The 72,089-nt window shown below is 36.1% G+C and overlaps 1 protein-coding gene and 1 long non-coding RNA gene across 2 annotated transcripts; one reads left to right on the top strand and one right to left on the bottom strand.

Moving 5' to 3' along the window:
• The first annotated feature begins 28,660 nt into the window (after nucleotides 1-28,660).
• Nucleotides 28,661-55,609, top strand: LOC145641892 (uncharacterized). Its single transcript, XM_081692918.1, has 7 exons — nucleotides 28,661-29,367; nucleotides 50,637-51,230; nucleotides 51,688-52,202; nucleotides 53,038-53,559; nucleotides 54,700-54,804; nucleotides 55,043-55,171; nucleotides 55,315-55,609. The coding sequence occupies exons 1-7, from the start codon at nucleotides 29,109-29,111 to the stop codon at nucleotides 55,387-55,389; spliced, it is 2,199 nt and encodes a 732-aa protein (XP_081549044.1). The 5' UTR covers nucleotides 28,661-29,108; the 3' UTR covers nucleotides 55,390-55,609.
• On the bottom strand, nucleotides 30,652-31,568 carry LOC145641893 (uncharacterized). The gene is made up of 2 exons (XR_014115584.1): nucleotides 31,314-31,568; nucleotides 30,652-30,853 (listed from the first exon to the last, which is right to left on the bottom strand). It is a non-coding gene; the product is annotated as an uncharacterized LOC145641893 (long non-coding RNA).
• Nucleotides 55,610-72,089: the final 16,480 nt, after the last annotated feature.

Genomic DNA, 72,089 nt, shown 5'->3' with positions numbered 1-72,089 from the left:
TTAAAAGTAAATCAAATCAACTAAGAAGTAAAACAAATTAGCTCTAAAGTACATGAATATCTTAATACATTATGTTAGTTTCTCAAGGTGTATACAGATGGGGGAATCATGGAAGTGGCCAAAAGGGTTTGGATTGTGATTGAATTTCATATCCTTACAAGATGGGTCAAGTTATATGAAAGAGGTATATAAATATTAATGTAAATGTTTTCAAATTAAAAGTAACTTAAAAATTCCAAGAATGTATGTATAATGAAATCATTTAATGGGATATACAAATATAGATACTTAGTTATGACTGATGTCTCGTTATAAGATGAGCCAAAACATAACCTACTTTACAAAATTAAAAATTAATCACAGAAAGAAGAATACCAAATTAAAGTAAATGTTTTGAAATAAAAAGTGAATACAATAATAAGTAAATTAAATTACAAATCGTTAAAAAAAAGTTGTTATTATTGGTCCAATGTGTGGAGCTATTAAGGGGGGTGGGGTTGGGGGGAGTGTTTTTGTTGGAGGTGCTACTGTAAGAAGGGGGTCGTGTTCTTTTTGCTGCTCGTTCCAATGCTACCATTGCATCTGACCATGTGGGTGCGCTGTTGCTAGGGGTTGGAGTTTGTGTGCTGCTACTCATGTGGGTGTTGCTGTTGTAAGTAGAGGAAATGAGGCAACTGCTGCTCACTCTTGTGCTATTCACACATAATGGCAGTGCCCTCCCACTAGAAGGTGGATATGGATGCATATGTTTGAGTGGGGCGAGCTATTAGGCTTGGGATAATGATCATGGATGAGTTGGATAAGGTTGTAGCTTCTGGAAAATTATGCTCATACAACACTTCTCCTGCAATTGCTGAAGCTCTCGCATTAAGATACGACCTAAAACTAGCAAGAAGATTGGGGTATTTAAAAGTAAATAAAAAAGAATCTAAAGTGAATAAAAAAAGATTTTAAAGTAAACTGAATGAAATACACACAAATAATTAATAGAAATAATTTCATCTCATAAATAAACCTACATGGGATTCGATCTCACATCACTTGTGCACTAGCACAATGCTCTACCTATTGAGCTAGTAGGTTATCATAGAGTAAGAATAATTAGTTGACACAATCGATCATTTTTTATTTTCCATATATTGAAAAGTCACAAAAGTAAATAAAAATACTCAAAAGTAAATAAAAATACTAAAAATTAAATATGAAAAGCTTAATTACAATCTTAATATGTATGCAGAAAGGACCATGTCCACAATGAGAAGGGACATGTTAAAAAAGCAGATAAAATCAAAAAATTAAAATAATGAAAATCAGGGCAAGTTGCAAGCTCACTTCTACCCTTGTACAAGTTGCAAGCTCTGTTATCAATCATATACACATGGAATTAAACCAAAGCTATTCTAATGTCACTGCTATCCTTGCTAATTCAACAAGTTCTTGGGGTCTAAAACACATTATTGCCTCAATTCACAGATAGCTTTCATAGAAAACAAAGAATATGCAGCTTTAGCAATTTAGAGTACAAATTTCTCATCATCCTAATAAAAAATGCATACAGATCTAGCATAGGCTCACATAATTGCTCCTAAATTTATGTGGTGAGGTCTCCTTCCAGGGGCGGAGCTAGAGGGGGACATGGGGGGACAGTTGTCCCCCCACTTTTGTTAAAAAAAAATGGTTTAAATACATAATGCTGTGATAATATTATCATATGTACTAGTTGGAGTAGCGGTTAAAGAGTTGTTAGCCAAAACTGTTGATGCGGGATCAAACCCCATTGCTGGCTGGCTTTTTTCTTTTTAATAAATTCAACCCCCTATTAGTATCCTTTCCTTTTTTTCTTAACAATTAGTCCATATATTTGCATCTTACTATTATTAATTTTTAATTTACGAGTATAAGATAGTATTCCTTCCCTAATTTTAATTGTAGATTTGCATTTTATTATGAAAAGTGCATTCAATTATTTAATGTTTAAATTCTTCAATGACCCATTAGCCAAGAAATAGTAATACGATGTTGGCTTCTTTTACTAAGTGATCCGTATTTTGGTTTTTTTTTTTTTAAATAAAAAAAAGTTGTAAAATATAGCTATTTAAATATTTGTGTGTTACGTCATTTCTGTCATTTTTTTTTTGAAAACTCATTTCTGTCAAAGTAAGTGATGTCCGCCCATTTGTCTCCCCGGTTGGAAATTTCTGGCTCCGCCACTGTCTCCTTCACTTGTCATCCCACTCGTTTAAAAAAATTAGTTCCTAAAATTCGATCAAAAAAAGAAAAGCCTAAATTGAGAAAACACAAAATGATGACTAAAGACTCAAAATAGGTTAGCCCCTTTCCATTTGTTTCTAGAGCACATCACCAATCTAGGTCCTTCGCCCACCCAAACAGTACAACAACAACCGACACACAATACCACACCCTTTGCCCTATGCTTCTTGAGCACATATAGCCAAATCATTCATACAACGCCCAAGGCTACAAATAAAGTCTGAAACTCAAAATTATATTATATTATATCAAAAGTTAATCAAAGTATGTCAAAAGTAATCCAAAATTACTCAAACGTAATGATAATTATTAATCATTCATTAGAAAGGAAGGATTTATGTTTATCTCTGACAATCTATCAGACCACACTATGATATCAATGGTACTTTAACTTGACAAAAAACCTATAAATGCTCTAAGAAAATCAACAATAGCTAGTTGCCAATCAAGTGCGGACTTTAACAGTTGCTAGTAGTATTAGTCTTTCATTAAGTACCCCACTATTTTAAACTTTAAATAGCAACAATAGCCTTGGCAAGGCATCAACACTCAACCACTTCCCGGATTCTGAACTCCTCCATGCAACTTCATTACATACACCTCAATCCCCTTCAATTGCAACAAAGTATAACAAAATTATGAAACATAAACACCACAAGACAATGTACAAAACTCAATTATCATTACAATAAACTCAAAAGTAGATAATTCAAGCTTAAAAGTAAATAATTCAAGCTCAAAGGTAACAACTCATGAAAACAAAATCCCACTCATTTAACACCTCATTCCTCCTTATACGAATTAATTAAATTGGTTGAAGAAAACAAGAAAGAACTACAAATTCGCATAATTTAATTATTCCTAAAAAAACATTCTCAGACCAATGTTTCAGCAATGGCGCAAAAGTTTGGGCTGTAGCGCCACGCGCTAGTGATTAGCACCATGCGACAATGTTGTCGTCTGGCATACTAGCACTGGTCTTTAGTGTTTGGTGGCAGTCCTGTTGCTCCAGCGACAGTCTAGTTTTCTGCTTGAGTCTTCATGACGAGTCTAATTAATCAGTTTAACCAGTTTATTAATGACAGTAGTCATGTTTTTATTTGAGTCTAAGCACATAGTCCCATGGTCTCAAACAAAAGCATGTCACTCGCACTCACTATTCAAGCACACACTTAATATGTATGTCACACTTTGACCATGTCTAGAGAGTCTTGTATGCGCGTGTTTTCCGTCATTTTTTTTAGGGGGGTAAGTCGGATATTAATCCTCAAATTAAACCATACTTGTTTGAACCTTTACTTGATTCTCAAAAATATGCACCCTATTTTTGCTTTTTAAAAAACCAATAAAAGTCAAAGTGAATTTGAGTCAAGTCTTTAAAACAAATAAATGGTTTAAGTTACAGCGTTTGGTCAAGAAAGGAAGGGTGATTAATCAAGGAAACACCTTTGTTCAAGTACTACTTTTTTACAAACCAATCAGTTGGAAAAGAAAAGCTAAGAAGAAAATGGCAACTTAAGAAGAAGTCAGCAAACTTCCGAAGGATGTGGCTAACATGACTAAATTGATGAAGGCTATGGCCCTTCAAATTAATGACCCTGTGAAGCAACAACAAATGGATCTCATGCAAGAAAGCTTGCGCAAACTCTCCAAGGACTATAAATTCCAGGGCATTAGCTCACAAGGGGTCTCAGTGGACAAGGAGCTTCTTCCGCAAAAGTTCAATGCCAATGACATCCCTAGGTTCAGGGAAACAGACAATCCTTATTTCCACCTAAGAGATTTCGAGACTATAATGAATATTAAGGGGATTGATAGGAAAGTATTTCATTCATTGTTTTCTCTATCTCTTGAAACCGTTTGTCAACAATGGTTCTTTTCCCTTAACAAAGAGAAAACCTCTAATTGGGATGCTATTGTAAACGCTTTCATTGATAGATATAAATGTAATATTCAAGTTGAAACTGATCATAGGGAGCTTGAAATACTTAAACAAAAAGAGAATGAGGGTTTTACTTCTTTCTTTAATAAGTGGAGGGAAACTTCCGCTAAGATGATCGAGGTGCCTACTGAAAAAGAGTATGTGAGGTTATTCATAGAGAATCTCCAGGAAAAGTATTACAAACATCTTAGGTACCATAGCAACTTTAATAGTTTCAAGGCCGTTTTTGACATTGGACAATATTGAAGACGACCTTGCAAAGCAAAAAGCTGCTAACAATAACTCCAACAGTGGCTGGAAAGGAAAGAAGAACGATAATCCTTCTTCTTCAAAAATCACCCACTCAAATAATGTTAGCACCTTCAATCTTAATGAAGTCCTCTCCATGAATAATCAAGGACAAAAGAAACCATTTAGGAGAAACTTTACTCCTATTTTAATGAGTTATGACACCGCATTTGACTGTCTTCATGCAAAAGGTCTTATAACTCCTATTGGACCATTTGGGGATCCACTAGTCGAAAGGAGAACGACTAATTGGAATCCCAAAGCACACTGCAAATACCATCAAGGTAGGGGCCATCTTACTAAGAATTGCTGGAAGCTAAAGGAAGCTATCTAAGACTTAATTGATAGGAATAAACTCCCAATGCCTCCTGCAAGCAAGAAGCCAAGTATCAAAAGTGCACCACTTTCTTACTCCTTGGCTATTTCTGATGAAGAAAATTGTGTTAACCCATCATCCCTAATAAAACCAGTTGAAGAAATTCATGCCATCGAAGAAGAAGAGGAAATATTTTTTGATGCCATGAGTGATTGGGCTCCTGATCAACAACCTGTCACTAGAGAAGACGTTTTGATCTTCATAAATACAATGAGGAAAACAATAGACATGTGTAGATAAGTTCTTGAACACACAAAGTTAGAACAAAGTAAACATGTTAATAATGAGGTAATGCTTATAGAGACTACTTAGAGGAAGCTGTTTTCTTTCCAAGTAGTTGAAACACCCAAAAGGAGCAATAAAACTTATACTCCTATAAGGACTTCTTATGCAAATATGTTCAAAATGCTCTCCGAGAGTGGCAACAAAAAACCTCTCGAACCGAGACCATTTGAATCATTAAAGAGGACAGACAGATTCTACTGTCCATATCATCAATCAGGGGGACACACTATATAACATTGTTTTAAATTCAAGGATTTTATTCAAAAATTGATAGATAATAAAAAGTTGGTCCAAATTCCACAAGATAAAGATGCTACCATCAATGGAGTTTCGGAAAGTGATGACGAGAACGTCTACCTCAAGGATATGGAGGAAACCCCACTCTCCACAATATATCCAGTGGATGATATTTGGGATGAAGAAGATTTACCCATAGACTTTCTCACAAGATTTAGGAGAATGCAACCTCCCATTACCGCACAACAACCTATTACTACTACTCAACAAGTTCCTATACCTATCATAGAAGACAGCGATGTTGTCAAACAACTCAAAAAGACTAAGGTCGAGATGAATGTATGGAAACTTCTAGCTACATCCCATCAACATAGGGTAGCAGTATTGGATGCTCTAGCTAAGATAGGAATAGATTCTGAAACCACTCCTAAGAGGTTGGCTAACTTTCTCACGAGTAATCTTCCTAGTCCCATCAACTTGATCACCTTTTCTGACAAGGATCTACCTCTAGAGGGTGACAAACACAATTAAGCCTTAAATCTCACAGTAATCTACAAGAGGATGAATGTCCCAATGACTCTTGTAGATAATGGATCAGCAATTAATGTTTATCCACTTTGAACTACGAGAATGTTAGGAATAAGGGATGAATACTTGTCTCCATCTACACAAGGAATAAGAGCCTATGACAACACTCGCTTCCAAGCTCTTGGAACCATCACCATGAATGTAACGGCAGGAGTCATAGAATATGCTACAACCTTTCAAGTGGTAGACATTAAAGCATCTTTCAACTTGTTGTTGGGACGCCCTTGGCTTCATGACCTCAAGGTTATCCCTTCATCCCTTCATCAACAAGTGAAGGCTATAGTTGGAGGAATCCCTATCACAATTGTTGCTTCTTTAATGAGAATTAAGGCCATCGAAAATCGAATCGTAAATATGGAGCATGATGACAATGATGAAGATTTGTGGGGCTTTAACGAAGAGGTCTCCTTAATCAAGGAGGATGAAAGGACCCCTCTTTACTATGACCTCCACTCCAACATGACAGTAAATGCTATCCTCATAAAGCAAGGACACTTTCCTGGAATGACTCTTGGAAAGAAAAAAGAGATAGCAAAACAAATGGTACTACCTAGCCTTCCTAAATTGGACACACTTTTGGACTTGGTTTTGAACCGGCTCTAGAAGACCTCAACCGAGCTCGGGAAAAAGCCAATGCACGTAGGAAAGCTCGTACCCAAAAGAAAGCAATACTAATGGATTATTATCCTCTCACCCTCAATGTACAATTCATAAGAGATGGAGAGGATTATCCATGCCATGAATTTCCTGAACCCTTTGTCAAGGATGGGATAAGACAACCTGGGTTTGAAATCTTCTTAGATTGCAACTTTCTAGATGATATCCTAACTCCTATCCATAAGGAGAAAGCACCTCCATGCTTTGACTTTAATGTCATGGGACTTCTCTTCGGGCAGGAGAAGAATGAGCCAACATATATTCAGGATAACTCCTTGCTCATTCAAACATTAATACAAAGTGATAACTTTGACCCTTATAAGCTTATCACTCCAGCAAAGGGATTAGTTTAAGGATGGCGAAAGACCGTGAAGGTGACTACTCCAAGTGGAAGAAAAATCTCTATAACAACAGGTGAAGGACCAATGTTCGAAGAGTCGACTGAGTCAGAGTCCGAGTCAGAGTCTTCCGCTATCAAATCTTCTAAGTCTGTAACTATAGCACCTTCCCCCAATTCTGCTGTTTTAGCACCTTATCCTAGAATAGTTAGTAGTCAAGTCCTAGCGTACATATCTTTCTTTGATGTAATGGTATCTAAGTTTAATAATATGTCTTCATTCGCTTACTCCTCGTGTCACTCGTTAACCCAAGATGATGAGCATGGTTTAACTAACAATGAAAATGACAAAGAAATAATTAAAGCAATGGAAACACTTGAAAATAGAACTCCAGTAATTGAAGACACTAAATCGGTTGATATCTCAAAAGATCCAACCATTAAAAGAGAAGTTAAAATCGAACTAACACTCAATAAAGATGAAAGAACCAATTTAATTAATCTACTAAAAGAGTTTATCAATGTATTCGCTTGGTCATATGAAGATATGCAAGGAATAAATAGAGAAATAGCTCAATACACAATACTACTAATTCTAGGAATGAAACCTGTAAAACAAAAGTTATGTCGAATGAAACCCAACATAGCTCTTAAAATAAAAGAAGAGGTACAAAAACAGATAACTGCAGGTTTTATTAAGGTATCTAAATACCCCGAATGGGTCGCAAACGTGGTCCCAATTCCAAAGAAGGATGGAAGGGTAAGAATGTATGACGACTATCAAGATCTAAAAAAGGCAAGTCCAAAGGACGACTTCCCTTTACCACACATCGATATTCTAGTAGATAATAATGGAATCACGCACTTCTTGTTTATGAACGGATATGTGGGGTATAAGTAAATCCTCATGGAAGAATAAGACATGGAGAAGACAGCATTCATAACACCTTGGGGCACTTACTGTTACACGATGATGCTATTCAGGTTGAAAAACCCGGGTGCCACTTACCAACGAGCAGCGCTTGCCTTACTCCAAGACATGATGTACAAAGAAGTTAAATTCTATGTAGATGACATGATTGTAAAATTAAAGGACCTCCCTAGGCATTTAGTAGCCCTAAGAAAATTCTTCGAAAAGCTAAGAAAATACAACATTAGGTTGAACCCATCTAAGTGTGCTTTTGGTGTCACCTCAAGAAAACTCTTGGGACACGTCATTAGCTCTAGAGGCATAGAGATAAACCCAACCAAGATCAAGGCAATCATGTCAATGCCACCGCCCAAAACCGGAAAGCAAATTCGGGGATTCAATGGCCGGTTGCAATACATAAGTAGGTTCATATCCAAGTTAACAACAATATGTGAACCAATATTCAAGAAGCTCAAGAAGAATATGCCAGAATGGGACGACGAGTGCCAAAAAACCTTTGAAAAGATCAAAGCCTATCTCGCTAATCCTCCTGTATTAGCACCAGTACTCCTCAGAATTCCTCTTAGGTTGTACCTAATAGTCACCAAAGAAACAATGGGGGCTATGCTCGCACAAGAAGTAGAAGGAAAAGAGAATGCCATCTACTATCTAAGTAAAAAGATGCTCGAGTATGAAATATGCTATACACCACTTGAGAAATTGTGCCTCGCATTAGTGTGGGCCACAACCAAATTAAGACATTATATGCTCGTTCACACAGTCTTCGTAGTATCTTAGATGGATCCACTTAAGTATCTACACTAAATAGGCGAATATCAAGAAGGATAGTTAACTTAGCCCAATTTGATGTAAGATTTATGCCCCAAAAGGCTATTAAAGTATCCATGGTCTTGGACTTCTTAGCAGACTTCCTAATAGAAGATTCCATGCCAATACACGAGAATGACTTTCCAGACGAAGATTTGATGGCCACAGAAGATGATACTTGGACTTTATACTTCGACGAAGCCTCAAACCAAAAAGGATGTGGCGTAGGGGTATTATTAGTATCACCTAAAGACGAACATATTCCAATCTCCATAAAGTTAGATTTCGACGTTACCAACATCGCTGTAGAATACGAAGCATGCGTGGTAGGTCTCGAAATAGCATTGGCATTGGGAGTAAAGAAACTTCTAATATTCGGAGACTCTTCTTTAATCTTCAACCAAATTTCCAAAAGATGGAAAGTGAGGAGTGAAAGCTTGGCCCCTTACCAAACATACTTGGAAACTCTCACAAACCAACTGGAAAAGGTTGAATACACATATCTACCTAGAGAGGAAATCAATTTGCTAATGCCTTGGCAAGACTAGCCTCAATGGTTAGAATTCTTACAGAAATTGAGCAAATGCCTTTAACAATAGAAAAAGGCATAAACCGGCTTATATTCAAGCTATAGAGAATGAGGAAGTGATCCAAGAGAAAGAAGAAGAAGAAGAACCTTGGTATAAGGAAATCCTCAACTATGTCACCAAAGGAGAATATCCACTCCATGCTGACAAAAGAGCAAAACAAACTTTAAGACTTTTGGCTTCCCAATATGTTCTCATAAACGATGAGTTACACAAAAGGGTACCTAAAGGTCGAGCTCTTATATGTGTAGGAAAAAAGGAAGCCCAAAGGGCTATGAGAATTGTCCATGAAGGAGTATGTGGAACACATGTAAATGGAAAAATGCTAGTCCAAAATATAATGCGCGAAGGGTATTATTGGACTACCATGAATAGGTATTGTCATCAATATGTCAAAAGATGCCCTAAATGCCAAATATACGCTAACTTACAACATATTCCTCCAACTCTCCTCTACACTTACACATCGCCATGGCCATTCTCAACATGGGGAATAGGTATTATTGGAAAAATTACTCCCCCAGGAAAATGAGGCCATGAATACATCTTAGTAGCATTTGATTACTTCATTAAATGGGTTGAAGAAGCATCATATGCAAAAATCACTACAAAACATGTATCACTCTTTATAGAAAGGAACATTATTTGTCGACATGGAGTCCTACATGAAATGATAAGTGACAATGGAACTCACTTTCAAGCACAATGTGAAGAATTGCTATAAAAGTATGACATTCAACATCATCATTCCTCTCCATACAGACCTCAAGCAAATGGTGCAATTAAGGCAGCTAATAAAAATTTTAAAGACTATAATTGAGAAAATGACAGAAAACTATAAGGATTGGCCTGACAAACTTCACTTTGCTCTTTGGGGTTATCGCACGTCAATTTGCTCGTCAACAGGAAATATGCCATTTTCCTTAGACTATGGAATGGATGTCGTACAATCGGTAGGGCTAGAAATACCTTCCCTACGCATCGCGTTGGAAAGTAAACTCGATGAAGTCAAACAAACTAGAGCAAGATATGAGGAGCTAATTCTACTTGATGAAAAGCGACTAGAAGCTCTACATCATACTCAATGCTATCAAACTCGTATGGCTAGACACTTTAACAAAAAATTCAAGATAAGAAACATCAAAGTAGAATACTTGGTATTAAAAGCATTAAGGAAAAATGTTTTGGATCCAAGAGGCAAATTTAGGCCTAATTAGTCTGGACCATATATTGTCAAAACAATCCTATCAGAAGGTGCTGCAAAACTAACGGATATTGATGGCAATGAATTCTCAAACATGACAAATCTTGACCAACTTAATAAATACTACCCTTAATTACTTGAGTAGGATACTCAAGAGAGCTATGTTTGGCCTGATTCCTTAGGAAAAGGATACGTAGGCAACCCTAATAGGGTGCGGCCACTTTAATTTTTACAAATCTCGCATCCCTGTATCGACAAGTCGATACAGAACAAAATTCAAGACATATCAGCGTCGGCCGACAAGCTGTAGTGTCTGGCGAAAAACTGTAGCGCCAAGCGACAACACAGTAGCGTCTGACGACAGATTTAAAACTGCAGCGCCAATTTTTCTGCGATAATCTGGCCGGATTTCGGTGTATTTCGGAATTTTTTTGACTTCTATACTGGAATAATTTTCAGAAAATAATTCAAGTTGTTTTCATTGCTTTAATAAAATGTAAATGTTGATTTAATTTAAAAAACTGAAAATTGCATTAATAAAACAAAGTAAAAATTACATTACTGATGGAATTTAAATAAAGCTTAAAAATAAATTAACTTCAAAATTAAAATTGTCTAATAAATTGAAAGTAAAGCAATGCTCTAATCTGTCTTCTTTTTCCTAACTCTCTTTCAATTCTTGTCAGCATCTTCTTCGTCATCCATCACTTTTGCTAGCAAGCATCCTTTAGAGTATCTGCATTCAATCTTGGTATGGATAGTTTAGCAATCACACCATGTTTCTTTTCTATCCGCACTTTCTTTTCTGTAGAATCAGCTTTCCTTTTCTCTTTGTCCTTAGTAGTATTTTTCTTCTTAGGCATAACAGGAGTCTTGAATTCAACCTTTTCACCTAGGCGTTCCTAAAGAGGAGCTTTCTTGTCTCCCAGACGATCCTTCACATTGGTCTTACTTTGAACTTTATTCTTGTCCTTTTTAGATCTACCAACTATCCAATGCTTCACATCTTTAGACAACGAAGGAGGAAAATTTTGGGTAACAACTTCCCATAAAGACCTAGCACACCAATAATTATCAAACCTCTCCATGTCTTGTGAAACAGGAAACTCATAAGGGCGACGAAGATCACGAGAAGGAATAGTTTGAGCAAGGCCATATTGTCGTTTTACCCTAGAAGGGTAATAAAAGGTCAACTTTGATAAGATAGGAAGACGACAAAAGGGTTGTTTATTGACACTAACCATCTTCTCAATTTTCCACCAAGGAATGACCCAATTAATGGCAAAATCACAAGATTCAAAAATCATGCTCCATTCCTAGCGGGCCATCTTTATGGAAAAACGTTTCTTTCTCCTCACAAAGCAATATGGTGTATATTTGTCAACATCGTCAGGAGCACTAACTAATTCTAGCCTCTCCATTAACCACTGTTGCAAAAATTCAACGCAAATAATTAGTATTACTATACAAAAATATATGTTTTTGATTTCTGTAATTAAAAATATTATTTTTCTACCTGTAATAAAATTGGAGAGCCTCAAAGAGGTGCTTTTGGATTTTTCTTTAATTCATCTAAACTAAGCATAGTTTTTTCAACAATTAATGGCATTAGATTCCTCCCTAATTCAATTTGTTCCATGACAGATATTAAAATTGCTTGACCCTCACGAATGTTACCACTAGTGAGAAGATATTCGCTAAACATGCAAAAGAGGAAAGCTCTCCTCCTACAAACATGAAAAGATTTAGAATGTGGTCTGTCAAAATAATGACGTGAAAATTCTTTCAAATTAACTACATTCCCATCAATAATATTTTTTAGATCCTTGTCTTTAAGGTTAAGGAAACGCTCAAAGTCGTTATAATAATATTCATTCACAATAGGAATTATCGCAAGATCTAAAGAAGGGAAGCCTAGAATGGCACCATATTCTTTTGTTAAAGAACTAATTTCATCATAGCCTAGTCTAATGCAATGAGTGTCAGGATCCCAATATTCTAAGGCGGTATGAATAAAATCTATGTCCGTATCTACCCCCTTAATACCATAAATACCTCCCAAGTGAAAAAAGTCAAGTTCTTTCCTCTCCTTAGCGGTCAAAGACTGGTACCACTCACAAGTAAAATCACTAAAACTCTTAGACATGATTGGTTGATGAGAATTATGGCTATAACTATTATTTAATCTGTTCGAAATATACAAAAATCGGCAGATTTGGGAGTTATTTATGCACAAAACTGGTACAATTTGACTTCCAAAATGATTCAGAGACAACAGGTTTAGCACTAGGCGATAGGAACATCGCCTGGCGACAAAGCTTGTCGCTTGGCGACAAGGGCCAGCGTATGGCGATAGAAAGGCAGTGCGACGCCAGCCTCACGCGCTATGAAAACTGTGTTTTTCCGACTATTACTCAATTTTGTACAATGACTTTTTGGTTTTGACCTCTTGTTTCAAAGCCTTATCCACTCAAATCCAACATTACCTCGAACACTTTTTTTTTTATTAATTTGAGCTTAATTAATTTTGGGCTTATTTTAGTCAAAGTTTATTTTATTTTATTTTCCTTTTGGGGGAGAAAGTCGGATACCTCCACTGATAATAAAAATGACAGAAATTTTTGTGCAAAATTAGTCACAATTTTCCACACACTCTTATGCACATAAATTGAAAAATAACAAATATAGATATAAAATAAGCATAAATAGATAAAAGTTTTTATATACAGTGTGTCTGAACATAGAGGTTATGTGGTACAAACTTGCAAAGTCCTACAAAGTGAAATAAATAAAAACACAGGTACAACTACGGTGCTGGAGGACGCGGATGGGGAGGAACTCCTAACGTGTCAAAGATTAGTGTTGTCTATGGGGTATGCCCCTCACCAGCACAAGGCTCATGGAAAGTCAGGATCGACAAATTAGGCCTAGCCCATTCAGGCTCACCCTGGTGCTGAATCGCCAACGGCTGAAGCTAATGCGGTTGCTGCGACGACGAGCCAACCTCGTACGTCCCACAACCCTCTATAGGTGCCAATGTCACGCCTCCTTGGCCTATCGGCCTAACATGTGCACTCTCAGACGAAGAGCCTGAACCCTCCGATCTCTCGGAAGGAGCCATCTCCGACCGGCCACCCTGGTCTCAAGAAGAAGTACGACGACGTCTCGTGTAAGACCTGGATCTCTCTCTCCTAGCCTCGGGTCTCGTCCGAGTATGTGGCGTAGGAATAGGCTGTCCCTGCAAAAATAAATAAAGTTAGACGTAAAATAGACAAATAAAACTTGTAATAAGGATAAGAGAAATACCTTTGTAGCAGTGTCATCACGACGACATGAGGCGCGGTCTCTCAATCTCACCAGCTGTTAGCGAAAGGCGACCATACCCTCGCCATCCTCGTTACCACCTCGCGAGAAAACTATCAAGAGACAAAGTCAGTAACAATCAAAGATAAATATGTATAAGTAACCAACAAAAATATGACTCACCAAGGTCTAATGCCGAGGTATCGACCGTTCGATGAAACAATGATCCGGAGGAGCTAGAGGAATCATCTCCTCAACCGGACCATACATCTGATCCCCTGGTAGGTGACATATACGGGTGGAGGAACAAACTCTACAGACAAATCCAAGTAATTAGGATCTACTTGGAGGCCATCTAAAAGACAAACACAAAAAAATGAGGAATACCTCCGCCCCCTCTAGCAAAACAGGTAGTGGAACTAGAAGAGGCAGCAGCATCTCCCCATAACACTTCTCCGCACGGTGTAGACACCCAAATGTGTCTCCCCAAAACCAAACCAAGTGATTAGTACCTTTCACGTGATTTGATTATCGAACGAAGTGAAAGTGTGAAAGGTCTAGTGATGTGGATGATTTTTTTTATTAAAATATCTCTCTTTCTGTTTTTGAAAATATTTCTTTTCTTCCTCTGTTTATGAAAAAATAGCCAATCCAATTTAATTTGGTCTATGATATGGGTCCAATAATAGTGTAGTTGGATGGGACTTGAAAAGACCTTTCCAACGATAAGTTATAAGCCCAATTCCGATGAATAATGAGGAAGTTATGGCCAAAATACTAAACTGGGCCCAAACCGGATTTTACATGCGGCCCAATGATCGTGTGAAGGGTTCAATGGTTTTATCCTATTCCTAAACTAATTAAGATTAATTAGAAACTTCCATCAGTTTCTAAATGATCTTAATTATCATTTTTGAAAAGATAAGATCATATAATTTGAAATTGAATAAAAACTTTCCTTTTTTAAGTCCTAATTCGATTCGAATTTAAAGATGTTCAAAGACAATCAGATATTTTTTTTGTGCCTCATAATCTTTATCCAAATATTATATGGTTGGATAGATCTTGAAATTATCTTTCCAATGATATATTATAATATTAATTCCGAGCTATAACGAAAAAAATATGAAAGGAATACGAAACTCTATCCAACACTGACACCATTCAAATATTTCGGCCATATCTTTTTATCTACAAAATATTTTTATCTGATTCTAATTGGGTTGGAAACTAAACTTCAAGAAATTTCTAACGTCATATTATATGAGTTATTTGGACTTCTGAATAAAAAAATATGATAAAAACAAATTTCGCAAAAACTGCTAACCGACGAATTTTTTTCCAATTCGTATTCGGATTCTTGTCTTTTTCTTCGAATTTCTTTTTTCCTTTCAATAAGGGTCATACCTCCCCTTTTTTTCAATCATTAACAACTCACAACCATCATCTCTCTATATTCTCTTCTTAAGCTAGAAGCTTTCTATCTTTCTATTCTTTTTCTAAACCTAACCTTTTACAAAATTCCTCATACATTAGTTCTAGACACACCTAGCCAAGTTCGAAGTTGCCTTTGCCCTAGACGTGAAAGGTTGAAAATTTCTGAGGGTTTGGTCTAAAACCTTATTTCAATTCTTTGATTATATTTACTGTTTTAATATTTTTCCTTGAAGTTAATAACGCGTGTATTTTGTTATAAGAAAGAGATACGAGGCATCCAAGTAAGTAATTTAATTACTTTATTGATCTTTTGATATAGAAATCATGCTTAGATTATTTTGTTGATTCCTAGTATCATGTTAGGATGTTTTATTGATTCCTAGTATCATGTTTAGGGTTAACTAATATTTCTGATATTATCTATGATGTTTTCTATTTTTTTTTTTCTTATATCTTGTTAGTATCATCTTAGGGATAATTGATCTTTAATGTTTGGTGACATGCTAGGGTTTGTTATTAATCATGTTAGTATAATGCCTAGGATCTTTCTATTATTATTATGCTTTATTTTTAACATGATCATGATTATTGTTTTTATAATATATAATTATGTATTTATGTTGCTTGATATATATATATATATATATATATATATATATATATATATATATATATATATATATATATATATATATATATATATATATATATATATATATATATACATACATACATACATACATATATATTATTGTTATTTCTTGATCACGCCTTTTATGCATGTTTAAAGGGAATCTGTACTTGTAATCACGCTTAATGAGAAAATTAGTAATCTTGTTTAGGATAATTGATGAATAAAAAGTTATACCGCAAGTGCACGGTGTCTGTTGTTAGCAGAGATTTGGCAAATACGGGTCGAATTCCATAGGGAGACAGGTTCTATTAGTTTTTGCCCAATTATATGAACTATTTCTATAAACGAATAATAATTCGATGATTAATTAACTAAATAATGAAAATAAGGTTGTTCTCAGACAAATTAAAGTCTAGGGCATACGTTCGGTCCACCATGCTTATACCAACCCAAGGAATGCAAACAATCCATTAATAAACAAACTAGGTTGAATAATTAAAGCACTTGTTAATCCTACGGTCGGGAATTAACGCTTACGAATTAACATATGTAGTTCGGTTGCTAACATAATCAAATTCGCCAATTGTAATTAAGCCTCTAAAAATATGATCTTTCAATTCTAATTTTTATTAGCTAAATAATTAATTCATGATATTGGCCAATTACATGAATCAAACAATAAAGCACAAATCAATTGGAATTATTCAAACCCTAATTCATAAATTTATAAATAAATAAGCACAAATAATCATGGTATAAACATGGCTTCCCTCACTTAACCCTAGAAAACGACTACTCACTCATAATTGAGATAAACAAAACAAAAGAGATAAATAAACTTGAATTCATAATTAATAAAATAAATAAAGAACGAAAAGAATAATTGAAATACCTCGATGATTGAATTAATGAAGAATGAAAAACTAGGGTTCAACAATGGAGAGAAAGAAAACTAAGAAGCGTTTAATCTAGAAAAATAAAGCATAAGAGGCAAAATAAAATCCTCTCCAGTATTTATATTTTTTGCCTCAACCTAAATAAAATAAAATAAATAAATACATAAGCTATTATGCTATTGGATGAAAATTGATGACGTGGCACGATACTCGACTTGATGACGTCAAATGACCAAGAAGCGCTGGAGCAGCAACGAGCTATAGCTCGTTCATTGAGTGAGCTCTCGCTCACTAATGTCGTAAAAGGTAGCAGGGCCGAGCTATATCTCTCTAATCAGCGAGCTATCGCTCCCTCGTCAAATGTAGATACTGCCTTGGCGAGCTAGCTGGCGAGCTATAGCTCGGATAGGACTTGCATATGGCAGTGATGAGCTAATAGGCGAGCTAGGTGCCGAGCGATAGCTCGCAGCTTCCTTAGCTTGCGGCCTTATTGAGCTAGTACTCGAGCTATAGCTCGATATAAGAATGCTTAGCAACTCGAACTATCAATGCATCAAAGGCCTAAAACGATCTCGAACTTGCAATAGGGACTACGAAACAACTCCGATTTGCTTCAAAGAATCTACATTCAAATATAAGCACAAGGTTAAAGAATCATCGGCCTCAAATCAACATCCCTCCATCCAACGACTATTCGAAAAATGCTGAATACTTCCGAGAGCGTCCAAATAGCTATGAGAACTACCTGAAACATTAAGAAAACACAAACGGAGCATAATACAACACGATAGTGATAACCTATGCATAATTGACTCTAAAACTAACGACTAAGAGACTAAGAAGAACTAAAAACAATTAAAAATGTGCCCAACAATCCTATACAGATATGATTTATCACTAATATGATTATAATTCAAGTAATCGCCAATAATAGTTTGGTTTGTGCATTAATATTCAACCAACATAGATTAAACAGGTTTAGGGTTAACCTATTGATTGCATGTTAGTCAGAAAGCGCACATGAATACGAGAAGAATAAAGTAGAGGCCTATTTTTAGGGCAAGTTCAATCTCTTTTAGGTTGGATTTGTACCTTCATCCCTAAACTTTCAATCATGGTTCCAGACCTATTGAATTTACCGATCTCTTGGATCGTTAAGGGGTGTAACCTTCACCCTGTGAATAGTTTACAAGTTCCTAAAACTTGCTGGCGACTCTTTTACTTTAGCATCCTTCCCTTTGGACGCCATTATGATTAAATGTATGATTATAGTGGGGCTCAAGTGTGGGATGCTTGAAATATTCCCTACACACGGGCATGAGTCCTCCAATGTGTACCCGCCGGCGACCTACCCGCCAAGGTCCTCAATCTCGTCTGGTAATAAAACATGTGCCGAGGAGGGCGAGCAGGAACGACAAAAGCCTCTGATGAGTGCTGAATAGCCACTCTCTCAACTAAGTACACTATAGTGTCATTCGTTCCCTGAAAGTACCGACGCTGAGCAGTGTACTGCGCAATAAGAGTAGGAATGTCAAAATCGGCCCACGGCCGAAACTGTACAGCAGGTTAATACAAGATGCATATTCATGAGATGATATCCTACTAAAAGGTGATAAAAGACAAGTATTCAAGGAACAAACCGAGAGGATTAACTCTGGAACGCGAGTAGTAGTAGCCTGGTCATTGAGGTGGCCTCCTCAACAGGTAGCAATGGGGAGCTCACAAGGCGAAGGTCTCGCCGGTGCAAGAGACGGGAAATAATAGAACAAGATCTACAAAGATAAAGAAGTATCAATAAATGCTAATGCAATTCTAGAGATAAATTTAATAAAGGAAATAAAGTATACCTATACGAGTCTCCAAAAACTGGAGAGCGTGATATCCCCCCTCAAATGAGCCATGACAATTGGAAAGTCGTAATTTGACTAGGAAATCCGTGTAGGCCAAGCTAGCCCAATCATACGACCCGACCATGTGAAGGTCGCGAAGAGCAGGCAGGTAGTAGAGTAAGACTAGACTACCTCTGTGAGGAGAAAAGGTCCCTGACAACGGGATAAGAGCAAAAATGTGCACCCGCTGCTCTGGGGTGGTCGCACCATCCTGGAATGCCACCGCGAGTGTGGACCGGCGGATACAACGAGAGTTGAGATGCGTCGGCTCGGCCTCGCTACAAACCTAAATAGTAGTAGGGCCCAACGGCTCCAGTACCACTAGAGAATAGACTATGATTTCACTATCGAACGGAAGCGCGGCCGAATGAAACTCCAGCCCCGAGATGAGACTGAAGTCAGCAGGGGAAATAAAAGGTGTTGGTGGTGTCCCAGAAGAACTCCACCAAAGCTCGAACCACGTAGCGGCTCGGCCCAAAAGAATACAGAGCCTGAGTGGCTTGAAACAATGGAGTCAAGCCACAAGACTCCCATAGTCGGCGTAAACCAACGTGATCACGAAAGTAGGTATCGTACAAAGAGCCAATAGTGTCGTTGCCTGAACCATGGCCACGAACTCTCCCACTATGAATTCCACGCCGTACATGCTTTGATATGTGAAACTTGGGCGCAAAATACAGAGTACACTTGTCCCACTCCGGGAACTCCCCTGAAGAAATGGAGGTCCCTACGCCAGCGTCAACGGGACCGTTCTCCCGGTGAGCCTCCCTGGAGCGAGAGCTAGAGCTGCGTCGTCTAGCCATGCTATATTATGCAAAGTAATATTAAATTAAGGGTTCTATAGTATCTAAGGTTCGCCTAGCCGCATGATACTATGCTCGTAAAAAAATAGAGTACGTAGTACTAAAACATAGCATAATTTCAATACATTTAGAAATAGCATTTTTCAGCAATCAAAAAATTTCTTGCAATACTTTGACAAATATTATGACAAATTGGATAAGAATGGATAGCAAAAATACAAAGAATGAGCTGCATTGTTCTCATAAACTCAAAAGGCTCAACAATGGCAATTTGCTCATTTCCTCACCAAATTGAGTCAAACAAGTCTCAAAATATTCCCAAGGTAATATATAAGAATAATCAAGCAATTTTATGGCATAAAATTCAACAAATAAAGAAAATTAAGCAAAGTAAGTTTCGAATTATCCCAAAAATTCGTGAACAAAACATGCAAAATTCAGCAAAAACCAAAGTGTGTTTGAAGGAAACTTACATAGATTGGGAAAGTAGATGAAACAAGCTTTGATTTGTAACAAATTTGAGCAAATTTGGTTAAGAAACGGAGGAAAACGAACGAGGTGAACTTCCGAGCGAAACCGAGCAAATGAATAGCAACATCAGTGAAAATGGAGAAGAAAGGGTTTTTATTTCAAAAACCCGGCTCCAGCGTCAGACGAAAATATTATTGCTTGGCGCTAAGGCTTATCGCCTGGAAACAGAGCAAAATACTGGCGACAGTAGGCTTAGATGCGTGTTGGTGCGGCGACAAGTTGCATCCCCATAAATGATTGTGTGGACCTTATACAACAATTTCGAGTTCCTTTGTATGCCAGTTAGCCCCTATAAGCAATTTCACATGATTAAGGAATTGGCTCGATTACAATCGCCGTAAGTGATCGACCTGACAAATGATCGTCTCACTTAACTTAAAGCGCCTAAGTATTGGCTCATCTCAAGCACCAAAGTAATGGTTCACACAGAAGCACAAGCGCTAAGGTACCGGCTCATTCACAAAATGCGCCGAGGTACTGGAACAACAACAATTTAACCGAAGCCAATGCACATCAAATATTCAAGCAAAGCACTAAGGATCAACAAGCGGTGGTCTTCGGTAATTTTTCTCGGAAGGTTATCATTACAACATTGAAGATAGCTACAAGCAGCGGTCTTCGACAATGACCCAAAGCAGAGAGGAGATTGTCTATAGCCTTGTCGTGGCAAGGTACAGCCACAACATTGAAGATAGCTACAAGAAGCGGTCTTCGACGATGTCCCGAAGCACAGAGGAGATTGTCTATAGTGGAAAGGCACAGCCATGGCGAGGCACTGCCACATTCCTTGAATATGATGAGGCATGGTCACCTTCGACGATGTTCCTGAGGCACTATGGAGGATTGTAGCAAGCAAATGAAGATAGCGAGGCACTGTTACCTTCAAATGGCGTTCACGAGGCACTGTGGAGGTCTTCACCAACAATAATACAACAAATCGATTACTTCAGAGACATGTGCTCGACGGTGCAAGATACGCATTTCTTAACTCTTTTATCTATTTAACTAACGCTAGTTTGCAGGTATCGGCGTTACAAGAATGATTTAGGATCGCAAAACGTTCTAAATCATTCTCCGTCCCTATCGCTACTTTGACTTTTGTTTTCGAAACTTGCGTTTGTCCAAACTCAGTCAAAGTAGGGACTTCTGTAGACACCCAAATGTGTCTCCCCAAAATAAAACCCAGTGATGAATACCGTTAACGTTATTTTATTATCGAACGAAATGAAAGTGTGAAAAGTGTAGTGATGTGGTTGTTTTATTAAAATATCTTTTTTTCTGTGTTTGAAAATATTTCTTCTTACACTCTATTTATGAAATTCCAATCCAATTTAGCTTAGTCCATGATAAGGTTCCAATAATAGTGTAGTTGGATCGGGCTTGAAAAGTGTTTTCCAACGATATATTATAATCCCAATTTTGATGAACAATAAGGAAGTTTGGGCCTGAAATGAATTTTATATGTTGCCCAATGATCTAGAGGAGGGCCTATTAATTATTATTCTTAAAGTTATTAGGATTGATTTCAGCCTTCTAGAATAACCTAGAAGGTTCTTTTAAATTAAAATGGGATTAGGATTGATAATTATATTTTAAAGAGTTTTATTTGGAATACAATAATTATTTTATGATAAATCTGATCTGAAAGCTGTTTAACTTGGAATTTGCTTGTTAATCATATTAAGAAGAGGATTCCGCGTGCAAAGCGCGTTTTATTTTTGACTCAGCGCAAGACGACAAGTCTGTCGCCTGGCGCTAACAAATATTGCCTGGCGCTAAGCCTGTTGTCTGGCGCTAACTCCTGTCATTCACGACAGGAGGTATTTTATTCCGAATGGGACTTGATTTGTTTTTGGACTATTTTTTCTATAAATAGGGGTTGTATCTCCCCGTTTTTATTCATTCACAATCATCAATCTCTATTCTTTTTCTCTCTCTCTCTCCAAAAGCTAGAAGCTTTCTCTCTCTATTCTTTTTCTAAACCTTCCCTCATACAAAATTCCACATAGATTAGTTCTAGACACACCTAGACGTGAAAGGTTGACAATTTCTGAGGGTTTGGTCTGAAATCCCTATTTCAATTATTTAATTTAATTGTTTATTTTATTATTTTCCTTGAAGTTACTAACGAGTGTATTTTGTTATTAGAAAGAGATACGAGGCATCCAAGTAAGTAATTTAATTCTTATTATTTTGATATAGATATCATGCTTTGATTATTTTAATTCCTAGTATCATGTTAAGATGTTTTATTGCGTCCTAGTATCATGTTTACGGTAATAACTAAGATTTCTAATATCATGTTTGTTTCTATGATGCTTCCTATTTCTTTCTTCTATCATGTTAGTGTCATGTTAGGAATAAAGATTTGATCTTTAATGTTTAGTGACATGCTAGGGTTTTTTTTATTAATCTTGTTAGTATCATGCCTAGGATCTTGCTAATTTTATTATGCTTTATTGAGATTTTTATTATGATGATGATTGTGATTATTATGTTGCTTGATGTATATTATTGTTATTGCTTGATCACGCCTTTTATGCATGTTTAAAGGGAATTTGTACTTGTAATCACGCTTAATAAGATAATAATAATCTTGTTTAGGCTAATGGGATTATAATTCCAGTGATCGCCAATAATAGATCTATTTGTGCTTTAATATTCAACCAACATAGATTAAACAGGTTTAGGGTTAACCTATTGATTGTATGTTAGTTAGAAAGCGCACATGAAGACGAGAAGAATAAAGTATAGGCCTTTTTTTAGGGCAAGTTCAATCTCTTTTGGGTTGGATTTGTACACTCATCCCCGAATATCCAGTCATTGTTCCAGACCACTATGAAGTTAGCGATCTCATGGATCGTGAAGGAGTGTAACCTTCACCTTGTGAACGGTTTACAAGTTCCTAAAACTTGTTGGCGACTCTTTTACTCTAGCATCCTTCCATTTGGACGCCACCATGCTTAAGCTTATGATCACAGTGGGGCTCAAGTGTGGGATGCTAGAAATATTCCCTACAATAGGTATAGTAGTATAAATTGAGACTTTGTGGGCTACGGGAGAATTTGATGTTATTATTTAAATTTTCTGAAGTAGGCTAATCAATAAATCAAAAAAATTATACGACATCTACAAAAACTCAAATTCAATATATACGTAACATATTGAATTGCCGATTTTTTTTTTTTTTTTTGGAAAGTAAGATCGTCGAGTAATCTATACTAAGAAACATTTCCCACTTCCATCGACAAGAACACTCCAATAAAATTTAATAGTGGAAGCTACGGTTTTAAAGGGAGGAGTGAGGGGAGACAAAAAGAGATGGGGATGGTACGTGATGGGCTTGATGTAATTGACTATGTTATTTTTAATAGATAAAATATTAAGTCAATCCACTAATAAAAAAAAGTTATTCCACATCTACAAATATTATTTTAATTTATACATAACTTATTAAATCAAATTATGTAACCCTTCCTATTAACTACGTTCTGAAATATTTAGTTCAAATTCTTAATGGTTAGTTAACTCCTAATGTATAGGAATATGCTCTACTAAGTATTAGTTTGTGTTAGTGGTGTCGTAATAGGTTGTCATACACATGTTAAAAATAAATTCCTTACTAATAGGCGGTCGCCACATCTAAAAGAAAATAATACCTAACTAAACCTCCTAATTATGTAGTAAGGTAAATCAAGGTTGATCCCACAGAGAAGGTAGCATTAATATTGGGTTGCTATAAATTATAATTAACTAGTTGAGTCAAATTCAGATAGAATTGAAATTATTATACTACTAAAGCAAGAAAAATAAATAATAAAAACATCTAGAATTAAGTATCTATTATATATGTAGCAAAAAATTATGCTCACAAGAAAAATAACAAAAAAATCAACATGTATAGGAAAAATAACAAAAATTAACAAAGTATCTATTACATATGTAGCAAAAAATAAACTCTGAAAAAATTATGTAGCAAAAATAAGGAAAAATATAAAAATTAGCCCTAAAAGTCTATTAATTTAAACCTAGGAAAATAAAAAGAGAAGAAAAACATATTCTCACAAGAAAAATAACAAGAAAAATTGTTAGTCTCCTTTGAGGACACATTATCACAAACATGATCATAAGCATCCTTCAAATGGGGATAAGTGGGGAATGAAAGAGGAGGTAAAAATGGAAAAGGCATGATAATATTTGGTTTTATTGCTAAAGGGACATGAGACTCATCGACGATAGAATTAACAAACAAGGACTCGTCAATCACCCCAATCTCAAGTGTACTTTCCTCTATAGGACTTTCAACCAAAGGTTATACATCCTTTAAAAGATTCATAACATGCATGCCTTTCTGTAGGGAATAAATTTCAAGCGTTAATCCCCTAGCTTGAACCCCAATGTAATCATACACTAAAGTACGGTGGCGTCCAAAAGGGAAGAAGATAGAGCAAAAGAGTCGGCAACAAGTTTTTTAGGAACTTGTAAACCGTTCACGAGGTGAAGGTTACACCCCTTAACGATCCAAGAGATCGTCAACTCCATAAGGTCTTGAACCAAATAAGGGTTCGGGGATGATGGTACAAATCCAACCTAAAAGAGATTGAACCTGCCCTAATAATAAGCCTCTACTTTATTGTGATCGTATTCATGTGCGCTTTCTTATTAACATGCAATCAATAGGTTTAACCCTAAACCTGTTTATCTATGTGGGTTGAATTTAATGCACAAATAAATCTATTATTGGCGATCACTTGAATTTTTATCACATTAACCCTAAATAAGATTATTAAATATCTTATTAAGCGTGATTACAAGTACTAATTCCCTTTAAACATGCATAAAAGGTGTGATCAAGCAATAAAAATAAATATCAAACAACATAATAAATAATCAATATCATGAATAATAATTATAATAATCATAAATAAAATAATCATCATCAAAATAACAATAATAATAATATTCATAATCATCATAAATTATAACAATTATAATCATAATCGTGTTCATGTTAATATTAAAGCATAATAATAGCAAGATCCTAGGCATGATACTAACAAGATTAATAACAAACCCTAGCATGTCACTAAGCAATAAAAATCAAATAATCGAAACTGCCGATCATCCAACAGGTCATCATTATCCAAGCACCAACCCATCCTAGAATGTTGAGAGTTTTGGAACCAAGCTCCGTCAATTTGAAGTGAAACTACCGAACCCCCATTGGAAGTCCGACCAAGCTGAGCTATATAAAACCCTGGCGGAATAGAGGGTCCTACGTCACCACCTACAACATTAGGGGGAGAAGCAGCATCCGCTGAGGAAACAAAGACCGAATGAGTGTCCATGACCTCTGCAAACTCAGAATCAAAGGGCCTGGAAGCAGAAGCATACCTAAAGATCCTGGAATTCCGGCATAACCACAAACTCCAAAGTGTACCGATAAAGGTACCTAAGCGAGCACTGGAAGGACCATCCTGACTAATAAAAAGTCGGATTTAATCTTGGATCCAATCTGAGAGAGAAAGGTCTCCATTAAATTCTGAGCAGATACCGAGGCACCCACCCTTCCATACTGAGCGTGCATTAAAACACATTCGAAAGAGATGCTGTAAATCCTCTGGTTCTGGCTGACAGAGGTCACAAGACACATCTGGAACCGGAACTCCTCTGCGATGGAGTTCCACCTTAACTGCTAGAGCCCGATGCAACAGTTTCCATAGGAACAACTTCCATTTAGGTTGTAACTGGAGGGCCCAAAGAACTTTCCAAAATGAAACTGAAGAAGACAGAGTGGAAGCTATAGGAAGTTGTTGTTGAAGCATTGCATAGCCAATTTTCACCGAGTACCTTCCCGACGGGGTACGCGCCCAGTAGCAGAAGTCTTCTTGAGTCGTGTTAGAGGCCTCCAATGCAAGGATTGTTCAGGCATCTGAAGGCACAAACTAGTCGTGAACTTTATCAGTATCCCATCCCGTTGAATCAGGGTGGATGAAAAAACTAACGAAAAGAGCATCAACGTTAGTTACTGTAATCTCGGGTTTAAACTCTGGAATGCAGCCGTTGACCCATTTAGCCAACCCAACTAGAGTAGACCGACAATTACCAATTTTCCAGTTACAGCCCTGCTTAAGCAGGGTATCCGCCTTAAGTAACCCCCGTAGACCATACGAATGACGACCAGAAAAGGTAGACCCAGTGTGCGGGCTGTTGGAAAGAATGGTCGTACGAGCACCAAAAGCTTTGGAAACTAGTAGCTGCGGGTTGGAAAAGAGTCTCCAAAACTGTTTCATGAGCAGCGCTTTGTTTAAGGATGACAAGCAGCGGATGCCCAACCCGCCCAGGCCATGAGGAAGATGCATGGTATCCTTATTAACCCAATGCATACCTTTAGAATCAAAATGCGCCTAGAAGAAACGCATAATTAAGGAATCAATTTTCCTAGTAACAGAGACCGGTAACTCATAGCAAGCGAGAACATGGGACGCCATTGCAACTAGGATAGAGTTAATGAAAATCAACTTCTGCGTTTGTGAAAGACGGACAGTATTCAAACTACTAATTCTTCCACATATTTTATCGATGATGAATTGGAAGTGGTCTTTCTTCTTGCCGACGAAATCGATTGGAGCCCCCAAGTGATGATCGAACTCCTGAACATGCTTCATTTGGAATATCAATTTGAACTCAGTCTGTGAAGAGGCCCATATATTCGAGCTAAACTTGATCAAGGACTTCAACAAGTTTATTTCTTCTCCCGGAATCTTAGTAAACCTTTGAATGATCTGCATGATATTAGAACAAGAAGCAGACGTTGCACAAAAGAAGATAAGAGAGTCATCCGCAAAGAATAAATGCGAGATAGAGGGGCTAAATCTGGACAACTTAATTCCTTGAAAAAGCTTTAGATCTTGACCCAAATGCAACATACGGGAGAAAATATCCATGCAGAATAGAATAAGAAATGGAGAAATAGGATCACCCTGACGATGGCCACATTACGGCTTAAAGGTGTCCGAGGTAGTACCATTGATCAAAGCTTTGTAAGTAACCGTAGCTAGGAATTGTTGGATCATCTGCAACCAACGAGCTGGGAACCCATAGGCTTTAAGGAACTTTAGAAGAAAATTCCAGTGAACTCTGTCATAAGCTTTGCTCATATCAATTTTCATCGACGCAAGCCAATTAGTGCCCGTTTTAGAAGAGTTGAATTTTCTCCATTAACTCATGACTGAGCAAAATATTATCCGTCATAACGCGGCCTTAAGCAAAGGCGTGCTGGGAGTCTGAGATTAGAAGAGGGAGATACTGGCGCAATCTGGCCACCAAGCACTTAGATGCGCACTGTGTACACCATGTTACACAGGCTAATAGGACGTAAATGCCCCATCTCTGTTGGGTTACTAATATTCGGAATTATAACTAGGAGCGTCTGATTCCATTATTTCAAGAGAAAACCCGTTTGAAAGAAACTTTGAATGCCCGTAACAACTGAATCTCCCACAACGTCCCAATGTGTTTTGAAAAATTCAACTGGCATTCCGTCAGGCCTTGGAGACTTACAATTCCCTAAATAAAACATGGCAATTCGAATCTCAGAAGCAGTGAAAGGACGCTCCAAATTAGCAATTTGAGAAGAGTTAAACCGAGGAAGGTCTAACTCCTGCAGAACGGTATCAATTTCCGGATCATAAAGAGGAACGTTATCAGTTTTGAAAGTCTTCTTAAGAGCTTGCACAACTACATGCTGAACATCCGTCTGCCCATGTTGAAGAACACCCAGGTCATCAAGTAACGAGCTAATCTCATTTTTCTTCTGACAACACTTGACCTTGGAGAAAAGAAGTTTAGACGGGCAATCACCTTTTAGTATCCAGTTTTTCTTGCAACGTTGTCTCCAAAATTGAAGTTGCAATAAGATACTCTCCTTTGAGGTAACAATATTTGACAAGTAGAGAGTGGCATCATTGACCGAGTGAATTAGCTCACCCTCATTAGAAAGCTCCTTTGAAAAAAAATTCCATTCTACACCCCAAAATTTCTTATAGTTGAGACACCAATTCCTAACTAGAGACTTGACATGTTGTAGATTCTTTGAGAGAATGAACATTGGTGAGCCAGAGGTGTGTCTTTGCCAAGTAGTAAGGACAAAGTCATCTATGTCCTGGTAAGCCAGGCACCAGTTGTCCAATTGATAAGGACGATTTGATCGTTGGATAACAGGGAATCATTAAAGAAAATAGCAGCTTGATCGGAGATAAGAATCGGTTGATTGATTAACCGACTTTCTGGAAAGTTTTGAAACCAATCAGAGGTCTTGTAAGCCCTGTCCAGCCGCTGCAAAATGAGTTGGTCAGCATCCCTATTATTCGTCCAAGTATAAGCCGGACCTTTAAAAGGGGTAGCAAATAAACAGGATTTAAGTCTAAAATCAATAAAGGAATCCCAACCTTGAATGACATTAGACCCTCCCAATCTATCATAATGGTGCTCTATTTGATTAATATCTCCAATAATCAAACAATTAGGAGCAATTGCAAGTAAGTCAAGAATTAAACTCCAAACTTGAGGTCTATCTTCTACGACAGGAGCACCATAAACAAACATTACACATTTACTATTTCCATTAGAAATGTTAGAAATATGGTTAAGGAATAAGGAAACTTTACGACACTTTTCAACTCTTTACCTAAAATTATTTGTAACTCAAAATATAACACTTAGAATAAATGGGAGAAAGTATATTAAAAGTATATTTCTGACTTATTGTCTTAGTAATCTTTTTTTTTTTTTTTTTTTTTTTTGAGGAAACTTAGTAGTCTTATTTAGTTTTACGGAGTATTTTATAAACATGTAGAAATTTTTTATCCTCGATTTCGCATTACGAGTCTAGTTGTATTACACTATTACTTATAAGGCCACATGGGCACATGGGAGTACGGTATAAGACCACCTTTTTTTTGTTTTTTTTATATAGGGCCGTTATCATTTTATTATTCAAAAAAAATAGAAGTTTGCACCTTTAAAACGAAAATTGATTGAGAAAAAACGTATACTGTGTACATACAATCTTATAATTTTAGAAACTAAAAATGAAATAAGAGAATGGATAAGCAGAGTGTTGACTTTAATGGGCTATACTTGGCCATTGAAAAGCACAATGAAGAAAGTGCAATGGAGATAATTTCGATGAATATGGAGTCGCTTTGCAACATGATAGATGATAACGGAAGTAGCCCACTTTTCCTCGCGGTCCAAAAAGGTTGCAATAAGGTTGCTGAGATGATATTACTGTCCTCTTGCACTTGTAGTCTTAGTGGGAAAGATGGTTCTACACCCCTTCATTATGCACCAAATTCTTCAGGTTGGTTTGTATATCTTCGGTTTCTTGAATTTATTTATTTATTTATTTTTTTCCTATTCTAATGCATCGTGCTTCATTATAAGAGATCTTGAAATTGTGTTTTAAAAAAAATGTCAATTTACATACACCATTCTGAACTTCGTCATTTCTTTATGTAACAAATTAAATATAATCATGTCAGTATTTATCAGAATGTTAGAATCATCTAGTTCCAATGTATAATTTTCAAATATTAACTTTTTATAGTTTACATACTTAATGGTACTTGTCAATCAATTGGTACAGAAAGTATTGAGTTGAGCATTAGTTACTCAAAATATTGATACTTGCCGCGATTGAGTGTACTGTATGTAATGGTTTTAGTAGTAGCCATTGCCCATTGGTTTAAAAAAATATCCCACTTGCCTTATCTTATATTAAGTCAACATGGAGACCATCACTATCAACGATGACTACAACCTCGCACGAGTCGCACCTACCCCTTTCCATTAGCTGTCAAGATATAAAATAAATCAACAACCATCGTTTTGAATTCAATTAGTTTTCATAAATATGCAATGTATACAAAGTGATATGAATGGAAAAACAAAATAAAAAAAAATTTCTCCATTAAAAAAAATAGTACGGAATATATATAGACTAAGGGGAAGGGGCACGGTAACTAATCAATGAAATGGAGAGAATAAATTTAAAGATAAAGGATTTGTATTAAATATTATTGGTTTCCCCAATTATTGCTATTGTGGATACATATAATATTTGTATTAATTTATAACCAAAAAAAGGGGTGCAATTAAATAATATTCCACATACAAGGGATTGACTATAAAAATATTAACTACTTTCAAATTGGTCTTAAGATTTTGCATAAAAAAAAAAAAAAAAAAAAAAAAAACAAAGAACAAATTAATTCATTTATCAAAAGGCACACGTCATCTACAAATGAAATCTAAATCAAGTCAATCAAAAAGAGAAAAGGAAACAAAAATTTTTAGAGAGAGAAAGAGCGTGTGGGTACTTCATGCGCGTGAGCTTGAGCGCCATGGCTAGGGATGGCAATGGGTCGGATCTGGACCCGGTCTGGATGGACCCGGATCCAGATCCGTTTTTCAACCTTGGATCCATATCCGCCCCGGATCCGTCGGGTCCATAAAATGAGGACCCAGATCCAGATCCGACGGATCCAACGGATCCGGGTCCAAATCCGGGTCCGAAACGGGTCTTGCACGTTTTGCCTAATGTTTTCAAACAAATGTAATAAAAATGCATTTCAACCAAGTTCAATGCATAAATTAGAGTTATACAACTAAAAATACAGTGTAACACACATATAGTCTTTGAAAAAAAAAATCCTAACATAAAAAAAAGTACGATGTTACAAATGACCAAACAAACAAAAAAAATAACAATGATGTATCCGATTTGAGCATCCAATATCCATATTCCGAAAGGACTAATCTTCATCACTAATAATATCATCAACATCCTAAAACAAAGAAACAAAACAAAAGAAAGAAAAGAATTAGTAATTGGCAAAAACTAAACTCACAGTTGGACCTTACAAATAAATCAAACAAATACACAAATATTACATAAATTACACATATTGCAAGCATAAATACATACAAATATACAATTAAACAAACAAGATGGTAGCAAAAACATGTACAAATAACAAGTAAAAATAATCCCACGAATTTGCAGCAAACCCACCAAAAATACCCATCAAATCAAATGCACCCACCAAATCCACGAAATAAACCCACGAAATCAAATAAACCCACAAAATTGCTAAAACTAAACCCATCAAATCAAGTGCATGCAAACTTGAACAGAAACATCAAAGATAATATGAACTACTACCTTAATTTATTTGTTCATAAAAAGTAAACAAAAAAAAAAAAAAAAAAACTAAAAGATAAGGGAGTACGGGTTGTACGACTTACAGATCTGGACGAGGTCTTTGATGCCGTTTTTTTTGCCGGCGATATGACTGGGAGTCCGGTGGTCGGTGGACATTATAGAGTAGGCTGAGTAGTGGTAGTGGATAATGGAAACTAGAGAGAGAAAGTTAGGGTTTGTAAATAGTTTTGATTTTTGTTTCTGAATTGATATGGGCCGAAAGTTGTGAGACTTGTGAGTTTTGTATTAAAATTTTTATTATTTTTAAAAAAATTAAAATTTTAAAACGGATCCACGGATCCGGGTCCCGGTCTGGAAGTTAGACCCGGACCCAGATCCGTTTTTTCAAGCAGGACCCGGATCCGACCCGGATCCGTCGGGTCCAAAATTTGAGGACCCAGATCCGTGAAAAACGGATCTGGATCCACGGATCCGGGTCGGGTCCAGATCCACTGCCATCCCTAGCCATGGCAGTGGGCACACGAGCTCAATCTTCTTCGGAAATTGAGCGAAATCAACAGAAAGCTACACAATAAACAAGGAAAAAGAAGAATTCGAAAGGCAATTCGAGGAATTTGGAGGCAGAAATGGAAGAACCAAATGTTGAAGATTTTCTTCAGGAGCAAATCTTCACTCTAGAAGCATCAATGGCGGAATTGCAAAAGCAATTTGAAGTAAGAAGGAACTTCTCTGATTGGATGAGTGCTATTAAGTCTGGTTTGAAGACAAACCCAGGTATTATTCATGATTTTAAAACCTATGTTTTGACCCCAAAATTTGTTCGTTCAATTCAATTCGATGCAATACCTGTGAATTTGCATGATGAATTACAGTCTGATGGTATGCCAGATTTGTCTGTGAAAGAATGTGTTCATATTGATTTGGATGATATACAAGATGAGATTGAGTACTGGAATTCGGTAATTGTTTGTTATGTCCACTAAGATCTGTCTAAAATATGATTGGAAACCTGTGCTTTGCTCTAAGTGCAAGTTTCTGGGTTACAATGCTGATGGTTGCAGGGAAAATATGTAGGAGAAAGGGGTGATAAAGAGGAAAGTGTGGGTTCCTAAGGTTTTTAAGCAGCCTGAACCTGTGCAAAAGATACGTAGAATGTTTGTGTGAAGGAGGGTCGGAAAGAAAAGGATAAGGAAAGGGGCTTTCAGATGTCTGCAAAGTCAAAGAAATGGACCCCACAAGTTGTTATTGAGGTGGAGGTTAGGAACTCCTTTGCTGCATGCTCTTCAAGATGAGGGAGGGATTCTGAATGAGAGAAGGGAGCAAGTTGTTCATGTTGTAGGGGAAGGAATATCCCCAGGGCAACATGGATAGAATCTTAGCTTGGAATGTGAGAGGGGCAACAAAACCAGTAAGCATGTGATGATTAAAAAAGTCATTCAGACTTATAATTGTTGTTTAGTTGGACTCTTGGAAACTAAGGTTAAGTCTCCTAATATGGGAAACTTAGCTTATACCTTGGTATTTTTTATGGATGGTGTTTCTCTTGTAATAATAGTATGTATCCTAATGGTAGAATTGTTGTAGGGTGGAAACCTAGGGAGTTTGATCTGATTATTGTCATGTGCACTAGCTAGTTAATGCATTGTCAGGTTAGGATTAAGAACATGGATATTAGGTTTGCTATGACCTTTGTCTATGGGTTTTATTCTGCAGCTGAAAGAGTTGGGTTGTGGGAGGATGTTAACAATTTGCATTCAATTGTTAAGGGACCTTGGCTTGTCCTAGGGGATTTCAATTGTGTCCTAGAGACAGATGAAAGAATTGGTGCTCCTGTAAGAGTTAGAGAAATGCAAGATTTTCGAGAATGTGTTTTATATTGTCAGTTGCAGGATATAAAATACATTGGGAACTTTTTCACTTGGAATAATAAGGAAGATGGTTCTAGGAAAGTGTTCTCAAAGATTGATAGAGGCCTGGTGAATCAAGATTGGGTATCAAGTTTTCAGCACTATGAGATGGTCTTTTTTAATGAGGGGGAGTTTAATCACTGCCCTGGAGTTGCCCCAGTTTATCCCGAGGCTGATAATCATAAGAAAACCTTAAGATATTTTAACATGTGGAGTAAGGCTCCTAATTTTGAGCAGGTAGTTCGACAGGCCTGGAACATTCAAGTTCAAGGAAGAAGAATGTATAGAGTGGTACCGAAGTTGAAAAATGTTAAAAAAGCTTTGATTAGCATGAATAGGAATGGGGTTCAGAATGTAGAAGTGAAAGTTAGAGAAGCTACCGAGGCTCTAGGGGTGGCTCAAACTCAACTATGTGCTTGTCCTGCTAATTTGTATACTATTGAGGCTGAATCTCGGGCCAACAAAGAATTTGGGATAGCTCAAGATAGTTATCTGTCTTATTTGAGACTGAAAGCTAAAGCTACCTAAATTTTGCAAGGGGACAGAATATTGCTATTTTCACGGAGCTTTAAAGAAAAGGCAGCTTCAGAATAGAACTTATTCTATTTAGAACATGAATGGTGTATGGACTGAAGAGGTGCTAAATGCTTTCTTGGATTTTTATAAGAATCTTTTGGGGAATGCAGTTAACAGTAGAACTCAGGTAAATGCAGCTATTGTTAGGAAAGGTCAGATTCTTTCCCAGGAAATGAGTGAGAGTCTCATAGTTCCTTTTACTAAGGATGAGGTTAAGAAAGTTCTATTTGATATAAATGGGGATAAAGCACCAGGGCCTGATGTATTTGGTAGTTTTTACTTTAAGGATTCCTAGGGTATTGTTGGGGAAGAGTTGTGTGAAGCAGTGATGGATTTCTTTCACTCGCATAGAATGCTAAGAGAAATCAATAACACTTCAATTACTCTGATTCCTAAGAGAAAGTTTCCAGCCACTTTTGCTGACTTCAGGCCAATTTCATGCTGTAATGTAGTGTATAAATGTGTCTCAATAGTGTTGTGTGAAATATTGAGGTGTGTGCTACCTCATGTTATTGCTGAGAATCAGAGTGCTTTTGTGCACAGCAGATTCATTATTCATAATATAATGGTCTGTCAGGATTTGGTCAGAAATTATAGTAGATCAAATGCTACTCCCGGGTGTCTAATTAAGATAGACCTGAAGAAAGGATATGATACGTTGGAGTGGGACTTCATTGAGAAAATGTTGGCAGCTTTGAATTTCCCATGGAAATTTATCGAGCTAATAGTGATCTGTGTTAAAACACCTAAGTTTTCTCTCATGATTATTGGCTCTTTACATGGGTTTTTTGCTTCTAAAAGAGGTTTGAGGCAGGGTGATCCCTTATCTCCTCTCTTGTTTGTACTTTGTATTGAATATGTTTTTAGGATATTAAAGGTGGTAAGTAAAATTAAAAGGTTTAGGTTCCACCCTAGGTGCAGAGCTATAGGTTTGACCCGTGTTTGTTTTGCTGATTACCTTAACTGTGTTGCTAGGGTGTGGTGAGATCTGTTAGAAGTTGAATGAAAGGTTTTGAGGTGTTTTCTAGGGCTACAAGTTAGTCTTGAGAAGACATCTGTCTATTGCACAAGAATGGCTAATGGAAATGTGTAGGAAATTATGGATATTACTGGTTTTAGTAGAGGGAGGATGCCAAGCTTTTTATGTACTTAGGCGTGCCCATTTGTTTTAAGAAGAGTTCTACAACTGAGTGTGAGAATTTGGTGGAGAAAATATGCACAAGAATCAGAATATGGAGTAGCTAAAACTTATCTTTAGCTGCAAGACTCACCTTGGTTAATTCAGTGCTCATGAGCATCCAAGTATAATTGCGCTCAGATCCTGATTTTGCCCAAAGCTGTACTGGGAAGAATTAATAGTATTTACAGGGATTTCTTATGGTATGGGGAGGTCTGCAATAAACCAGAGAGTATAGCTTGGGATCGAATTTGTTATAAGAAGAAGTATGGAGGTCTGGGTATTATAAATGCTGAAATATGGAATGTAGCTGCTCTAGGAAAACATGCTTGGGCCTTAGCTTAGAATAAGGAGAATTTATGGGTGAAATGGGTAAATACAGTTTATCTAAAAGGGCAGGATTGGTTAACTTATCAACCAAAAGCAAACTTTAGTTGGTACTGGAAGCAAATTTGTGCTGTAAAGGATAAACAGAGAAGTGTAATGGAGCCTGCTAGAATTTGGCAGGGTGATTAAAAAATCAGTAAACTATATGAGCTTCTAATGGTAGAACAATAGAGATGCGGATGGGATAAGTTTGTTTGGGAGAGGAAAGGCATACCTAAACATCAAATTGTAGCATGGATGGCTATTCAGAACAGGATGAAGACTAGAGATAGATTACATGGATTTGTGCAGGATAGCTCATGCCTGCTTTGTGGTCATACAATGAAGAGTCATAGTCATTTATTTTTTTTACTGTAAGTTCAGTAGGGACTTATGGGCTGAAAGTAGACAATGGATTGGATTTGGACCTCAAACAATTCATCTCAGGACTTTCTGCAAAAGCATAAGTGTTGTTTCAAAGAATACTACAAGAAGGGGGGGTTGAATTGTAGTATGAGAGATTAACCAAACTTTTTGCGGAATTAAAATTAAGTTAGCTAAAGGAACTGAAAGATTAACTAAAGGAACTAAAGAATGCAAGAGAGATTTTACGTGGAAAACTCCTTGGCCCTAACAAGGAGAAAAACCACGACCACTTGGGATTTTGGGAAAAGAATCTTCACTATAATAGGGCAAATGAACCTATTACAAGCTAACAACTCAAACTCAAGTTCCTCTACGAACTTGAGACCCTAAGGAACAAGTCACCCAACTTGTTACTCTTCTTTTCTCTTTCTCTCTTCTCACTTCTCTTTATCTTCTCTTTCTCACTTCTCTTTCTCATACACAAACGTTCACTCGAACTTCCCCATTCCCCAAATTATAACTCAAAAGACAAACAAACTCTAGTATAAGAACATTAAGAACACTCTAATGAACTTGTGTGGAATTGACACTTGACTCGATTTGAAGCTTGAAAACTTATGTGAGCAAGGGTGAGTTTTTCCAACAGAAATCAATGGCTATTTATAGATCAACAAATGCTTTGGAAAATTCTCTTTGTGCAGCAACACCATTACGCCACTACTCATACCCACTAAGAAGATCATGTTCCTAGAATTAAGGAACCATGAACTCCTCAATGTGCAAAACCATGACTGACATAGAACATGGGAGAGTAAGCCGTAAGTTTTGGAAAACATGGTGATTTTATTTTTTCAGAAGATATTTTCGAAAATAAGAAAATAAAATAAAATCTTTTTGCACAAGATATTTTCGGAATTCAGAATAAAATAAAATCCCTTTCAAAAGATAAACGTTTTAGAAAGCAACCGTTTTCCTAAAAACTAGCATGCACAATTTTATCTTTTTAGACCAATTCCACACAGATTTTTCAAGTGCCATTTAATATCTTATACTTACATAAATCCTAAAATATAAAAATATATTTAGTCTTCATGTTCTCTGATGAAGCTTCTACTCCGAGGCTTCTGTTCCTTGGGAGGAACTTCTCTTCTCTAATGAGGCTTCTTCTCTGAAGCTTCTGTTCCCGGAGGAAACCTTCTCTTCTCCAGTCTTCATTTCTGAAGTGCCAGTTCCTGTGAGGGAACTCTTCAATATGGATAGCTCTGCTTCTGGCCTTCTTGTTCCTCATGGTATTTTTGCAAGACACTTCATTCTCCTAGTCTTTGTAACTGAGTACACACTTAAACAATCAAGCACTTATTAGTTTGTAAGTAAGTGAGGTTGTGTCATCATCAAAATCATTAAGTCCAACAATATTCCCCCTTTTTGATGATGACATACAAACCAAACTTACTTACAAGGAAACATAGATAATCCATTTTATTTCTAAAGAAAGGAAATGCAAAAACAAAATACAATGCATAATGGAAACTAATGTTTAAGGAAATAAAAACAATGCATAAATAAATAACTTAAGGAAAAACTTAAAAACTTGAAAAAACTTGTATATACATTATACCTGCTTGTAGAGATTAGGCAGCTTGGGAAGATTTTGAACAGAGACCATAGAATGATTAAGTTTCCTTGATAGTTTGCATCCTTTTCCCCCTTTTGGCATTATAAAAAACTAACAAACATATGTATAATATACCATAACACAGCACCAACTAGTGGTTTGGTGTTAAGACAAGAAGCATGCATAGAAAGAAAACATTCACAAAGCATATAGGCAAAAGAAACATAGATTATAAACATCCATAACCGATTTAAAACATCGGCCAAATGTACCAAATTTGCAAGTTTGCCAAAAGAAATTAAAAAGTGCCCAAAATATTACATACCAAATTAAGAATTGTTCCCAAAAGCAGATAAAATAAAATTTTCATCAACAAAGAAAAGCTGCAAGGTAGGATAGGTTAGGAAGCAGTGCTCTGGTCATCATCAACAGAAGATCCTCCAGCTTCTTGCTGATTTGAGACACTATGTCCTTCACAATGGACTGTCTCTCCTGTTCTGAGCGCTTGAACAGTTCCTTTACATCAGCATCTAGAGTGAGCACACTCTTCTTCAGTTCCTCCATCTTCACCTTTTAATCCTCTTGTTCCTTTAGCATCTTTAGGAGCATATCCTTCATCTCCTTGACATCCTCGCTGGGAACCTTAGGTGGGGAACTGAATGCTGCAAAACCTGTTCCAGCAGATGCATGCTTGCCCGAAATAGGAGAGCTTGTGACTTTCTGCAATTCCTCTTGCACCCCAGTCATGTCAATGCAAATGGGTGCAGAGGTCTCCTTTTTCTTCATCAGCCTCAAGCTCTTCCTTTTCTTCCTTCCCCCTGTCTCAATGACCTCTTCCACCTGCTTTTCCTCTTCCTCCTCTTGCTCCTGAATTTCCTGAACAACTCCCTCAACCATAGCAGCAATCCTTTCATCTTCCCCCTCAGATGGTGCACTCACTTCCCTAGGTCTAGTCTCCTTTTCCTCCTGTACTGTTTCAAAACACCCATATACAATCCTCAACTTATGGTTTTCAAGGAATATAGGTTGTATGTACTCAGTGTTTTTGAGAGGCAGGGGTTCAACATTAGTCAAGGAGATACCAAAGCTTTCAAATACATAGGTGAGTAAGTTTCCATATCCCACCTTCCATTCCTTAGGAACATAGTGGGAAAGGTGTTGGATCATGATGGAGGGAAAGTTTATTTGGATTTTTTTGGCTAGGCAATAGATGAGGATAGAGTCAAGCTTGTTGGCGCTGTCTCTCTTTTGGGTGCGAGGGATAATATCATTAAAAACAAATTTTAGCAGAATTTTGTCAAGAGGGGTTAGGTCATTGTGATTTATGTAGGTTTCCTCCGGGTCTCTACCTAGGAACTCTACTATTTCATCAATATTTTCATCAGGAAGAGGGTTCCTTATCACATTACTCTTAAAATACAAGTCATATCCAGTATTAGGAACATCAAAAAACTCAGCCAAGTACATCGCATCAAACTCAATTTCTTTTTCATACACACAGCAACGAATAACACCTTTAGAATATTTGAAACTTTTGCAAAAATCCCTCATAGCATCAACATACATACTCCGATTAAAGCATTCACTCAACAAATTCACCCAATTTTGAGCCTCAATCAAATCAAGCAGTTCATACAATTTAACAGACTTACACCAAGGAAGATTAATGGCCAAACCTGTCACAAAGTGATCACTTATCTTCTCTTGCCTTTTCATGGCTGCTGGCTTGTCCCGGTAATTGACCCCTAGTTCCGGAGCGCTTTCTTCTTCTTCTTGCATGTCGTCGGACTTCCTTTTTCGAGAAGACTGGGATTCGGTAGTTGAATCCACTTTTGGAGGCTCTTGGTCATCAATGGGGTTAATTTCCGGTGGGATTTCCATGGTGATTTCTGGAATTGGGTTTGTGTTTAGGTCGGCTTCAATTTGGGTTTTTGGAGAGGTAGACATCGGAGAGTAATTTTGATCGGAGTGATGAGAGAGAAGATAATTTTTGTGTGGTGTAAATTTGTGTGAGGCTGACATCTTTTATGGTGGAGGTAAATTGGTGAAGTGAGGTGTCGCTTGGGAGGTGAAGTGAATTTAGTTGATTTGACACTCATATTTATTGCTTAGGGAAACGCAAACCGTGTTTCAAGAGAGTAGTATAAGTGGGCTACTTTTTGAACAAAAGATAATGATGAAATTAGATGCATTCATCCGATTATTTGTGTTTAGATAAAAAGAATTTGGAATTTTAAAAGATAGATAAACACAAAAATTTTATCTTATGAATATTATCAGTAGAGATCACTTGCAAATACAACTTGATACACGGAACAAATCAACAAGGCTCATGCAACCAATTTTGGACTTTCCATATTCTATGACTCTCAAATTTACATGCCTTTAGTAAATATTACTCCTGCTCACAACCTGTCTTAACTATGTAATTAAACATATAACACTTGTGCACAGTATACAACAGATTAAGCATGTCAGTTTGAGCTTCATACCTGAGGGAACTTGATGCATTTTTCTCAGTATAACTTAATCATCCCAAGTTCCATTCTCATCTTCTCATGCCTTTCTCTATTCAAGGGTTTTGTTAATATATCTGCAATTTGATTGTCAGTTTGGCAGAAATCTAATTTAATCAAACCCTTTTCAACATTATCCTTAAGGAAATGATGCCTTATATGAATCTGCTTAACTCTTGAATGATGGATTGGATCTTTAGATATGCAAATTGCACTAGTGTTATCACAGTAGATAGTAATGCAATTAAATTTAATACCAAAGTCACGTAATTGTTGTTTAATCCAAAGGACTTGAGAGCAACAAGCAGCTGCTGCTACATACTCAGCCTCTGCAGTAAAAAATGCAACAGTATTTTGTTTCTTAGAACCCCAAGAAACTAGACAATAGCCAAGGAACTGAACCATACCTGAGGTGTTTTTCCTATTGACTAGGTCACCTGCATAGTCAGCATCTATGAATCCTCTAAGCATAAAGTCATCACTTCTAGGATAGAACAGACACAGGTCATCTGTTCCTTTGAGGTATCTCAAAATTCTCTTATTAGCCGTTAGATGTGATTCTTTAGGGTTAGATTGAAATCTAGCACACAATCAAACACTAAAAGAAATGTCAGGCCTACTGGATGTTAGATATAGCAATGAACCAATCATACCTCTGTAAGTGGTTTGATCCACACTTGTTCCTTGTGGATCCTCATCAAGTCTTGTTGTTGTTCCCATAGGTGTATGATTTGTCTTGGCATTCTCCATGTTGTACTTCTTCAGAAGTTCCTTGACATACTTTTGTTGGTGAATCATTATTCCTTCAGCTGTTTGCTTTATTTGAAGTCCAAGGAAGAAATTTAATTCACCCATCATGCTCATCTCAAATTCACCACCCATTAGCTCAGCAAAATACTTGCATAAACCATTATTAGTAGCACTAAATATAATACCATCTACATAGATCTGTACAACTAACAAATCAGTTCCTCGAGATTTAAGAAAAAGAGTTTTGTCTACTTTTCCTCTTTTGAAATCATTTTTCAGCAGGAACTTTGAAAGCCTTTCATACCAGGCTCTTGGAGCTTGTTTAAGCCCGTAGAGAGCTTTATCAAGCTTAAAAACATGATTTAGAAATTTAGGATTTTCGAAACCTGGAGGTTGTTCAACAAACACCTCCTCATTTAAGAAACCATTAAGAAAAGCACATTTCACATCCATTTGATAGAGTTTGAAACCTATAAAAGAAGCAAAAGCTACTAGGATTCTAATAGCTTCTAATCTAGCTACAGGAGCAAAGGTTTCATCGAAATCAATACCTTCCTGTTGGTTGTAGCCCTTCACAACCAATCTAACCTTGTTCCTTACAATGGTGCCATGTTCATCAAGCTTGTTCCTGAACACCCATTTGAGCCCAATACCTTTCTTTCCCTTAGGCTTTGGCTCAAGGTGCCAGACTTTGTTCCTTTCAAACTCATTGAGTTCCTCTTGCATAGCCACTATCCAATCAGCATCTCCAAAGGCTTCTTGATGATTTCTTGGCTCTAGGATGGACAGAAAAGCATGGAATGCACATTAGTTCCTCATTTGTGATCTTGTTTGCATTCCTTTTCCTATATCACTGATTATGAGATCAGTTGGATGGGAACCTTGATACTTGAATGGCCTGGGTTGAAATTCCCTTGTTGGAACTCCAATTTGAGGAGCTTCTGGTTCTGTTCCTCCTACTTCTTCTGCTTGTTCCTCATTTACCTGTTCATCGGGTTGAGGAACCTCTCCATTTTCTTGATGATCCTCTTCTGGAGTAGGCTGCTTTTCCTTGGTTTGCTTCTGAGTCTCTTCTTCATCCCTGTCTCTTATCAATCCAATTTCAAAATCATTATCTTCTTCTTGTTCCTGTACACTCACAAATTGGTTAACTTCATCAAAGATTATATGAATGCTTTCCTCAACACACATTGAGCTTTTATTGTAGACTCTATAAGCTTTGCTATCAGAGGCATATCCTAGAAATATAGCCTCTTCACTTCTTTCATCAAATTTCCCTAGCTAGGTTTTTCTTACCATTATTATGTACAAAGTACTTACAACCAAAGGCTCTAAGATGAGATATGTTTGGCTTCCTTCCCCTGAATAGTTCATAGGGAGTCTTGTTGATGATACTTCTGATTGTTACCCTGTTAAGGATGTAACATGCTGAATTCACGGCTTCAGCCCAGAAGTTCCTTGGCAATCCACTTGCAATCAGCATCGTTCTAGCCATTTCCTCAAGAGTTCGATTCTTCCTTTCTACAACTCCATTTTGTTGGGGAGTCCTTGGAGCTGAGAAGTTATGATTCATGCCATTTTCCCTGCAAAACTCATCGAATCTTGAGTTCTCAAATTCAGTTCCGTGATCTGATCTGAGATGGACTATGGAGTGACCACTGATTTTCTGTATTTTCTTGGCAAAAGCAACAAACTCATTAAAAGTTTCATCTTTACTAGCAAGAAAAATAACCCAAGTGAATCTGGAATAATCATCAACAATAACCAAAACATATTTCTTGCCACTTCTGCTTTAAATTCTCATGGGACCACACAAATCCATATGGATTAATTCCAAAGGCTTTGTAGTGCTTACCATTTTCTTCAATTTAAAAGATGAGCGAACATGCTTGCCTTTCACACATGCATCACAAACTTTGTTCTGTAGGAACTTGATAATAGGAAGTCCTACAACTAAGTTCCTTGACCTCAACTTGTCCAGTAATGAAAAGCTAACATGTCCAAAATTTTTATGCCATAGCAGGGGATCATCTTCAACAACACTCAGACATGTAAGGTTGTTCCTTGGGATTAAGTTGAGGTCAACTGTATAAGTGTTCCCTCTTCTTGTTCCTTCTAGAACAACCTTTCCTGACTTGTTGTTGATGATGTTGCAAGAATCAGAAGTAAAACTTACAGAGTTTCCTTTATCACAAAATTGTGATATACTGAGCAAATTGTGCATTAAGCCCTCGACCAGGAACACATTATCAATGGAATGAGATTTAGATCTTCCAATTTTGCCTTTTCCAATGATCTCGCCCTTCTTATTATCCCCAAAGGTTATTGTTCCTCCAGGGTAGTCTTCTAGTGAGAGGAATTTTGATTTATCACCTGTCATATGCTTTGAACAACCGCTGTTGAGGTACCACGAGTTGTTCCCCCTCACTAGGACCTGCAAGAAAACTAAGCATTAGGATCAGGAACCCAGGTTTCCTTGGGTTCCTTAGACGTGGATGCAATATCAGTTTTCTTGACCCACACTTTTTTTACATTTCTTTTATCAGCTTCTTCTCTTATCCTACACTGTCCATAGAGACGTCCAGTCTTACCACAAAAAGTACATACCTTCATGCTAGGAAGCTCAACATATTTCTTTTGCTTACCTTTCCTCTTGGTCATATAACCAAGGCCTTCAGTTCTTTTTCCTTGAGCTTCAGCTATCCACTTAGGTATGACTTTTGGTTCAATACTTCTATCCTTTCTAGCATTCAGTTCCGATTCAAGTTGATCCTTTTGGGTTTTTAAAGTAGAAAGCTCATTTTTCAAATTTTCAAAATCAACATTGAATTTAAGCAACTGATCGCTTGAGGAACTGCTAGAACTGATATCAGAATTCATGAGCTTATACTGAGTTAGTTCAACATTTAGAAGAATACTTTCATTCTTAATTCTATCAGCTACCTCAGTTATGCGTTTGTATTTAAAATCAAGTTCTCTTAGTTTGCTTTGAGACTTGGCATAGGCTGTTTCCAACCAAGCACCATGTTCTTTGCAAACCTTAAGAGCTTTTTAACATTTATTCAACTTAACATATGTATCTCTAAAGAATTTTTCTTCTTCTAGACATATATCTATTAAGACATCTTTAGAGAGAGCTTTAAGCTGTTTAGGATCAAGAAATACCTGTTTCTGGAGTTCCTCAAGGTAAGCCTTTTCATCATCTGATTTGGCCATCAAACAAAGATTGGACGTCTCCTCTTCTGGTTGGTCATCATCTTCTTCTTCACTCTCTGAGTCTCCCTAGGCTGCTATCATGGCCTTCCTCATGTCTAACTTTTGATAGTTTGCTTTGCTCAATTTTTCTCTTCCCTGTTCCTTAGCCTTTCCTTTCCCTTTATCATTTTCCCAAAGGGGACAGTCTCTGATAAAGTGATATGGAGATCAACATTTGTGGCAGCTGTAGTCAGGCTTTGGATTTGAGGTCTTTTTCCCGAAGTTCCTTGAGGTTCGGCCTTTCTTGAACATCTTTTTGAATCTTCGCACAATTAGGGCAGCCTCATCCTCGTCCACTTCTGAGTCTTCCTCCTCATCAGCCTTAAGAGCCAATCCCTTGTTCCTCATGGGTTCATTGTTGACTCCAAGGTGTAGCTCATGAGTCATGAGAGAATCTACTAGTAGTTCAATATTGAACTTGGTAAAGTCCTTCGTTTCCTGAAGGGCTGTCACCTTAGCTCTCCACCTCTCATCTTGTGGAAGACTTCTAAGAACCTTCCTAACCTGCTCATCTATAGGAATCTGTCTACCAAGGGAAACCAACTCATTTATAATGTTAGTAAAGCGGGTTAGCATCTCTTGAATGGTTTCCTTAGGCTGCATTTCAAATCTTTCATACTTAGACATAAGTAGATCGATTTTTGAGCGTTTAACCTCATTAGTTCCTTCATGAGTAATCTGCAGCAAATCCCAGATTTCCTTAGCGTTCTTGCACCCTATAACATGACTGTGTTCGTGAGGTCCAAGTCCACAGTGGAGCAATTTCACAGCCATAGCATTTATTTCCATTTTATCAAAGTCCTCTTTTTCATATTCAGACATAGGCTTAGGGATTACCTCGTTCTGAGCATTTGTTTTGGTGACTTCAAAATCACCAACCTCGATGACCCTCCAGACTTGGTAGTTCTCTGCCTTGATAAAGATCTCCATGCGGTTCTTCCAGTAGGTATAGAACTTTTCGTTGAACATAGGAGGCCTCTGAGTTGAGTATCCTTCCTCGAGCTTCTCATGAGTATTCATTTTCTCCAAGACCTTCTTTCTTCAGGGTTTCCTGATTTTCCTAGAAGTTAGGCTCTGATACCAATTGTTGTTTCAAAGAATACTACAAGAAGGGGGGGTTGAATTGTAGTATGAGAGATTAGCCAAACTTTTTGCGGAATTAAAATTAAGTTAGCTAAAGGAACTGAAAGATTAACTAAAGGAACTAAAGAATGCAAGAGAGATTTTACGTGGAAAACTCCTTGGCCCTAACAAGGAGAAAAACCACGAACACTTGGGATTTTGGGAAAAGAATCTTCACTATAATAGGGCAAATGAACCTATTACAAGCTAAGGACTCAAACTCAAGTTCCTCTACGAACTTGAGACCTTGAGGAACAAGTCACCCAACTTGTTACTCTTCTTTTCTCTTTCTCTCTTCTCACTTCTCTTTATCTTCTCTTTCTCACTTCTCTTTCTCATACACAAACGTTCACTCGAACTTCCCCATTCCCCAAATTATAACTCAAAAGACAAACAAACTCTAGTATAAGAACATTAAGAACACTCTAATGAACTTGTGTGGAATTGACACTTGACTCGATTTGAAGCTTGAAAACTTGTGTGAGCAAGGGTGAGTTTTTCCAACAGAAATCAATGGCTATTTATAGATCAACAAATGCTTTGGAAAATTCTCTTTGTGAAGCAACACCATTACGCCACTACTCATACCCACTAAGAAGATCATGTTCCTAGAATTAAGGAACCATGAACTCCTCAATGTGCAAAACCATGACTGACATAGAACATGGGAGAGTAAGCCGTAAGTTTTGGAAAACGTGGTGATTTTATTTTTTCAGAAGATATTTTCGAAAATAAGAAAATAAAATAAAATCTTTTTGTACAAGATATTTTCGGAATTCAGAATAAAATAAAATCCCTTTCAAAAGATAAACGTTTTAGAAAGCAACCGTTTTCCTAAAAACTAGCATGCACAATTTTATCTGTTTAGACCAATTCCACACAGATTTTTCGAGTGCCATTTAATATCTTATACTTACATAAATCCTAAAATATAAAAATATATTTAGTCTTCATGTTCTCTGATGAAGCTTCTACTCCGAGGCTTCTGTTCCTTGGGAGGAACTTCTCTTCTCTAATGAGGCTTCTTCTCTGAAGCTTCTGTTCCCGGAGGAAACCTTCTCTTCTCCAGTCTTCATTTCTGAAGTGCCAGTTCCTGTGAGGGAACTCTTCAATATGGATAGCTCTGCTTCTGGCCTTCTTGTTCCTCATGGTATTTTTACAAGACACTTCATTCTCCTAGTCTTTGTAACTGAGTACACACTTAAACAATCAAGCACTTATTAGTTTGTAAGTAAGTGAGGTTGTGTCATCATCAAAATCATTAATTCCAACAATAAGAATAATCCAGAGTAGTTTCCAGAGGAGTGTACTGTACACCTGTATTTTAGTTGTTGTGTATCACACTTGGAGGGCTAGAAACACAACTCTTTTGGATAGGAAGGTGCCTTAGGTTCCTATAGTTGCCTAGGGGATCAGACTTGAGAATAAGTGTAGATTACAAGGGGTGGGTATACCAAAGAATACAGTACAGCAGAATTTGTGGATTGAGAATTTGGTTTTGTAATTAGTGTGTGGTATAGTTGTTTTTTAGGCTCTTTTGCCTATGTAGGTTCTCCTTTTGGGAGATTGTTGTAAATCCTTTTTTGATGATAAATAAATTTTTCTGCCTACTGATAACAGAATAAAAAAAAAATCTAAATCAACAAATACATAAAATTGAATTAAATAAGGGTTTTCTTCATCAAAGCAACAACTGTGAATAGATCTTGCAGTGTGGTACAGTTCTTAAACACATTGCTGGAATATACAACCTTTTCACAGAGAAGTACTAATGATTTGTTGTAGTTGTAAGAGTTATTTATTTTCTTCTAATTAATTTGAACGTCTTTGAATATTTAACAACTGCTACGATTCAGGACAACTCTTTACCAACAAACTAATAATAGGGCAAAAAGATGATTACCTTTTTAATAAACCCTAGCATAAAATAAAAATCCTAAACAAGAACAAATAACTAACAAAAACTAACAATTCCACTATATAAGGAGACACTCCACCATAGAGAGACGAACGAACATCTACACAACTTGTGTAGATTTATAGAAATCTAACTTGCAAAACTAAAGAATAATAAAGGAAAAAAGGGTCGAAAATAGTCTATTTTTCAAAAAATTAGACTAATTTCGTCATACACGGACAAAAGCATTAAAAAAAACCCTAAAAGAGAGGAAAAGAGGAGGAGCGTTAGGTTTTTTCTATTCGTATCCATTTTGGTCTATTTAAAATTTTTTGACAATAAGGAATTAACACCTACATTTTTTATTTTTGAAATTTAATTACCACCTACATTTTTCCAAAACACTAAAACTTCTCACCACTTTGATCAACACCTCAAAGAAGACGTCATCTTTGTTATTTCCTTCGTTTTCTTACTTTGTTACTCGATTTTCACATCTCACTTCTTCCACTTCCATGTAAATTGAGGCATTAAAAACCATAATTTTTAAAGATTCAAAGAAAGACTAGGGGATGTCAATAGGGTGGGTCAAGTAGGTGACTCGCCCCAAGTGGGCGGGAATGGGTCTTGGTTTGGCGGGTGGTAGGGCGGGAATGGGGATAAAAATCATACTCCCATAGGTGATGGGGCAAGGGTGGCTTTTATGTTGTACCCGCGCCTTCCCCGCCCCACTTCGTACCTGGCTCATCCCCACCTCAACCCACATCTATATATTTTTATAAACAAAATTATAGACTTTTATACCATTTTATAAAAAAATGATGTAAAAGAAAATAGATAAAATAATTTTTAATACACTAATATTATAACTAAAAAAGTATATAATATTAACAATTTTTTTTCGTAATTTATATTAATTATGTTGGATAGTGAATTGGAAGGTGGGGATTAGGAGGGTCTTAGGTTGAAATTAAGTGGGGTTGAATATCCAAGTGGGGGGTGAAGCGGGGATGGTTTTGGAATTGCACCTGCCGGAGCGGGGATGGGGATGGGAAGGCTAACATTCGCCCTGCCCCATTGACATCCCTAGCAAGAACAATGAATTTTGAAACCATAATTTTTTATTTTACCAATTTGATTTTAGTAATTTTGCAAAATTTAAAAGGAGATGAAGAAGAAAGACCGAGTATATATCGAAAGAGGAAGGAAGGAAAAAAGGAAAATGAGGGGAAGACCGTTTGTGGGCCCCACCATGACATCAACTTTCAAAGTGGTTAAAAGTTTAATCATTTTCATAAAATGTAGGTAGTAAATTTCAATTAAAAAAAAAAAGGAAATTTTGCAAAAAACAACCTTTTAAATCTTGTTTTTTTTTTTTTTTGCATATAACCACCTTTTAAAAAAAAAGTTGCAAAAAATCACCAATTTTAAAAATTTTGTTGCAAATTTATCAATTATTTCACATTGAATTGGTGGTAAGTTGCAACAAAATTTTAAAATTGGTGGTTATTTGCAACATTTTTTTTAAAAGGTGGTTAAATGCAAAAAACAAGATTTGAAAGATGATTTTTTGCAAAATTTCCTAAAAAAAATGTAGGTGGTAATTCCTAAAAAAGGAATAATTGTAGGTAGTAGTTGTCAAAATATCCTAATCTAATTTGGATAACATCTTTTAATACTTTACTCCCATTACTCCACAATATCTACATTTTGTACACATTATATGATTATTTTGTGGATTTTTTTGTGACAAACTACATCACACATTTGATATTGTGTGAGAAACGACCTTTTATCAATAAATAAATATTACCAAATATAAGAAACTAACTTATAAATTACCAATACTACAGTTCTCTAGCAAGAAGAGTACCCTCTAGGGTTTTTTAGGGTTTCCCCTTGGGAGGATATTTTTAGCATCAATTGCTAGATTTTAATCTATTTTTTTAAAAAAAATTTCCTTCACTATTCTCCTTTTTTCTCTCTCTTTCTCTTTCTCTTTCTCTTTCATCTCTTTTCATTTGATTTCAATTGTAATTTTTTGTAAGGGCTTCCACCAGAGTTTTTACTGGTGGTAAACCCTATACATTTTTTTTAAATTGCTTTCAATAAATGGATCCCATCGTTATGATGGTGTTTATTCAATTAGGCTTATTTTCTTTGTTTATTCAATTCGTCTGCTAAAGATTGAACATTTAGAGTTTCATCATCTTCAAAAGTATCTATAAGGTCATATGAGTTTTTTAACCCAAACAACTACTCATCCGTGGATCTCTAGCCAGATTAGTGCTAACTCACAAATTGTATTATTTCGGATGAAGTTTTTTTATTATTTAAGGCGATGGTTGATTATTGAATTTGCGATATAACTAGTTCTAAGGTGATTTGTACTTGTGTTGGAATTTTAGATTTCCTAGAAATTTTTTGTAAGTGCCTTTTGGTTATCTTTCATCAATGAAATCCTTTTTACTCTTGTCAAATTACTTATACAATACCAAATGTTATTAGCAGCTAGCTAACCTTTGTCAAATTTTCATCTCTTTTCACATGAATTTTAATTACCTATTTTCACTAATCTTCGACTCTCCTTTTCAAACAGACCCCTTCACTTATAACCCTCCAATCCTCTTCGAACTTCCTTGTAATCGTGGTTCTCTAACAACAGTGACGAATCTAGGATTTCCGAGCCTGTGAGTCACCCTAAATTATTGATTCAACGCCACAGATGCTTACTTCACTGCCTAAGAGCCTCTCTTACATAATAAGGTGATTCCTATCCAACAACGTTTTCCAATTCGCCTAATGATAGGCCCGCCCTTGGGTGACGGAGGAGACCCAAGCCCTAAATTAAGTCCAAATTCATAAAATCTTCCGCTCGATTAACCATCACTTCTAAAATAAACACTAATTAGGGAAAATTATAAATCCTACACTAACTCCTCATGGTACCCAAATTCAATAAAAAAATCTCGATTAATTTCAACAAAATAGCATGTAAAATCTCTTACCATTTTAGGTGAAAACCAAAATTCGATACAAACTTTAATTTTATTTCCATCAATCAAGAATGACCCAAAAATACCAAATTAAGGCCAATTAAGAAATCTTCTACAAATTCTCTAACATCACAAACAAAAGTGAGTCAATTAGTTGCTAAGATCATTTAATTTTTTTTGTTGCTTAGAGAACCACAAAAGCGGTTTATGAGAATCGATACACCTAATACGAGAGGAAAGCTCCAACCACCTAATCTATCCCTTGCTCCCCTTGCTCTCACAGCAAATTCTAAGATCATGTGGATATTGGCATATTATTTTTTTTAAGTGTTAGGCTATTCTAGTTATTCCGTTTGCTATTTCATGGGTCTTTGTATATTGTTTCATTCTCTCATCACTTAAGTAGTTATACTCTTATGTTTGCAACCTTCTTAATTCTCTAGTTTTAGTTTAACAAGATGGGTAAATACAAATTGATGTCTGAGATACACAAAATTTATATATCACATGATAATTTTGTAAATAAATCAACAACTATTTTATTAAAAGTGGGTCCTATAGTGATGATGATTGAATAAAGTTGTTGATTTATTTACCAAAATATCATGTGATAAACAAATTTTGTTTAAAGTGGGTCTCATAATGATGATGACTGAATAAAGTTGTTGATTTATTTACCAAAATGTCATATGATAAACAAATTTTGTTTATCCAAGAAATTAACTGAGGCTCCTTCTAACAAAATGAATCACATTAAAATTGGGTCGTCCTTGAAAACTATCGTTATATATAAATGCGTATAAAAAATACATAGTAGTACTATAAGTCTATAACATATAATCACAACGTATTTTTTAATGCAGAAAATGTATTAAGATTGCTGCTAGAGAAGCATCCAAACTTGATGGACGTCGTGGATGTTAAAGGTTACAATATGCTTCATCAATGGGCCGAATTGAATGAAGTGTGGCCTTTCAATTTTCTTCTAAAAGGGGATTTTTCGGCTGCCAAGACCAAAGTCTTCATAGAATTAATCAAGATGAAGACAGAGAAGCATCTGAATGATACTCCGCTACACACTGCAGCAAGAACTCATAAGAATACTGAAATTACGAAAGTGATTTTAAATGGATACAAACAAGAACAAGAAAAAGAACAAGAAATTAGAGAAGTAGATACCACTCCTCCATGGAAAATAGGGAATAAGTATGATCATACGCCTTTGCATGTTGCTATATATGAACAACAAAATGAAGAAGTTGCGTTATATTACTTAAATCTCGATTCGACATTATGTCAAGCTTATAGCGATACTGGAGAGAGCCCTCTGTTTGCTGCTGTTGGTGATGGATGTGCAGAAGTTGTTGAATTCATTTTGAGTACTCAAGAAGTTAGTTTCAGCATGTTGCGTAAAAATAAGGGAAATACAGTGCTTCATAACGTACGTCGATTGCCAGGTAATTCAACACTTTCTACATACCTTTTAAATTGCTAATAATTCAACATTGATGTACCTATGACATGTGTTTTAGATTGGTATGACGAAGTATTATTAGAAATATGAGATTTTAGATAATAAGAAAATTTATCGTTTAGATTGAAAGAGATTTAGCTAAAACATTGGTGAGAAAAGTAACAAATATACTAACGTCTTAATTAAAATAATTACTAATCTCCCTTTATTTGTCTTTCTTGATTTCATTTCCTTTGCTGATGTGCAATCCAAACACCCCTTTTAAGTACACCAGTTCATTGATATTTATTGTTTGCATCTGTAGCTACAAGTCTCTATCTTGCTACAATCACTAAAGTTGCTATAAATTATCTTTATACTACAGAGTATATAATATTTAATATGTAGCAATACAACTTTGTCTACAACTGAGTTAACATCTTTATTTATTTCGAAAAAAGAGAATACTGGAAGAAAGTTGCTTGAGAGATGTTGGTGGATGATCAACTTGCCTGATGACGAGGGAAAAACTGCCCTTGATAAAGCCAAAGAAGAAAACAAAACATGGCTTATAAATTTGTTGTTAAAACCTTCTTTGATACGACATAAAGTACCCTTCGATTGGGTTAAAACGTGTGAGAATGATGAGACGACATGGGCTGTACTAGCCTTCATTGATAATTGTCAAGATCTACAGGAGGTAATCAAAGAACAAAGAGACACTCCTCTATACCATATTAAATTGCAAACTTATGAAGAGTACTTGAACTTGTTGAAGAAGCCATCCATTGCAGAACTGAAGAATGCAATTGATTTTGAGGGTGCAACGCCTTTGCATCGAGCACTACAAAGAGAGGACATGCTTTTGGCTAAGGCACTACTCATAGATAGTGATGTAAACTGTTACATACCAGACTATGGGGGTATAACTGCCATGTCTTTGCTTGCTAAACTTTGCAAAAAAGATAAAGAATGGGTATGCTCTTACAAACTTCAAGTTTTATGCTCATTATGTCCTGATATTTTTTTATATTTAAAGCACACGATATTTATTAATTATTAAAGTCCATCATAATTATGTAACACTAATATAAAGGAAAGTATAAATGAAATTGTTTCATATTCTGTGACTCTTATGCGAAATTTGTTTGTAAGTGTTGAATGGAGAGAAACAGATGATGATGCATGTGATGAGGAGAGAGATAGAAAGAAATGATTACTCAAAAAGAAAAGAAAACATTTATTTGTTGCACATAATGTGTAACAGTCATTTTTGGTATATGTTGCACATAATATAAAACAGATTGGAGGTAGTAATTTTAGGTTTAACTGATGTAAATGTAGCTTAGAAATAATGTTGAATGATTGATATAAAGCTAAGATTAGTGAGTGTTTAAAAAGGAGAAAGTACTTGAGAACAAAGAGATTATTTAAAAGAATTGTTAGGAAGGGTGATATATAAGTACATAGATTTTAATTTGGTAGACTATATAAGAAAATTGGAAGACTAAATGGTACAAACAAAAATGGTGTGACAAGTAGAAATTTTAATACAGAGTACTCATAACAACTATCCCTTATTACTATTTCCCTTAATTTTAAGAGCTACATTTGAAAAGCTATAAAAGGTTGTAGTCTAATGACTTTTCCTTTGGTAGTAATTGAGATACGCCAAATGGGAGGAAAGGATTATTTTTAAAACTTCTGTAATATTTTATATCCAATTCCCTTTCTCATTTTATCTTAGCCCATGATGAGCATCTTCCCATGTAATAAAATTAACAAACTAACATGTTTACATGTAGGTAAAGATGTGCATTCAAATCGAAGTAAATCCACACTTTAAAGCTGCATACATCCGGCCAAGGACAAATTTGGATCAAATGCGAACCACACTTACTGTTGTCGCAGCTCTATTAGCAACAATTACATTTGCAGCTGGATTTACACTACCTGGTGGACTAAACAGTGAGAGCGGCAAAGCCATTCTAGCAACAAATCCAACATTTCTAGTATTTTTACTAGCAGATGCATACGCCATGTGCATGTCCATGCTGGTCTTGTTTTGCTTGATATGGTCTATGGTTTCGGATCGTGATATGTCAATTTTACTGGTTGATCGCAGTGTGTATATACTCATGCAAGCCCTTTACGGCACAATGGTGGCCTTTATGACCGGTATCTACACCGTGGTAGCGCATAACTCATTGTGGGCAGGCATAATAATTTTGGTCATGTGCACTTTCATTGTTATTTCTGCGAATAAGACCGTTTTGCATATAGTGTTATCCAAGCTAGTCCCTGCAGCAAATCTAGACCAATGGCTTGAGAAGGTAATGCAAGTAATTTTTGTATTAACTACGATGTTCTGTTTTTCTTAATTTACGTCATATAATACTTTTTGCTGTCACCTGTGTTTATAAGTCTTAATCATTTTAATTACTGATACATTATCTTCTATAAACCTGTTAAGATCTAATTATTTTTTTTAAAAAAAAATTGTACACTTCATATTTCATATTCCTTTAGAAGCTAGCAAAAGAAAATGTTCTAGTGGTACTCATATGTAGACTTAGTTATTGAATAGGGTACCTCAATGAAAATAGGGTTGGATCAAGTTTATAGGACCTTAATAAACAGGTTGGGGCTTTAATAAACATGTCCCTTATTGGATAGGGTCAAAATAGGGATAAAATGTTTGTCCAATTTAATGTATACAAAAATTAGCTATTGTAACAATAATAAGTATGTACTCTCTTCGTGTTTTTTTTAAGTGTTATAATTTGACCGGAACATATTTTAATGCAATTTAATTGACTTAAATAAAATAAGATGTAAGTGGGGTAGTCAGAGTATTAAAAAATTATAAAAGAAAGATAATGGCGTTAATAGTTTATTGAAAAGTAATTAATGTGAGAGGTAAGATATAATAAAAAAAAAGTACTAGTGGGTTTGGGTGAAGACTATGGGAGGAGAGAGAGATTTAATATTTTACTGTAACTTTTTGCCAAAAAAAGGAAGTGTTAACACTTATTAAAGCGTGTTCGGATTTGGTAAGTGTAACACTTGTTAAAACACGGACGGAGTAATTATTTATGCCATTAATTTAGTTTTTGAGTAAAGGAGAATGATATTCATTCCTTAGTTAACAATGAAAATAAGAATTTAAATCAAACAAACATTTACAACATGTGACTGTCATGCACTCCTGACTCAAAGTAAAATAAGGGAAATATATACAACTATAATCAATATATGCTTAGAATTACAAGTATCATCAACCTTAAATAAAAGATGGTAGTCATTTTGAGATGCTCTGAAACATAGTTCATACGAGTATCCCGTTATTCTTTACATTCCATAAATTGAAATATAAATTTGTTATAACCAAATTAAAAAAAAAAACCATGTCTTCAAATTAATTACTTGTGATGCTAGTTTAAAAGACTAAAAACATTGAACCTATGTTTCAGGAAAAATCACCTCATCGTAAAAATCATATCTCATTGGCAGAGCAAGAAAACTCAACCAACGCCAGGATACAAGATCTGGATGAACAGAATCCATTGCTTCAAGAGGTAATAAAATCACTTCTACTCCATAGATTATATGGCTTCATGTGCAATTTATGTGCCAGCTTTTTTTTTTTTTTTTTTTTTAAATCAGGTTCGTTTAAGAAAAAAAAATAAAAAATTATAAGGTAGTTTGTGACAAAATTTGTGTTTGACCGACAATATAACTTAAATGTGGTGTGGAAGTATTTAATTATTGCTTGATTAATTAATAATTTAATTAGCTCTTAAATTCTTGTACTAGCAAAATGCATCAACAACGAAGGGAACAAGTAACAAGCTGCTTTACAATTTTACTTCATTTGCGAGAAAGAAAAATGCAATTTCTAGAAAATATGGAGATGAGGAACCTAAATTACGAATTCTTGAAGAGGTAAATATTGTTCTAGGGTAAAAAATTATTGAGCTAAAGGTAGTTAAATTATTATCATTACTAATGGAAAATATCATCCTAAATATGATTGGTGATAGTTGTGATCATTCTTCGTAATTTGACTTTTTGTTATTTTGTATCAGGGGCAAGCATCTAATCCCGGAAATGTTGGCGCTAAAACAGTTGAATCATGCTGCAAAGTTATTTCTCTAGGATAAAAAGTTATATTCTATAGTTAATCAAAAGAAGAAAGATATACCTCTAGTCTTCTATAAAAATTTCACAAAGTTTTATATGTGGCTGATCACACCATATGGCCAGTCAATATAGGGGTTACTTCATTAGAGTAATATATAAGAATAAAGAGATAGAGAATGATTTTGATAATTTGTATTAACAAGTAAGAAACTTTTAAATAGGTGTACAAAGGGAAGAACAACCTAGGGTTAATATTTTACAAAATATTTAGTCTCCTTAATTACAACAGAATAAATATCAACAATAATTACATAACTATATTAGAATATTTACGTTGTACAAAGGATATACATTAACATAGCGTAAAAGACTAAGTCAAGCCTAATTTATCGCTATACTCCCCTGCAAGATGGACTCTCGTGGAGATAGGCCAATCTTGTGAAATAAATCAGAGAAATGTGTCTTGGCAATAGGGTTGATGAGAGCATCTGTTAGTTTATCATAGCCAGAGATGTTTTGTACACGTAGAGTGCTTTGTTGAAATGTTCGCGGACAAAATGAAAGGCTAGAGCAAGGTGCTTCATTCTTGAGTGAAAAACAAGATTTGTAGAGTAGTGAGTAGTTATCAAATTGTCACAATAGATGTTGGATTTGAGCTCAAGTCTTACATTTAGTTCAAACAGGAGTGATTGTAACCAATTTATTTCATCGATTATTAATGTTACTACTCGAAATTCAGCCTTATTTAAGGACCGAGCTAAACCTTGTTGCTTCTTCAAGCTCCAAGACAAAGTGTTGTGGCCAAGGTACACAATATAACCTATGGTGGATAAATACGTGTCTTTGTCATCAGCCCAGTCTGTATCACAAAATGCATGTAATCACAAGGGTAAGTTACGATGCAATGTATTACCATAGTGTGATGTGCGGCATGTGCCCTTCAAATATCTGAGTAGACATGTTAGAGAAGCCAAATGCAGGTTAGTGGGTCTGTGCATAAATTAGGACAACTTATTCACAGGAAAGGTAGCATTAAATCTTGTTAAGGACAAGTATTGAAAGCTACCAACAAATATCGCTCTATATTTAGTAGGAGATGAGAGAGTTGAGCAATCAGTGAGGTTGATACCATGCTCTCGGAGCTTGTTAAAGACCATAGATTGCCTAGCGTAGTTTCCATACATGGGTAGGGGGATCTTTTTCAACAAATCTAGGAGGTTTTGTCATCTAAACATCTTCTTTCACGGAACCTTGCAAGAAAGCATTCTTGATGTCATGTTGGTGAAGAGACCAACCATTTGTAATGGCAAGAGAGAGCATAAGACGCACTGTAGTTAGGTTAATAACTAACAGGGCTGAATGTTTCCAAGTAATAAATACCCGGCCTTTGATGAAAAACTTTAGATACTAGGCGAGCTTTAAACCTCTCAATTTCAACAGATTTATATTTAATCCGATAAACTCAATTGCAACAACCTAAGTTTTGAGAGGGAGAAGGAGGAACAAGTTCCCAGGTGTTGTTTCTAGTGAGGGCGCTAAACTCTTCTGTCATGGCTGCTCTCCATTGAGTGTCTTTTAGTGCTTGAGTAATGTTGGATGGTTTAGCAGGAGAAGCTGGAAGATTGACGTGGTGAGCATACTTAGGGTTCGGTTTTATAATGGTATTTTGCAATCTTGTGGTGATGGTGCGAGTAGGAGGAGGGGGAAAGGGTGGTGGTGGGGGTGTACTTAAGGGGGATGGAGGAGGCAAGGCAGGGAGAGTAGTAGAAGCAACTGCTACAGGCAAGGGAGGTTTAGAGTTTGGAAACTGAAGGATAGAGATGGGCACATTACATCACAGTACACCATTCATCAATAGAGGCTACTGGAAAGGGAGTGTAATATGGGGTTAAGGTAGGATATAGAATAGTGTCCTGACGAGGGGAAAACTAGGTTGTTATCTAATCTTCCCTCGATCAAACTAAATTTATAAACACTTAACAAACCTAAATACGAGTATAGAGGAAAGTCAAGGGTCAAACCCAAAGGAACGGTAATGTTCAAGCACTTTCAATTATGCGCCTAAGCTAGGTTGAAGACGAAGGTAAGAGAGAATACTAACAACTAACAAAACAAGTCACCAAGGAAATAAAACACTAGGAACGGGGATCAACGAGTAATCATGTCAATTGCAACAACTTGGGAAGAGCATGCCAATCAAAGGTTGTGAGGACTAATGATAAGAGAAATCAATAGGAATCAAAGAGCTATCTCCTAATTGTTAAGCTAGGGTTCACTATGAATAATAAAGTAAGAGAATCACAATCAAAACCAATTGATAATTGCAATTCCTAAATCAATTGTTCATGTCATTAGCAATTACAATGCAATCTAGCATAATTCTCAAGGCCAAATTGAATTACACACATGCAAACCTTCACTAATCACTTTAATCTCAACAATCAATCAACACAATTCCCAAATTAATCACAATTAATCAATCATACAAGTTTCACCCAATTCCTAGCCAAACAACTATTCAAGAATCATCATCTATCAACTAACAACTATGGAAATCAAGAATCAACAAAATACCAAGAACAATTACACTAATCAAGCATTAAACATCAAAATTAAACCAAACAAACATGAAATTAAACAAACCAATAAGGTGAGATAGATTTAAGAATGCTCATTGATAATAGAGAAGATCTTGAACACAATTGTCACCCTTGTATCTTCAGTCTCTCAATCACCATTGAAATCCTTCACTTTCTCTCTCTAAAACTACTCCTAATCTAGCCTAATCTAGAGAGAGAAGCTCTCAACCTAAGAGAGAGAATTATTCTAAGACTAAGAATTATGTGAATGAATGATAATAAAACCCCCAAAAACAATATATAAACAAAAGGAGAAAAGAAACTTAAAATCGTAAAAGACCTAGAATTCTACGCCCTCGGAGAAATCGGCCGCACCCGCGGACACCCCAGAAGCCGCACCCGCGGGGCCAAGGCCCGCGCCCGGGGGGAGCCCGCGGCCAGCCCGCGGAGAGTTACTGCCCAAAATCGGCAGAAATAGGTTGCGGCAGATTTGCTGGGAAAACTTTGGAAGGCTGTAACTCACGATCTAGGAATCGTATAAAATTGTGCGACCTATCATTGGAAAGCTCTTCAATCCTAGTTTCCAACCCAACTTGAATCACCTCAATACAATCTGTAGAACTCGAGATATGTCCAAAACAATGCACAAAGGTCCTTTTTGATACTTTGTAAGCCTTCAATTTTCTTTGTTTCTTGGATTGGCTTGACTTGCGTGCTTGGCTTCCCTAACTTGGCTCCGTTAAATTCCTTGAATGCACTTGAGCTCCCTCCTTGATGATTATATCCCGGGAAGCTCGACACACCTACAAAACAAGTAAAACAAACGGATAAGCGAGGGAAAAAGCCGAGAAATGAATAAAATAATAAGAAAACCACTAAAAGCACGCATTTCTCTAAACTAACACACAAACACGCAAATCAAGCATTATTCCCTAAAAACACAACATAAACGACTAAAAACAAGCATAGAAATATAGAGAAAACATAGCCTAAAGGTGCCATAAATGGCACGGATCATGTCCTCAACGAACTTAACGTTCCTTGAACAGTAGATAAGTTTGGTTCGTGGATGAAAACAATATTATGCATTTTCAGTCGTGGAGTATCCAACAAAAATACAAGGCAAAGATCGAGATTCAAGTTTATGAGAGGTGTAGGGATGTAACCATGGGTAGCACAAACAACCAAAATATCATAGTTTGTCATAGTTTGGTGTTGTGCCAAATTATTTGAAATAAGGTGAAGCATTGACAAGATACTTAATAGGCAAGCGATTGCTTAAGTACGTAGCAGTAGCAAAGGCATGTGGCAAAAATGCAAGAGGAAGTTAGGCAAGACCTGTTTCAACAATGTGACGATGACATCGCTTCACATAACCATTATGCTCGGATGCATGTGGAGCAGAAGTAAGATGGGAGATGACATAAGATGGAAGATACGGGATTAATTTACATACTCACCACCATTGTTAGAAAAAACACGAACAAAAGGACGCTTAAAATATTTTTCTACGAGGGCTCTAAATCGTAGGAAAACATCAAAAGTATCAGACTTATTTTTCATAGGGTAGAACCATTTATATTTTGTAAAACGAACCTGAAAAATAATGTAATATTTAAAGTCATCATTAGAGTATAATGGTGATGTCCAAACATCAGTGAAGATTAAGTCTAAAGGATCTGTTGAAGAAATAGTAGAGGAGAAAAAAGGTAATTTGTGGCTTTTATTCATATTGCAGGAATTACAATGTGCCATATAGAAATAATTAATTCCTAGATTGAAACTAGAATTTAAAAAGTCAAAGGATTGAAGAAGCTGGATGCCCAAGACAATGGTGCCATTCTTGTTTGGGTAATTTGTGGGATGTAAAGACACTAGGCGGAGTTGGCCCAAGACGATGGTGCCACTTATGCTTGGGTAATTTGCGGAATCAGAAGGATGCCATTCATAGGTACCAGCCTTAGTTGGTCCCTAGAGGAGTGTTTTTCCCGTCAAAAGACCCTTAACACAAAAGAAGAGAGGTAAGAATTAAATCCCAACATTATTAATTATCAAGACAAAACTTGTTAGTGGACAAGATATTGTTAGAGATGGATGGAACATGTAACACATTAGAGAAGTAAAAATTAGAAGGAGTAGGGATTGAGAATGAACTAGTGTGTTAAATGGGAAGGGAGGAACCATCTTCAATCATAAGTTCCTCAGTACAATCATGTGGAGCATGTAGAGAAATATTAGCCAAATCATTGGTGACAGCACTATCAAGGAGCCAGGAGTTGGAGCTTGCAGAAGCGTTAGTGGCTAGATGAGCATGAGGAGGTTGGTAACCCTTCTAAATAGCACAAGCTTGAGTAGCAATAGTTACATTGATGGTGGGAAATATAGCCCGAAAAATGGAGCATTGATCAATAGCATGATCTTGGCTACGACACCATTGGCACTTGCCAAGAAATTGCTTGGGAACCCAAGGTTGAGACAAACCAGTGGGAGTGCGATGAGTTGGAAGCAGACCAGGGGTATAGCCAGGGGAAGGAGAAGTTGAGCCTTGTGGCCGTACCTTGTAGTTTTAAGCATGAACAGAGGCTAGTTAAATAAAAACAAACCCTATGGAGTTGGTTGTGAGCACCCTGGTGATTAATTTCTCATGTAATTCTTCAAAATAGATAAGTGAGTCCTTAGCATTAATATAATCAATAATGGGTTTGTAGGTGTCATAATCAAGGCTAGGTAATACCTTATCAACAATGTCTTCATGATCTATAGGTTTTCCCATAAATGTTAGGTGGTCAGTGCGTGCAATGCTTGATGGCTTGCATATACTCTTATATGCTGTGACTTCCTTTGGTATTTTTGGTGAGGTGATCCTTGATCTGATTGATATGACCACGAGAAGGATTGGCATATGTAGAGGCAAGGATAGTTCAAGCCTTATGAGTTGAGCCGGACTGAGAGATGAGCGGGACAAGATCTTGAAAGAGTGTGCCGGCTATGGCACAAAACACCAACTGATCTTGTCGAAACCAGGGGAGAGCTGCAGCGTTGGTTGCGGAAGTGCCATCAGCATCTACAATAGAGGCATGAGAGGAAGGATGTGTGCCATCAACAAATTTGTACAGGTGGTACCCTAGAAGGGTAGCCTTAAGCTGAGTTCGCCATGCAATGTAGTTGGTAGAGGTAAGCTTTACGACATTGTGGAGGTGAAAAACTGTAAAAGGCTTTGCAAGATCAGTGGGGTTGGGAATAATAGACTGATTTTCAAAAAAAATAATGAAACAATGGAGGGAAAAAAAAAACAATTGTTAGCTCTATGATACCATATAAGAATAGAGAGATAGGGAATTATTTTGATAATTTGTATTGACAAATACGGAGCCTTTAAATAGGTGTATAAAGGAAAGAACAACCTAGGGTTAATAGTTTACAAAATATTTAGTCTCCTTAATTAAAAGAGAATAAATATCATAATAGCTATTCTAGGCGTCATTTGAAGAGCACCTACGTTAAGCATGTGTTAATATGCTTGAGACTCATAGGAAGTGGGAATTGACATATACCCGATTCGGGACAAGGAAAGTAGGGAGCCGCCAACAAGTTTTTAAGGAACTTGAAAACCGTTCACAGATCATAAAAGTCAACCACGAATAAAGGGACAACGAAAGGTAACAACAATTGACCCGTGAAGGTTACACACCATTCATAATCCATGAGAATAATAACTCCATAAGGTTCTAAACCACGAAAGGAGGATCGGGGATGATGGTACGAAGTGAGTCATGGAGTCACATTTGCCCGTATTGGCCTCTACTCAATTCTTATAGTGAAATGTGATTCCTGCGATCTCAAAAGAATGTGAACAAAGATTCAATTTGCTCAAAACTAACATTATGCTAAATTGGTTGAATATTAATGCAACACATAGTTATAAAATATCGTGATCACTTGATTAAAAAACAAATGTAACACCCTAGAAATTACTTTCCTTTAAAATACCTATTTTGCTATTTTAAAAACTCAAAATAAGACAATCTAAGATATTACCGTCACTGTGAAAATGGCATAGGCAATTATCAAAGACACACATCGGAAGACTATTTTTAAAAACATTCAAAATAAAGTCAACTATAAAGTAAACCAGGACGAACGTAAAGTCAAACCAACATCAACCGAAGTCAACATACAACTTGGAACCATTGTAGGTTCTTAGTAAAACCAAATAAAACTTAAAACCTTTGCGTTAGTCTCTTAAGCAGAATATAATATAATAAATAAAGCAATAAATTACATCAGAGTCTTATGGAAACTAAGCATGCTTTGCTCTTCACTCATGCCCATTGTGAATATGCTTCATCACCTGTAAAACTCTTCTCTACTTGTCTCCACTACTCGCCATTTGAAATGGGTCATCGTAGGGCCAAAGTAAAGACAAGGTCAAACAAACATACAAACACACAATCAGCAAAGTTGAGTACATGAGCGTAAATAAATCACACTATGCTTTCATCCTATCATCGCACAACATACCTTATTGCACTTGTTTACAGTCATACAACATGACTCTACAAATAAATAACTAACTTATGTATTTATCTTGATTACGCATTGAACGTGTGTTCCCCCTAACCTACCCCAAAAAAGAAGTACTAACACGGGAGCTAACCGTGCAAATATAAAAGAACCACTCGTAAGTGGCAGAATTCCTGCGCATAATAAAATGAAAAGTACCCAGCGTCCTGTACCCCCAATAGAAGTTATGGTTAAATATAAAACCCCATAACTCCCCTCATATGTTCATACTCAAGATATATACGTTCCAAGAGTTTTGGTGCGTAATCTCTTTCACTTTACGTTATTTACATATTTTTAGAGTTGGTGATGACTCTCAAACCATAATCATTTAATCATAACAATTATTCAAACAATTAAACATTCCAATTTAATTCTTGAATAATTATTGACTACATAAGATTTAATGTTGAACCCTTTTTAAATCTACCTCGGTGTCGAAGACTTCTTAAATGCGTATTGCGCCACAATTCCTATCCCTCGATATTAGAAGCATCTAAAGTGCACTAAGGCACCAAAATATAATTTATTTCTCGTGCACAAAGACACTTAAATAGCTCCTTCCACATGCTCATAGCATCAATAAAAATTATATGAATCATATAAAATTCCTTTTTCAATATTCCAAACCAAATTAAACATTTAGTTTAATTAAATAATCCTTCAAATGTGCCAATAATAAAAATATGGTTCAATGACAATATTCCAATATCACCTATTCCAATAAATTATTTATTTCAACCAATCATGCTTCAAAAATAATTCACCCAAACAATTGTCAATTCGATCAATCTAATTCAAATCACCAATCTCGTTTGAATTCAACCATTCCAACCAATTCCTAGCACGACACTAACTTGGAATCAATTAAATAAATCATAGCATGTTAATACACGCTTAATTAATTTCTGAGTACGCGTACGTATCTCAAATAAGCCTTTAAAGTAGCCAAATGCACTACAATAACTCCGAAACCAATTAAGTCTCCTAAATAAAGGGACAATAATACTATATTAATTACCCTTGTATACACAATTTCTTGAAAGGAATAGTGTCCTTAGAACAAGTGTATTATTCTGATAGTGGGTTCAGAATTATTAGAAAACTAATATATTCAGTAAGGTGAAGTGATCAGAATGCCTAGGTGGAGGCCACTTCCGATCAGTAATATTAACGTATAATTAATATTACAACTTAATCTTGACTGAACCCTTCGGGTCACACCCAAGCAATGAACGAGCCAACTCGACGTATTAAATATTTAGACGTCGGAAATTCAAGCTTGGAGCGTCGAAACCGAGCGTCGGAGAATCTCAAATGTCGAGCCAAAATTTAAGATTTGGCAAGACGGGAAAATGCTTAAAGTAACAATTAAAATCCTAGCCACGCGAAAGGCTAGAAGAGTGCGCCAAATAAGAGCATGCCACGTGGCAGCACCATGTTGCAGCAGCCACGTTGGCAGCCACCAAGTGGCAGCGTGCCACGTGACAGCGCGCCAGGGTGGCGGCATGTGTGGCAAGGGGTCGTGGACCTGGGTGACGGGTCATGGACACGGGCCAAAAGAAAGTGACCTAACCGAACCCAACTTGGGGCTCAAGGTTGGGTGACATATGGTTAGCTCATAATGCATGTGAGTTGCCTTGGGGACCAAGTGGAAAAGTGGTCCTCACCTAACCATGTGACACTTGTTACTTGTTCCTTGGTTTATTTAACTAAGGGATGAATTCATCAATCTTTCCATGTGGGATCTTTTTGTGAAAAAGTCCCACATTGAAATATGAGTGGAATTCACAAGCTATCCTTCCTTATAAATAGCCAAAGCATAGCTTGATAATTATTTGCTTGAGTAGGAGTTCAATAAGGCATTGTATTTGCAAAAACCCTTAAACTCATAAAATACTCGGGTTTTGATCGAGCCTCGCTAACCTCGAGGCAACGAACCTAAAAGTCGAAAGTCGTTTTTGCGGGTGGATTTCCGTTGGAGGCTCTCATGTTTTCGGGGCTAAGCTTTCAAGTAAGAGCCCATTTGGTCGGGCGAAGCACGCTCAAAAAGGTAATCGTTTTATCTTAATCTTATGTTTAATTTTATTGTGTTTATGGTTTTCTTTATTGCGAGTGTGGTCTAATTTTTTGGTTTGTTTTAGCGGTGAGTCGGACTCACCAAACCCCAACAACGGTATCAAAGCCCCACTCGTTTATTTTTAATTATCATATTTTTCTAAGGTATTTTTATGGCTTAATTTTTCTGGTTTTAAGTTGCTAATTAAATTAATTAGTAGCTTGTTTTATCCATTTTAACCTCGTATTAGAGCTGATTTCAGCTCCCAAACCCAGATTTCGACCCAAAAATAGTGAATTTTTGGTGGAAAAGGCGTTTTGGAAATGGTTTTTTCCCCTTTCAAGACTCGGTTTTTAGCCAAAAACTACCAGAAATGCATTTTTCGAGGGGTTTTTGTTTTTACAAAGAAATTTAAGTATTTCTAACCTTGAAAATTAATAGCATATTTAAGGTGGTTATGTAATTGGTTCAATACATATTTTATATGCAATTTTAAACCTCTTTAGGCATGATTACTTGGTGGTAATTTGTGTTTGAAAGCTTTGTTTTATTTTTTCATATAATTGCAAATTAATTGCATTGAGTGTGAATTGTTGTTCTTTGAGGGTTCTAAGTATTAAAGATTCCATTTTTAATTAAGTTAAGTGATTAAAACTTTGAGTTACTAAATTCCATGAATTTTTGTTGAACTTTGTTGATTTAATCATTTTTGAGTTGATTGGAATCATAAAGTTTGAAACTTGTGATAGAAATTTGTTTATCTTCATATTGGAAGATATATTTTTTCAAGGATGCACAAGTATTAAAGATGGATTCATTATTGAACTTATGGTCATTTTTCCAACTCCCTTTTATTTTAATAAAACTCAAGATTAATTTAAATTAATAGTGAGTAATTTCCTTCTTATTTTTGTTGCACCAAGTTAAACCAAATTTATTAAAGAATGGTTTCTTGGAATAATTTTTGTTTTATGCACTTGGATGAATTTATTTAAGTTGGACTTGTTATAATTTTCATTTTTCCTCAAAATTAATTAATTCTAAAATTAATTTAGCAATTGATTAAAAATGTAACACAAAGTCGGGATTTTTCCCGAAGCATGAGCACCAAATCGAGGCCTAAGAGCCCCAAGAATGCTCTCGGCCAGCTGGGTTGCTCACGCAACCCACATGGGGCTTCCGAGGCTGCTAGGCGCCTCGAAATGGTGCACAAGCGAGCGGTAGCTGCTGTGGTGCGGCAGTGGTGCACGAGCAATGTGTGTGCTTTGTGTTGCTTGGTGCGGCAAGGATACGTGTGTGTGCTATAATTCCAGGATTGCGATGGTGCGCATAGCTAGCATATGTATGCTTTATATGGTATGTAAATAAGGATAATATACGTAGACATTGCTTGTGAAGCAATGTGGTGTAATGAGATCGTGCGAGTTGTGTGCGAGTTGTGAGCACTCCAAATCTTAGTGCTAGGCACTTGGATATTTTGGACTACGTAAAGTTTTGCTTATTTTGCCGTTTTAATTATTTTATTAATCTAATTTGGTTTTAATTATGTTAATAAATTTTGGAGGCTAGGCCTCGGTTTTATGAGCGGCATTTGAAATTTTTTTATTTTGGCAAATAATTGGGTTTTACCGGCTTAATTAATTGGATTAATTAAGATGGATGCGGAATTTAGTGGGAGCTTCAAATATTAATTGTGCTTATTTACATAATCGGTTAAAACAACTTTGACTAGTTTTAATAAGACGTGTTAATCGGATTACCCACCTAGATTAGTTACTAATGCGCGAGCGTGTTTAATGCATTATTACTTGTTTGTTGTAAAATGCATGAAATATTCACAAATAGTGAATGGATGAATGGAATGTATATTCTCTCACAGGTTTTATAAAAATGGCAACTAGTGGGGCCCGATTAGGATAGAAAATACGGACTGCGATATGTGATGTATTTTTGTAAATCTAAATACGGTCTGCGTACCGTTGAGTATTTTTGTACCTTAATATTTTGATTAGTCCTAATCGTCGATACTAGTATTTCATAATTATGGTCAAGTCTTGAAGAGGGAGGTTCTTGGAAGACAAAGCCATGAAATTGCAAAAGAAGACCTTTTGAAGACTTGAAGAATTCAAGGGGTCATGCTTGTTGCCAATATGCATCAAAATGCTTATGCTTTACATATTCATGATTATTTATATATGAATTATATGTTATATGCATGTTTAGGATTTCGAATGTTGTGATATGATTAATTAAGTTCACTTAAATCAACCAACATAGAAACCCTAGGTCCCTAAATATTGAGTAAAATTGTCATTCCAAAACAACACTTATCGACCTATTGAGAGTAGTGATGGGCTACGCCAAAGCAAGGCATCACTACTACTCCCTAGACTCATAAGGCATACCGGGTATGCAAGTTGGTTTTGGTTGTACTCAACGATATGAGTGATGGAGTCCTAACTTATCGTGGCAAAGTGGATAAATTGTTGAGAGAGCATTAGATGCGACGATTTATTCAACCAAGAGTGGCTTAGAGCCATTAGCAAAACGTTGCTTACCTTAGGAGATTGAGTGTTAAGACAAGCCAAAGCATGCTTAACCACTCTTTGTTTCTTTGGATCTTGGAATCGACTTATTCTCGCCTAATGGAGAAAAAATTAATGCGTGGATAAGACATTTAATAAGATTGAAAATTTGCATGAATACCTTTTAATTTTCAAACTTATTATGTTATTTACTTGATAAATGGTTATACTTTGCACTTATATTTGTAGAATTACAAATCAAACTGTATTGTTTTCCATGATTGGTAAAGGAAATCATTGAGAATGGTTCTCAAAGAAAAGTAAAGCATTTCTAAAATACAAATCTCATAAATGACTTTTAAGGACGGTTGGACATCATGTATTCAAAATACTAGGTAGTTTTGATAAAACATGAAGTATTGAGTTGCAAACTCAAATTGTCAATATTGACAACCAACATATCTTTTCGCTTAATACATAGATGAGTAGGAGTCATCAATGTAGTAATTCAAGCGTGAATTAAAGGAAAAGATGGAACTTTGTTTTACAGCACATTAGATGCTTAATTATGCCTAACAAAGTATAAAAGTCAAAGACTCTTAAAGAAAAGGTTCTTAAAGATTATGAGATAAAGTATGATAAGAAATATAGGAAATGAGGTACAAAGAAAAGGAATGAGATTCCATTTTACTAAAGAATTCATGTTATTTAAGTTAACTTAGCAACTCATTATCTTGACAAAGTATCAGATATTGCTTGAGTGTTCCACTTTGAAAGTGACCTCAAACTATTGAAGATAAGCTAAGTTATCGACTTAAAAGCTTAGAATGAAGCTAGTGTTGCTACATCAGTTGTAAGATCGTATGCTTTGTTTAAAGACCTTTAAGCTAAGGCTGGAACAAATAAATGGTTATTATGTTCCATAATCAGCAATTGATTCATTTACACACGGAAATACTTACATTCAAAGCTATGAGCCATAGTTGCAAAATTATTTGAATGGCATGGTTGTCTAAACCATGAGTCAAGAATGCTTGATTATAAACAAACATTTTCTTAACATGATTTACTGGAAAAAGCTCAAAGTCATGGGCATGATTTGCGTTCCGAACATCTTTAGCAGTGTCACATCGACAAGAATGAACTCAAGGCTCTATTAGATAGGCTCTTCATAGTTGATCGATTCAGAATCGTTCTAAGACAAGCAAGTCTTACTTGTTGAAACCGACATAGTAAAGAGCTACTGTTCTTGGTATAGACAATTGACTCCGAAAGCTAAAGATGATTCATTTACTTCAACGTTTCACAAAGAAATTGAAAGAATACGGCTATATTCATCAAACGTGAACAAAATTGACCTTGAATAGTTCAAGAGTTTAGTGAAGTACATAATCGACTTGGCAAGATATCAAAACGTCTAGATTAGATCGAGCAATGTTTGCTTGAGCCAAGCGTGACCATCACAAAGTTATGAAATTGAAATTTTCATAAATAACTCCAAAAAGAACACAGTGTGAGTTCACGGAGACCTCGATGCCATTTAAAAATGACTCGAACAATGATGGATCACATCCCTTCCTATAAAGTTCTTAAGATTTGCATGAAGGACTAATGTTACACTGAACAAAATGTTGAAGCTAAGAAAGGACGCCATATTCAGTTATGGATAGAATTATCTTCTAAATGTCTTTTAAAGTATATGTCTAAAACTCTTAGCTAGAGTGGGAGTTCATTGGCTCAGTGGGAGCTAAGTGACTCAGTGGGAGCTCACTGGCTTAGAAAGAGATAGGTGGTTGAGTAGGATCTTAATGGCTCATTAAAGGCTAAGATAGCTCAAGTGGGAGATAACTGTTTGTTTTACAATGAACTTTTACCCAAAGACAATATACATGTCTATTTGTAAGCATTCAAGTGAGACCACGGGCATTACCTCCACAACCTAATTGAGAACATAGTGTTTATTGCTCTAAGTGGTGTCTTTCTGGAAAGTAACACATTTCCAAAATGACAAGTGGGAGGAAAATGAACTCGATGAAAATCGAGCTTAGCAACAAACTAGAACGGAGAATCTCGGAAGACCTTAAAAGGGCTTTGTGAAAATACTTGATGAAGAATACTCAAAAGGACTTTACAAGTGCCTTAAAAGAGAATTCATTTCTCACAAAACATCAGAAATGTTGGAGTAAGATCAAGAAAATCAAAGGGCTTTGGAAGCGCCTTGAAACTTAGTGTTTGATGCAATAACCCCGTATAGGTATAGAATTCACCAAAGGCTTGGGTTGAATCCTATAAATTTTCTATTAAGTTAGAAATAAACCTAACACTTACAAGCATACTATTTACTATTAGATAGTAAAGGAATAATGCCTTGTAAGATAGCTACGACAAATCCAAATTCCGAATAATGGTTAGAGGCCATAAAAAATCCGAGATAGACTCCATGTTTGAAAATCATCTTTGAAACTTGATTAATTGGCATGAAGGGTGAAAGACCCATCGATTGCAAATAAGTTTTCAAGGAGAAAAATAACAAATGTGGAAATGTATATGCATACGTAGCTAGATTGGATGAAAAGTATACAATTAAATTCACGGAGTTGATTTTAATAAAAACCTATTCACCAATCGGAATGCTCAAGTCTTTTCGTGATTGTTCTAGCAAAATTGCACATATGAAATATGGCAAAATAGTTACCAAAACCGCCTTTCTAAAATAGGACTTTGGAAATGACTATGAAAATAGTTTAAGGGTCTTGAAAATCTAAATAATGCTAGATTTGAAAGCAAGCTCAAGGAATCCATTATGGCATTTAAGGAAGCATTGCATATAGGAATTGGAACGTGTTTTCTCATGAAATTAATAAGAGGATTGACTCATGGAGAAACATAAAAATTCTTATGAATAAGAAGTTTAGTGGGAACAAAAGTAAATTATATAAAGGTTCAATAAGAAGTCTACGAACTCTGTTGTGAAATAACTATCAAATGTTAAATGCTTAGATTTGAAAGTATTTGGACAATGGACCAAGCAAAAGACGATACTTAGTACGTATTGGGTATTAAGTTCTATTGTATAGACTTAATAAAATGTTTGAACGTGTAAAGGATTTTACCGTGTTAAACATGAATTAACTGAATTTGAAAGACTTTCGACCCGTATGTATAAAACTAAGTAAATGTTTGAACTAAGTATGAGATAGGCTAAATACTAAGTCAAACAAGAAAGACTCTAGTAGAGACTTTCAACCATATCAAATAACAAATAATTTAGCAAGACTCAGTGAAACTGATTGAGCTAAAATGTCACATGGATGGAATAAGAATGAGAATTACTCTGCAACTTAATCCATTATGTACGCTATGATATGGAATCGATGCAGGACTTACTTTCTTAGAGCATTTGAAGTATATATGTAGTACCAATCAACCTGAATCTATGTAATAGATCGTTAGATTGTGGCCAAGAACATCCAAAGTACTTGGATAAGTAGCAGGATGAGTTCTTTACTTGTGGAAACAAATACTATTTGAGAATTGATGTTGCAAGCACAAGCCTTAAAAAGGATTAGATCCTTAACTAGGAAGCCGTTTATAAGAACGAGCTAATAATAAGTCGCGACTTGAGAATGGTAATGTGGATGTGCATCCATGTGTAATGTGCAGGAATTTAAGGAAAATTTCAATGATCACAAGTGATTAGGGTATCCCAAATCATTGTGAGCCGTTTGGAGTGAAACCCAAGCAAAGCATCAATAGGATGTCTACTAAAATATATGTTGAGAATATTGTTGCCTTAATGGCAGTAATAAAGAAGATGTTCTATGGAAAATTCGTTGCTGAACGTTAATGATTGTAGGTTGTCAAGTTGAAGGTCTCAATCAAGGAAATGAGTGGGAGCCATCACTTGGACAATAAATCCTAAATCACATATAATCCATGAAACTCTCAAATTTTATCATCTTATTATGAAAGTGATTAGTAATGAAGATGCTAATATTAGCAAAGTAGTTATAACTAAACCTATGCAATAAGTCAACGACAACATTCACAATTGTATGAAAGAAATCAAGTATATTAGATATGGGTGTGATATCTATAGATGTTTTATAAAGAGTGATATTGTTAAAACATTCGAAAAAACCATTTATCATAAGATGAACCATTCAGGTTTTGGAGTAATTTAAAATTTCATGCAATTTTTATCACTCCGTTTGCTATTTAATTGTGGTTCAGAATTAAATAATGAATCCATTCGATTCTTGCAATATTCAAAATAGGGTATCAAGACCAGTCTTGGTAAGGAAATACCTATTTAGTGAACATTGAATATTATAATTGGAAATTATCCCTAATCGAGGTCATTTAAACGATGGACGATTAATGACCATTTGAGATTAGTGTGTAGTTTGATTTATAGCACCGTTTCTTGTTCTACAAGGACATGATTTTCATGAATCATTTGCACAGTTATTGGTTTAGAACCATACTGGATCGACCTATGAGAATACTTTAACAGATTTAAAATCGTCATAAGTATATTTCTCATTATTGCTATCGGAACTCTTTTCCTTGAACATGAGTATTGTGAGGTCTCTTGTTTGAGTACTAGTTCGTTTTTTATGTCGGTCAAACGTCTACCGTAATTGGGGATTATAACGACGGCTATCAGGCGGCTTGGTTCTCTTGGTAAGAGAAGCTACATTACAAGACTGGAAATGTCCCCCTGCTAATAATAAGGAACATGTCTTGTTGTTTACAAGGCCTCTCGAAGAGCGAGACTGTGAAAATGCATGGTCGTGCTCAGATGGATTTTAGAAATCATCTGCTTATTGACAGTCAAACTCGGATTTCGAGAAACACTTCTGGACGTAACAGGGATGACGAATAATCTTACCCTGTAGTTCATGAAGAGACATAAGAAAAGGGCTATACACTAAATGCTCACTTATCCGGAAGGACAAGTGGGAGATTGAAAGGAATAGTGTCCTTCGAAC

The sequence above is a fragment of the Chenopodium album genome, chromosome 8 (genome assembly GCF_948465745.1).
Source record: "Chenopodium album chromosome 8, dcCheAlbu1.1, whole genome shotgun sequence".
Taxonomy (NCBI): Eukaryota; Viridiplantae; Streptophyta; class Magnoliopsida; order Caryophyllales; family Amaranthaceae; genus Chenopodium; species Chenopodium album.
The sequence above is the reverse complement of the archived record's forward strand: the minus strand, read 5'-3'. Positions and strand labels throughout refer to the sequence as shown.

Coding starts and splice junctions, on each gene's coding strand:
- LOC145641892 (XM_081692918.1), top strand. CDS start 29,109: ATGGATAAGCAGAGTGTTGACTTTAATGGGCTATACTTGGCCATTGAA. Junction 29,368..50,636: donor TTATGCACCAAATTCTTCAG/GTTGGTTTGTAT, acceptor TTTTTAATGCAG/AAAATGTATTAAGATTGCTG. Junction 51,231..51,687: donor TAACGTACGTCGATTGCCAG/GTAATTCAACAC, acceptor TTTCGAAAAAAG/AGAATACTGGAAGAAAGTTG.